The sequence below is a fragment of the Panthera tigris genome, chromosome B2 (assembly GCF_018350195.1).
Source record: "Panthera tigris isolate Pti1 chromosome B2, P.tigris_Pti1_mat1.1, whole genome shotgun sequence".
NCBI classification, from domain to species: Eukaryota; Metazoa; Chordata; class Mammalia; order Carnivora; family Felidae; genus Panthera; species Panthera tigris.
Window position 1 is genome coordinate 89,333,429 of NC_056664.1, and position 72,089 is coordinate 89,405,517.

The window sequence follows — 72,089 nt, forward strand, 5'->3', positions numbered from 1 at the left end:
TATAAATATATAAAGTATTTACAGTATTTAATTTTATAATATTTATTTGTAAATTGATAAAATGTTAGGAATAAGTGGAGAAACATGAGCAATGAAGGTAAATATGGTCTGTATTAGTTGGGGTTCCATCAGGACAATAGAAAGCCCTAGGTATTTCAAGCAGAGAGTAATCAATGCAGGGAGTTGGTTGATAACTTGTTGGAAGGCTGGAGGAGCAAATCAGAAAAAAGTATGTTACCCAGACATCAGGTGCCATCCCCTGCTACTGCCAGTGCAGCTGCTGCTATTGGAACCCTGCTGCTGCTGCTTCCAGAGGCACTTACTACATTAGGAGTTACAAAGAGGTGAGATGTTCTCATTGAGCAGCCAAAGATCCATAGGTGAGATGTGTGCAGAGAGGGAAGAAGAATACCCTGAAGATGGACTGGGGAATGATGGCTCTGTATTTCTTATAGATGAGAAGTAATGAATGTGGTAGACTCACTGATGACTGAGAATAAAGTTTTACAGAAAATTGTTGAATCGAGGACATTGAAGCCCACCTCAAGAATTTGGGGAATTAATTTATTTGATACTATAATCACGATGTTCCTTTTCTCCAGCACGGGGTGGTTATATTTCCTTTAGTCACAAAATGTAAGCCTTCTCACATGCCAAAAGTCTAAACTTTCCTTGGAGTTTCTCTTTATAATTCAAAGCATAACTTACTGGTTTATGAATTAGTCCTTGTTGTTTATCTGCTGCAGCTATTCAGGAAAGAAGGAACTCTGACACATCCTCTGACCAACACATCCTTGAAGTCCACAAACCTGACTGGGCAGTTCTGTCACCTGCACCCTTCTGCATCCAACACTCTTTTTCTATGGAAATCCTTCCGTCCTGGACTATCCTTTATCTGTTTTATCCTATAGATTGGTCCTGAATTATGGGCAGACACCACACATCCCTGCTCACACTATGGTAGAATTGAATCTAGTACATTGGCACCAAAAACAAATGCTATGAAACTGAATCCTTGTTTTCTAATTTTTGGGGGGGTGGCTGGGAGGTGTGTCTATGTAGAATGAAGGAATCAACCATTTAAACTGGTTTGCTTAATTAATTAAGCCAAATAGCTACTTGTCTATGTTCCCCTTTGCTAAATTGACCAGAAGTTTAACAGAACTGAGTGATTAATTAAATTAAAAATGACTATTTCAGCACTTCATCATTCTACCCTGTTTGTTATTTGAAATGTGTTTTTATTATTACCAGTGAATTACTGTGTACTGGTTTGGAAATAATTTGCTTTGTATGACAAGATCACCACCAGAGCTTAATATTTTTCCAAAGATTTATCCAAGGTAGAAGGACTAGCTTGCAGTACAGGTCACTTATATTTTCTTTATACCCATCACTTAATCAGTCACTTCTAATCAACTCTTCTTCTTTTTTAATGAGAATTTAATTTTAATTTTTAAAAAACAATTTACGTCCAAATTGTTAGCATATATTGCAACATATGATTTCATATAGTTAGCATATAGTGCAACAGTGATTTCAGGAGTAGATTCCTTAGTGCCCCTTACCCATTTAGTCCATCCCCCCCTCCCACAACCCCTCCAGTAACCCTCAGTTTGTTCTCCATATTTATGAGTCTCATTTGTTTTGTCCCCCTCCCTGTTTTTATATTATTTTTGTTTCCCTTCCCTTATGTTCATCTGTTTTGTCTCTTAAAGTCCTCATATGAGTGAAGTCATATGATTTTTGTCTTTCTCTGTCTGACTAATTTCACTTAGCATAACACCTTCCAGTCCCATCCACGTAGTTGCAAATGACAAGATTTCATTCTTTTGGATTGCCGAATAATACTCCATTGTATATGTATACCACATCTTCTTTATCCATTCATCCATCGGTGGACATGTGGGCTCTTTCCATACTTTGGCTATTGTTGATAGTGCTGCTATACACATGGGGGTGCATGTGTCCCTTCTAAACAGCACACCTGTATCCCATGGATAAATGCCTAGTAGTGCAATTGCTGGGTTGTAGGGTAGTTCTATTTTTAGTTTTTTGAGGAAACTCCATACTGTTTTGCAGAGTGGCTGCACCAGCTTGCATTCCCACCAACAATGCAAAAGAGATCCTCTTTCTCTGCATCCTTGCCAACATTTGTTGTTGCCTGAGTTGTTAATGTTAGCCATTCTGATAGGTGTAAGGTGGTATCTCATTGTGGTTTTGATTTGCATTTCCCTGATGATGAGTAAAGTTGAGTATTTTTTCATGTGTCGGCTGGCCATCTGGATGTCTTCTTTGGAGAAGTGTGTATTCATGTCTTTTGGCCATTTCTTCACTGGATTATTTGTTTTTTTGGGTGTTGAGTTTGATAAGTTCTTTATAGATTTTGGATACTAACCCTTTATCTGATATGTCATTTGCAAATATCTTCTCCCATTCTGTTGGTTGCCTTTTAGTTTTGCTGATTGTTTCCTTTGCTGTGCAGAAGCTTTTTATTTTGATGAGGTCCCAGTAATTCATTTTTGCTTTTGTTTCCCTTGCCTCTGGAGATGTGTTGAGTAAGAAGTTGCTGCGGCCAAGATCAAAGAGGTTTTTGCCTGCTTTCTCCTGTTCCAATACTCCTCAAGGATTTTGATAGCTTCCTGTCTTACATTGAGGTCTTTCGTCCATTTTGAGTTTATTTTTGTGTATGGTGTAAGAAAGTGGTCCAGCGTCATTCTTCTGCATGTCGCTGTCCAGTTTTCCCAGCACCACTTGCTGAAGAGACTGTCTTTATTCCATTGGATATTCTTTCCTGCATTATCAAAGATTAGTTGGCCATATGTTTGTGGGTCCATTTCTGGGTTCTCTATTCTGTTCCATTGATCTGAGTGTCTGTTCTTGTCCTAGTACCATACTGTCTTGATGATTACAGTCTTGTAGTATAGCTTGAAGTCTGGGTTTTTGATGCCTCCTGCTTTGGTTTTCTTTTCCAAGATTGCTTTGGCTATTTGTGGTCTTTTCTGGTTTCATACCAATTTTAGGATTATTTGCTCTAGCTCTGTGAAGAATGCTGGTGTTATTTTGATAGGCATTGCATTGAATATGTAGATTGCTTTGGGTAGTATGGACATTTTAACAACATTTGTTCTTCCTATCCAGGAGCATGGAATCTTTTTCCATTTTTTTGTGACTTCTTCAATTTCTTTCATAAGCTTTATATAGTTTTCAGTGTATAGATTTTTCACTTCTTTGGTTAGATTTCTTCCTAGGTATTTTCTGTTTTTTTGTGCAACTGTAAATGGGATCAATTCCTTGATTTCTCTTTCTGTCACTTCATTGTTAGTGTAGAGGAATGCAACCGACTTCTGTGCATTGATTTTAAATCCTGCAACTTTGCTGAATTCATGAATCAGTTCTAGCAGTTTTTTGGTGGAATCATTTGGGTTTTCCATATAGAGTATCATGTCACCTGTGAAGAGTGAAAGTTTGACCTCCTCCTGGCTGATTTGGATGCCTTTTATTTCTTTGTGTGGTCTGATTGCAGAGGCTAAGACTTCCAATACTATGTTGAATAACAGTGGTGAGAGTGGTCATCCCTGTCTTGTTCCTGACCTTAGGGGAGGAAAGCTCTCAGTTTTTCCCCATTGAGGATGATATTAGCGTTGGGTCGTTCATATATGGCTTTTATGATCCCGAGGTATGCTCCTTCTAACCCTACTTTCTTGAGGGTTTTTATCAAGAAAGGATGTTGTATTTTGTCAAATGCTTTCTCTGCATCTATTGAGAGGATCATATGGTTCTTGTCCTTTCTTTTATTGATATGCTGAATCACGTTAATTGTTTTGCGGATATTGAACAAGCCCTGCATCCCAGGTATAAATCCCACTGGGTCGTGATGAATAATTTTTTTAGTGTATTGTTGGATCTGGTTGGCTAATATCTTGTTGAGGATTTTTGCATCCATGTTCATCAGGGAAATTGGTCTGTAGTTCTCCTTTTTAGTGGGGTCTCTGTCTGGTTTTGGAATCAAGGTAATGCTGGCTGCATAGAAAGTTTGGAAGTTTTCCTTCCATTTCTATTTTTTGGAACAGTTTCAAGAGAATAGGTGTTAACTCTTCAATGTTTTGTAGAATTCCCCTGGAAAGCATTCTGGCCCTCGACTCCTGTTTTTTGGCAGATTTTTGATTACTAATTCTATTTCCTTACTGGTTATGGGACTGTTCAAATTTTCTATTTCTTCCTGTTTCAGTTTGGTAGTGTATATGTTTGTAGGAATTTGTCCATTTCTTCCAGATTGCCCATTTTATTGGCATATAATTGCTCGTAATATTCTCTTATTATTGTTTTTATTTTGGTTGTGTTGGTTGTGATCTCTCCTCTTTCATTCTTGATTTTATTTATTTGGGTCCTTTCCTTTTTCTTTTTGATCAAACTGGATAGCGGCTTATCAATTTTGTTAATTCTTTCAAAGAACCAGCTTCTGGTTTCATTGATCTGTTCTACTGGTTTTTTTTTTTTTTTTTTTTTTTGCTTCAATAGCATTAATTTCTGCTCTAATCTTTATTATTTCCTGTCTTCTGCTGTTTTTGGGTATTATTTGCTGTTCTTTTTCCAGCTCCTTAAGGTGTAAGGTTAGGTTGTATATCTGAGATCTTTCTTCCTTCTTTATGAAGGCCTGGATTGCTATATACTTTCCTCTTATGACCGCCTTTGCTACATCCCAGAGGTTTTGGGTTGTGGTGCTATCATTTTCATTGACTTCCATATACTTTTTAATTTCCTCTTTAACTGCTTGGTTAGCCCATTCATTCTTTAGTAGGATGTTCTTCAGTCTCCAAGTATTTGTTACCTTTCCAAATTTTTTCTTGTGGTTGATTTCAAGTTTCATAGCGTTGTGGTCTGAAAATATGCATGATATGGTCTCGATCTTTTTGTACTTACTTAGGGCTGACTTGTGTCCCAGTATATGGTCTATTCTGGAGAACATTCCATGTGCACTGGAGAAGAATGTATATTCTGCTGCTTTAGGATGAAATGTTCTGAATATATCTGTTAAGTCCATCTGGTCCAATGTGTCATTCAAAGCCATTGTTTCCTTGTTGATTTTTTGATTAGATGGTCATTCCATTGCTGTGAGTGGGGTGTTGAAGTCTCCTACTATTATAGTATTACTATCGATGAGTTTCTTTATGTTTGTGATTAATTGATTGATATATTTGGGTTCTCCCACATTTGGCACATAAATGTTTACAATTTTTAGGTCTTCTTTGTGGATAGACCCCTTGATTATGATATAATGCCCTTCTGCATCTCTTGATACAGTCTTTATTTTAAAGTCTAGATTGTCTGATATAAGTATGGCTATTCTGGCTTTCTTTTGTTGACCATTAGCATGATAGATGGTTCTCCATTACCTTACTTTCAATCTGAAGGTGTCTTTAGGTCTAAAGTGGGTCTCTTGTAAACAGCATGTTGATGGATCTTGTTTTCTTATCCATTCTATTACCCTATGTCTTTTGATTGGAGCATTGAGTCCATTAATGTTTAGAGTGAGTACTGAAAGATATGAATTTATTGCCATTATGATGCTTGTAAAGTTGGAGTTTCTGGTGGAGCTCTCTGGTCTTTTCTAATCTTTGTTGCTTTTGGAGTTTGTTTGTTTGTTTGTTTTTATTTATATTTTCATCTTTTCTCCCCTCAGAGAGTCCCCCTTAAAATTTCTTGCAGGGCTGGTTTAGTGGTCACAAACTCATTTAATTTTTGTTTGTCTGAGAAACTTTTTATCTCTCCTTCTATTTTGAATGGCAGCCTTGCTGGATAAAGAATTCTTGGCTGCATATTTTTCTGATTCAGCACATTGAATATGTCCTGCCACTCCTTTCTGCCCGCTAAGTTTCTGTGGATAGGTCTGCTGCAAAACTGATCTGTCTTCCCTTGTAGGTTAGGGACTTTTTTTCCCTTGCTGCTTTCATGATTCTCTCCTTGCCTGACTGTTTTGTGAATTTGACTATGATATGCCTTGTTGATGGTCGGTTTTTGTTGAATCTAATGGGCATCCTCTATGCTTCCTGAATTTTGATGTCTGTGTCTTTCCCCAGGTTAGGAAAGTTTTCTGCTATGATTTGCTCACATAACCCTTCTACCCCTATTTCTCTCTCTTCCTTTTCTGGGACCCCTATGATTCTGATGTTGTTCCTTTTTAATGAGTTACTGATTTCTCTAATTCTTAAATTGTGCTTTTTGCCTTAATCTCCCTCTTTTTTTCTGCTTCATTAATCTCCATAAGTTTGTCCTCTATATCGCAGATTCTCTGTTCTGCCTCATCCATCCTTGCCGCCATGGCATCCATCTGGGATTGCAGCTCAGTTATAGCATTTTTTATTTCATTCTGACTAGTTTTTACTTCTTTTAACTCCGCAGAAAGGGATTCTAGGCTATTTTTTACTCCATCTAGTATTCTTATTATCATGATTCTAAATTCTGGTTTGGACACCTGCTTGTATCTGTGTTGGTTAAATCCCTGGCTGTTGCTTCTTCATGCTCTTTCTTTTGGGGTGAATTCCTTTGTTTTGTCACTTTGAAGGAAGAAAAGGAATTAATGAGGTAGAAAAATTAAAATTAAAAAAGTCAAAATTAAAAAAACTATTAAAATTAAAAAATTAAAAACACACAGACACAAAAAATCGAATAAATGATGCTAGATCCTAGGTGTGTTTTGGTCTGGGTGTTGAAAGTGGTTTGATAGATTAGAGAAAAAAGCAGAAAAAAAGGGAATCATTTTATAATTTGAAAAAATGTATACACTGATGTAGACTAAAATGAAATTATGGAAGAAATAGAATTTGAAAATAATAAAAAAGTAAAAAAAAGTAAAGAATATAGTAGAAAAAAACTAAAAAATATTTTTAATAAAAATTAAAAATAAAAATGAATTTTTTCTCTTTCTGTATTCATGAAAAAGAAAGGAAACGAAAAAGAGAAAAAAGAAAAAAAAGGAAATAGTTTGAAAATTTGAAAAAGTGAATACACTGTAGTAGACTGAAATAAAATGTTGGAAGTAAAATAGAATTTGAAAAAAATTACATAAACGTGAAAAATATAGTAAGAAATTAAAGGAAAATATTTTTAATAAAAATTGAAAATAAAAATGAAGTTTTTCTGTATTCAAGAAAAAGAAAAGAACTGAAAAAGAGAAAAAAAAAAGAAAATTGAATAGATGGACTTGCTAACAGATTGAAATATGACTGAAATTACTTTGTTTTCCCCTAGAAGTCAGACTATGAAGCGCTTTATAGTCCATAAACTAAGCAGGCAGTGAGACTTGTGTTCTTGAAGAGTGAGGTTGGCCCAGTTGGGCGGGGCTTAGTGTTACGGCTCCGTTTTCCACTAGATGGTGCTACTAGCCTACTGAGGTGGATTGTTGTGGTGCTTGTAGGTGCGTATGCATACGCGCGGGAGCGGTGAAAATGGTGTCACCCAGCTACCCAGTGTCTAGTATCGGAACTCTGTTCTCCCCATTCTGCAATTGTGCATCTGTCCTCTGTCTTCTGCTTTCGTCCACTCCCTGCTTTTTCACTGTCCGTGACCAGGCCCCAGGCAGTACCTCTCTCCCAAGTTTTGTCTCAGATGTGACTGTTTTCCCCAGCCCCTTACTTCTGAAGGACTACGGCTTTGACCCGTTCCAACCCTCTGTGGGACAGTCTTACCGAGCAATGGCTGAATGCCAGCTGCACTCAGGAACGCTTGCGGGACCCTGCTGTTGCTGGTGCCCTGATGCTGCAGCCAGGTCCCAGCCCGCCCCAGAAAAAGTTTGCAAGATAATGTAGCAGCAGCATTTCAGGGATTATGGAAAATTACAACACACATCTGGCATCAGGCTTCACCCTTAACGACCTTGTTCCAGCACCAGTGAATGTGGCTGTTCTCTGGGGTCTGCTGGGCCCAGGTTGCCTCACAGCCTCTACCAAATGCCCTTCCAGCAGTGGAACCACTTCTCCCCATATGGCCTGAGAACCTCCTGGACTCCACTCTGCTCCTGGTGATTTGCCCTTCCCACCAGAGCACTGCCAGGTATAGACCTATGGAGTTGCAGACTCTGTGCTCCCCTTGTTTACAGTCTTAATGGAATTTAAACCCTCTCCTTTCTCCTTTCTCCCTTTTTAGTTTAGTCCCTGTGGCTGTTTCCAATATTCCACTTTCTCTCCATCTACTTTCGGGAAGGGGTGCTTTTCCCGTATTTACACCCCCCCACCTGGCCCCGTTTCCATCTGTCTCCGCCGGCAAAAGTGGCTCCCTCCCTGCTGGGCTTCTCGCTCCCCAAGTTCACCTCTGCACCACGTACCTGATGAATTCTGTGGTTCAGGTGTGCAGATTGTTGTGTTAGTCCTCAGATCAGTTTTCTAGGTGTGCAGGATGGTTTAGTGTTGGTCTGGCTGTATATCATGGATGCGAGACAGACAAAAAACTTCCATGCTGTTCCGCCATCTTGCTCAGTATCTCTAATCAACTCTTCTAAGTCCAATATTCTTCCAGTATTTGTCCTTCATAATGTTTCTGTCTTCCCCCTACTTTTGCTTGGCTTTACTTTTGCTTCAATTGGGTGTCTACAGTGCCTATCTATGAACACTTAGTTCTATTCTGCATCATTTTAGTGGTAGAGGAACAGGACTTAGGGTCTACCATTATAGAAAATAGGAACTATCATATTATCATGACTCCCAATTAAGAGCTTTTTGTGTGTGTGTGTGTGTGTGCCATTAGTGGGGTTGGTTGTAGCCTTGAAGATCTCTTGCAGTTGAGGGAAAAGTAGAAACATGCTGAGTGTGTTTAATTCTGTTCTCTAAGCATACCACCATACAGTCAAATGATCACGAAACTTTTTTCCCCCTTACTAAGTCTCTTGAAAATTGTCAGAGTGCCTGAATAATGTAATGAAAAATTCTAGCTGCATTTGGACCAGTACACAAGATGGAGTTTATTGTAGTTGATGAGTCTCACAGTCCATGAAATTTGTAATTTACCATGAGACTCCAAATTAAATGCATGGCCATTATGGATTGGGATTTATTGTTGAAAAGCAGTGTTATAAACAAAGAAGATAATCAAGAAGGGGGGCTTGCAGGGTTGGCAGAGATCTCTTTACTGGAGGTGGACAGGCAGAGGTAAGGTGGGAAGTGGGGTTGGCTAATGTCAGAGACTCAATCAGGCAAATCTGGGATGGTGATCTAGGAGCTTGGATTCCCAGCTGTGGTTTAGGCAAGCATTTGGCATCTTGTGTCTAAGCCAAAGAAGCAAGAGGAGCATGGCAATGGAGAATATCTATGCATGCCCTGGTTTTATCTGTGAGAATTTTACATGAACAATTCACACTGTAGATAGTCAATTTATAGATAATTGGGACTTGGCTGTTGAGAGAAGCAAGTTAAGAAGCATGCTGTATACATGGTATTTTATGCTTCCTGTGTCTGTGCTTTCACCTGATCTAAATTGTTGTCATCAGAAATAAATTATAATTGGGGCACTTGGGTGGCTTAGTCAGTTAAGCATCTGACTGTTGATTTCTGCTCAGGTCATGGTCTCATGGTTCGTGAGATCTAGCCCCATGTCTGGCTCTGTGCTGACAGTGTGGAGCCTGCTTGGGGTTCTCTTTCCACTTTCTCTGCCCCTAGCCTCCTTGCATGCACGTGCACTCTCTTTCTCTCTCTCAAAATAAATAAACATTAAAAAAATTACCATGGCTATTTCATTCTTAGTCACAACTCAGAAATCTTACTCTGCGTTCTTGAAAGATCTTTGGTTTGGCAAATAAAAATTGGCAGCTACTATCTGTAGAAACCCATTCCTTTAAGGTAAAGTTGACAGCACCATTTAATTAAGTCTAATTCTTCCACACAGGAGAGTTGTGAAGATGAAGCCATTAAAAAAAACTCTTTAATAGCATATGGTAGAAACAACTTTTAAGAAAAATATTATCATGTCTAGATTTTCACCAAAATAGATTTCACCACTCTATCATTTATTGATCTCTATTCTCTAATCTATAGAAGAATGTCTTTCAAATATATTTTATTTTGACCTAGAATAAGAAATATATTTTATATCACACACTAGTGCATGTATGTGGACATGCAACATACACATGAATACACAACTCAATTAAGGGGGGAAAGAGAAAAAACAGCTGGTTGAGAGCCACTAACCTGGTTTCATGGCTCTCTGGTTGTGACCTGCACCTTGAAAAGCACTGTTAGTAGTATTTTATATAAGTAGACAAGCATTAAAAAAGCTATATGCCAAAACCCATCATAAAAATAACTTAAAGCAGAGCACAAGACTCAAAAGAGTGTTTTAACTAGAGCAGAATTCTTTTCTTTAGAGATCTAGATGTGGTGATGGAAGTCCATAACATGTTACCTTTGAGTTCATCCTAATTGAGCACTGCCTTCCCCATAGGTTTCTGATTGAACTTTCTTTATTGCCCTGAGTGATGTAGAAATTAACAGGCTAATTCCAGTATCTAGTCTATGTGCTTTTTTTTGGTAAATAATAAAATTTTTTTTTTAGAAAATAAGTATTGGGGCGCCTGGGTGGCTCAGTCGGTTAAGCGGCTGACTTCAGCTCAGGTCATGATCTCGCGGTCCGTGAGTTCGAGCCCCGCTTCGGGCTCTGTGCTGACCGCTCAGAGCCTGGAGCCTGTTTTGGATTCTGTGTCTCCCTCTCTCTGACCCTCCCCCATTCATGCTCTGTCTCTCTCTGTCTCAAAAATAAATAAACATTAAAAAAAAATTAAAAAAAAAAGAAAATAAGTATTTAAAGATGCTGAAGTTATTTCATATGTGTTTTTGCATCCATATGCACATTTTTACTAAAAGATAATGGCACATTCAGTTCTACATGCTCCTTACATTGTTATAGGAATCTAGATGGCAGGATTTTTTTCTAAGTCACAGTCTGGTGTTGGGCAATCCCCAGAGACATTTGCCCATGTTGGCATTGGGAATTTCTCCAAGGTAAAATCTACAATATCTCTGCTCATTTGCTTAGCTTTGTTAAAATAACTGGCTAGTTTTGTGGAAATAGACCGACCTTATACTTTAATGTTTGCCTACACAGAAAACTAACTACCATATATGTTTCCCCAAGTTAGGAAGTCTAAACACCAATATAGCTTATACTTTACTATATTCTTTTTATAACTTAAATTCTGCCTTCATTTTTAAGGAACACTCTGTATTCAAAATCTCACACTTTTTCAGCAAGAAATCTGTACAGAGCAGTGACATATTGTTTTGATTATGTCTCAGCTTATCCATTTAAGAAGGCTGAGAAGTTGTTTCAGCAGATTTCCTGCAGATAACCTGTGTTCCTGTTTACCTGTGCTCCATTGTTTCAGGAAGATAAATGGAAAACTTAGATCTTCAGGAAATAAGGCCTGGAGGGAGAAATTCTGCAATAAACTGTCTAAAAAAAGCAAAGAGCTTCCCATTCCTAGAAATCGGTAATCATAAATTTGGTGACTGCTGTTGGAGATATTTTGGAGATATGATGAGGTAGGATTGTAAGGCTCATAGGTTTATATGGTCTTATCCAATTGGGAGATTTTTATGATTTTAAATTATGTGAAAAGATTGGCATGTTAGACCATAGGGTCCATTGAATTTTCAATGACATACACATGGGCTGGTTCCCATATAATGCTGGCACCCAGTGTTTTACATTATCATTAGTTAGGTTTGGGTTCAGCATGACGGCATCTTCAGAAAAGCTCGTGCTAAATTTATTCTTCAACTTAAAAACTTCAGTTGCTGTTCTTCAGTCTATTCTTCTTTTTGTGGGATGTCAAACTCTGGATTTGAAGAAAAGTTGCTTAAGTTTAAACGTTGGGGATAGTGTCAAATGTGAAAATTCTTTGAAGAACATCTTATGATTCTTATGAACCACTTTGGAATCACAGATCTGTTCAGACCCTACCCAGAAAAGTGCACACTGAATTTTATAGGCTCAGGTGATTCACCCCAGAGTAAGAATACTTGTAAGGAAATATGTATACTTTCCAAAGTCTCACATTTTCACTTCTTAGGGACTGCCTGAACACACCAATTACTCCTCAAGTCATTCTCACGAGGCTCTGAATCTCTGTCTGCAAATTAAATACCTTAACAGAAGTAATAAATACCCTCTCCCATCCAACAAGAACTATGTTTACACTGAAAATCATCTCAGAATTGAAAAGGAGTTCATAAAGCCGTAAAAACAATAGAAGAAATCACAAAGTAAGCCAGTGGATGACTATATAAAAATCAAAGACTGTTCATCAAAGAACACTATAAACAAGATTAAAAGGAAATGAGAAATTGGGGGAAAATAATTGCAATAAGCATCTAGTATACTTTTTAGCTTTTGGAAATTAAAACAAAGGTTAAAAACCAATGTAATGAATGGTAAGAGTGTGGGAAAATACCATTCTTTCTACAGCAGTTATTAAGTGATTACAGTATGGCAGACACGGAGGATTTTGGTACAGGAAAACACCCCTGTCCTCGAGGGGCTTAATTCCCAGTAAATGAAATACACATAACCAGTTAAGATTTGAAAAATGCCTAACTTCACCTCATAATCAAAGAAATATGCAAAATTATTGAGAAACAACTTTGGCCTGTCATTTATCAGAGACAAATAGTAATAATGCCGAGGGTTATTGAGGAGATGGGGAACAGATACTCTTATCCATTCCAGGTAGGAAGTTCTACGGTGGTAGCTTTTTGGAAAGTATTTTTGCAGCATATATTAAAAGTTTTAAAAACTGGGTACTCTTTGATCTATTTCTTTCTCTTCTATAAAAATGTTCTGAAAAAGTAGTTAAAAACTCAGACAAATACCTATATTCAAAGTCCACCACTGCAGTGTTAGTTATAACCTCAAAAAAACTGGGAGTAATCTACATTTAAAACATTTAAAAATGTATACCATGGCCCAATATATGTGAAAATAATGTATATGCTTAGGAAAACACAATATATAAAATACTGTGATTTTCATTTTATTTTTTATTTCTAAATTTTCTATATATATTATTTTTCTAATAAAATATTATTATGATAAAATATTAGCAATAATTATCTCAGGCTGCTGAATTTGGGATGATTTTTATTTTCTTCTAAAAAATTACATATTTGCTTCCCAAATTCTCTATACTAAGCATTTTTATATTCTTTATAAATTCAGAGAAGAAATAAGCATTATTTAAAAACATATCTTGAAAGCAAGAATATATTCAAATTCCCATAAAATTATAATAATTCTATGGAAGCAAGGATGAACTTATTCAGGTAGAAAAGACACTGGGTACAACCAGATGTCTTTAGAACCTGTAGTTATTTGCTTGATAACATTTATGGGATTTCGATTCATTTGAAAAGAAGATAGAATTGAGTATTATTCTTTGAACTTTCAAATATTCTTAAAATGTACTACAATTTTTTGAAGTTTAGAAATTAGTTTACAGAGGTCCAAGTTTTACATTAAGCACTTGCAACATTTATCAAATATTGTTCTCATAGATTCATAGTAAGACATTTGAAACCACATTAAATCTTTTTGTCTCATTTATTTATATTTTTTCACATTAAATCTTTATTTTTTTTTCAGGAATAGAATTTAGTAATTCACCACTTACATATAACACCCAGTGCTCATCCCAACACGTGCCCTCCTTAATGCCCATTGGCCATTTAGCCCATCCCTGCCACCCAACACCCCGTCAGCAACCCTCAGTTTATATATATATATATATATATATAATCTTCTTTATTCACATTAAATCTTAAGAAGTGCAAATCAGATGCCTTTTAGAAAACCCTAGCTAAAACCTAAGTAAAGGCAAAATGTCTGCAAGCATTTTAATACAGAAGTGATATGCCAGTGCTTTATTGCTACATTCAAAGTAAAAAAAAAATGAAAAGGAGAAGTTTAAAGAGATTTGTAAGGTATCTCAATCACAAGTCTTTTCGTGGTTTATATGAGAAATCTTCCTATATGTTAACATTTAGATATATATCTTTCCATGCCCATATATGACTGTGGGTATAAATATATGTGTATATATGTGTGTATGCATATATTTATACCCATAGTCATATATGGGCATGGCAACTTCAAAAATATATATATATATACACAACACATACACACAGACACCCCAACATCCCTTCAAAGTATTCTTTATCTTCTTTCCTTTCTGATTTATTTATTCACTCAGTTGTTACCTGGACACCTGTTATGTGATAGCTACTGAAGTTTCACCAGTACTAAGATGAGTTAGATTTGTTCTGGTTGGAGGAGCTTACAAGCGTAGTGGGTAAGACAAGTACATAAATGCTATTACTGGTTATGCTACATATAATAGAGGACACCACAGAGTAGTATGTAAGTACCAACAAAGAAATTATTAATTTGGCTTACTTTGGGAGTAGGAGTGTAAAGAAATGACATTTACATTGGGTCTGAAGAACAAGAGTTTCTCAGGTGGAGAGCAAAGGGTATTCTAGGTAGCAGGAATGGCACATAAAAAAGCCTGGATAAGTGAATGTATACCCTATGTATATGACCAAATGTTAAGGTAAGTAGAGGGGAATGACCATTAGGGTTCAATTGTGACGGGCTTTGTAGACCAGGCTATATTTAAGTCTCAATCACAGTCACCTGGGACATGACCATTATCAAGCCCTTCAGGGTTAAGGGTCATTTTGTCATCTGTCTGATCCAGTTATCCCAGAAGCTTCCATTTGGGAATGCAAATAAGGCCTCCTCTGTGCAGAAAGCAATCCTCCATTCCTGCTGAGGAAGTGCTTTACCCAAACTTACTTATCTTTTCAGGTATACATTCTTCAGAAACAAATAGTAAACAACACCCACAGTGCTTTCATGAGACCTTCTCATTTGCAATGACCCAGGAAACCCAGCTTTGTTAATAAGCAGTGAACACCTACTCAGGCTGGCAACTGGGTCAAAATGTTAATTACTCTCCAATAGCCACATTTTTTTTCTCTCTTCATTTGCTTTTTCACCTCCTCAGAGACTTTAATCAAGTTTGAATTTTCCTTACTGCTGAGACTAGTGTAGTGTTAAAAATAAGTTAGCCCTTTGCCTGTCTCCTGGGCACCTATAATCTCAGGCGTCATTAGATTCTCTCCCTTTCCAAGTTAATTATATTCAGTGTGAGCTTGAATTTTCAAATCCATCTGGTTTCTCCATCTCTGGAGATAGTTTATTTATATCTACTATTTTAAATAGAAAAGAGATGGAACAACAGTTTCCTCATAGTCTAAGCATTTTGAGTTTGATGCAACAGCCATTTCCTTTAGAATAAAATCAGTGGGGAAGAATTTATTTCACAGCATCTCTGTATCTAAGCACTGATAAAAAACTGTCCAGTAGGACTAAGGTTTGTCTCTGTTATTGTCTCCTCTAGGCACTCATCACAATTTATAATTATATATGTATTTCTGTGTTCACATTTGTGATGCTAACCAGACTATAAACTCTGTAAGGGCAGGAAAATGTTTTGTTCATCAATCCATAACTGAAACTTAATATACTATATGGAATATGCTAGATGCTCAATAAATCTTTATAGAATAAAGGAAGAAAGGAAGGAATCAAGGTTCATAATAATTGTAATACTTTAGAGGCTTACAACTTTTTTTAATCACCAAGGCCATTTCATTTATTTATTTATTTATTTATTTTTACATTTATTTATTTATTTTTGAGACAGAGAGAGATAGACACAAGTGGGGGATAGGCAGAGAGAGAAGGATACACAGAATCCGAAGCAGGCTCTAGGCTCTGAGCTGCCAGCACAGAGCCCGACGTGGGGCTCGAACTCACGAACCGCGAGATCATGACCTGAGCTGAAGTCAGACACTCAACCGACTGAGTCACCCAGGCGCCCCATCCAAGGCCATTTTATTAATTTTTACCTTCATGGATGCTATTTCAGTTACCTATTGCTGTGGAACAAATTGCCCCAAAGCTTATGACTTAAATAACAATTTATAATTTTTCCCAATTCCCAGTTGGTTGGGTGGTTCCTCTGTTGCTTTTACCTGGGTCACTCAAGTGACTGAATGCTGGACAGTCAGCTGGACTGTAAGGTCCAAGATGGTCTCAGCCACACCTGGGAGTTGGTGTTGGCTACCAGCTGGAGTGCCTCAGTTCTCTTCCACATAGTTTCTCATCCTCTGGTAGGCTAGACTGGCTTTATAACATGGTGTCTTACTGCAGGGTTCGAGAGGGCACAGGTAGATGCTGCAAGTGCTCGTGAGGGCCTACACTTTGGAACTTACACAATGTCACTTCTGCTAGTCTGTTGGTCAAAGGCAGTCACAAGATCAACCTAGCTTAAAGGGATGGAGAAATAGACTGTACTTCTCAACAGGAGAGGTTGTAAAATATTGTTCATGTGTTTTTCAATTTCTAGAGTATTTAAAAGTGATGATGATAATGAAGACGATGATGGTACTAAAAGTACTAAATATTTACACTAACTAGTGTTCTAAGTGCGCTGTTTACGGCTCACGCACAAAAAAGTGTGAATTAGGTGATATGATCATTCTCAGTTTATAGATGGGGAACTGAGGGTTAGAACAGTTAAAGAACTTGCTCAAAGTATTACAGCTGGTAGGCAGAAATTTAGGGATGCAAACACAGGTTGATTAACTTTATAGCCTATAGTTCCCCCCCCCCTTCCCTTTCTCTGAACTCTTAATGAAATAATTAGTCCCTGCTGTCTGTGTTATGTCTTTCCATGTCAACATCAATCCTGATTTAAGTAACCAGAGATGATTGTTTTCAGTGGGTTGCTAATAAACAATAGAGTTGAATAAATAAGTTGATGTGTTAGCTACTACTGTTAGCACTGTTAGCTACTACTGGTAGCCTGATTTTCATAATTGCTAAAAGAATGGGTTCAGCCTTTTTTATTTTTAAAATTGATTTAAGAACAGACAGGCAGAAACTCTATTTAATGAATACAGATTGCAGCTGGTCCTCCTCCTGGGTTATCATTTCAGCTGGTAAATTTCCCATAGGCTAGAAATCTCAAAACAATTCCTCTTTTTCAGTCTGCATAACCAACTTTATTTTTGGAAAGTTTCTCCTGTCTGTCTCCTCCTTTGCATTTCCATTGGACATAACTCCTTGCAGCTCAAAGTGGGGTCTGTGCACTAGCAATATTGGCTCAACTGGGAACTTATTAGATATGCAGAATCTCAGACTGCACCTAGAACTGCTAAATCAGAATCCACATTTTTTAAAAAAGAGAGAAGGCAAATAAAATTAGAAATGAAAGAGGAGAGGTGCCTAGGGGGCTCAGTTGGTTGAGTGTCCTCTTGATTTCGGCTCAGGTCATGATTCCAAGTAATGATCTCAGGTCGTGGGATCAAGCCCCACATTGGGCTCCATGCTGAGCCTGCTTGGGATTCTCTCTCTCTCTCTCTCTCTCTCTCTCTCTCCCTCCCTCTGCCCCTCTCTCCTGCTCAAGCTCTCTCTCTCTCTCTCTAAAATAAAAAATGAAAAAAAATTTAAAAATGCAAGGAGACATTACAAATGATATCACAAAAATACAAAGAATCATAGGAACAATGAACATGAACAATCATATGTGAACAAACTAGGTGACCTAAAAGAAATTGCTAGAAACATGCAACCTATCAAGACTGAATCAAGAGAAATATAAAGCCTAAACAGACCATTGATGAGTAAAGAGACCGTGTCGATAAACAAAACAAAAAACAAACAAACAAAAAATTCCTAACAAGGAAAAGCCCAGAACCAAATGGCTTTACTGGTGAATTCCACCAAACATTCAAAGAAGAATTAATATCAATCATCCTTAAAACAGCAGAGGAGAGAATATTTCCAAACTTATTTTATGAGGCCAGTATCCTCAGATACCAAAGATACAATAAGAAAAGTACAGGCCAATATTTCTAATAAAATTAGATACAAAAGTCCTCAATAAAATTATAACAAACTGAATTTAACAGCACATTAAAAGGATCATGTACCATGATCAAATGGGATTTATCCCTGGGATTCAAGGATGGCTCAACACATATAAATTGATTGATGTGATATACTAAATTAACAGAATGAAAGATAAAAACCACAGGATCATTTCAATAGATACAGAAAAAGCATCTGATAATATTCAACATCCATTCAAAATAAAAACTCTAAACAAAATAGGTTTATAAGGAACTTAGTGCAACACACTGAAGCCCATATATGAAAGGCTGTCAGCTAACATCATACTCAATGGTGAAAAACTAAAAGCTTTTCTTTTGAGATTTAGTAAGAGGCAAGGATGCCCACTCTTGTCACTTCTATTCAACATACTACTTAAAGTCCTAGCCAGAGTAATTAGACAAGAAAATGAAATAAAAAAACACCAAATTGGAAAGGAAGAAGGAAAATTAATCACTATTTGCAGATGACATGATTATATATATATATATATATATATATATATATATATGCAGAAAACCCTGACTAAGCAAAAAATTGTTACAACTAATAAATAAATTTAATAGAGTTGCAGGATATAAAATCAACATACAAAAATCAGTGGCATTTCTATACACTAAGAATAAGCCATCTGAAAAGGAAATTAATAAAATGATCTCATTTGCAATACCAACTAAAGGAATAAAATAGGAATACATTTAATCAAAGAGGTAAAGGGCTTATGCACTGAAAATATAAAATATGGATAAGTGATATTAAAGAAAACACAGATAAATAGAAATATATCCTTCATACATGGATTGGAAATAATATTGCTAAAATGTCCATACTACCCAAAGTGATCTATACATTCAGTGCAATCTCTATCAAAATCCCAATGGAATTCTTTTCAGAAATAGAAAAAAGAACTCTAAAATTCACCTGGAAATACAAATGACCCCAAATAGCCAAGGAAACATTGAGCAAGGAGAACAAAGCTGGAGGCATCATACATCCTGATTTCAAAATATATTTAAAAAGCTACAGTAATTAAAACAGTGCAGTACTTGCATAAGACAGACATGCAAACTAATGAAATGGGATATAGAAAGTCCAGAAATAAATCCATGCACTTTTGGCCAACTGATCTTTGACAAGGGTGCCACAAACGCACAATGAAGAAACAATAGTCTCTTTAATAGTGTTGGAAAAACTGAATATCCACATGCAGAAGGAAATTGGACTCATCCCACACCATGTAAAAAGTGAGATAATTGGTACAAAATCAACTTAGTATGGATTAAGGGCTTAATGTAAGATCTGACATGTAAAACTACAAGAGGAAAACATAAGGATAAATCTTCTTGACTTTGGTCTTGGAATTGATTTCATGGATATGACACCAAATACACAGGTAACCAAAACAAAAATAGACAAGTGGGATTGCATCAAAGTAAAAAGCTCCTGCACAGCAAGGGAAACAATAAATGGAGGGAATAAAGGTCTTATAGGATGGGAGGAAATATTTTCAAACCATAAATCTTATGAGGGGTTAACATCTAAAATATATAAGGAACTCAGCTCAATCGCATGAAAACAAATAACCTAATTAAAATTGGGGCAAAGGATCTGAATAGACATTTCTCTGAAGAAGATACACAAATGGACAACAGGTGGGGAAAAAGCTGCTCAACTTCACCAGTCATCAGGGAAATGCAAATTGAAACCACAATGAGATACCACTTCATATCTGTTAGAATACCTATTATCACAGAGACAAAAGATAAGCGTTGGCAAGGATGTGGAGAAAGAGAACCTTTGTGAGAATGTAAATCAGTGTAGCCATTATGGAAAATGGTATGGTGGTTCTTCAAAATATTAAAAATAGAGCTAGCATGTGATTTAGTGATCCCACGTCTTTTAAGAAAATTTTCTTTAATGTTTGTTTCTGAGAGAGAGAGAGAGACAGACAGACAGACAGAGAGAGCATGAGTGGAGGAGGGGTAGAGAGAGAAGGGACACAGAATCCCAGGCAGGCTCCGGGATCTGAGCTGTCAGTACAGAACCTGGCATGGGGCTTGAACTCATGAATGGTGAGATAATGACCTGAGCCAAAGTCGGACACTCAACCAACTGAGTCACCTAGGCGCCCCAGTGATCTCACTTCTGAGTATATGTCCAAAATAAATGAAATACTATCTTGAAGAGATATATTCACTTGCATGTTTATTGCAGCATTATTCCCAATAGTCAATACAGAAACAACCTAAATGTCCATCAACAGATGTATGGATAAAGAAAATGTGATACACACAGATCACACACACACACACACACACACACACACACGCACACACACACACACACTATTCAGCCTTTAAAAAGAAGAAAATCCTTTCATTTGCGATAGCATAGATGAACTTGGAGGACGTTGTGCCAACTGAAATAAGCCAGACGCAGAAGGATACATACTGCATGGTCTCATTTATGTAGAACTTAAAATAGTCAAATGCATAGAAGCAATGAATGACATGGTGATTGCCAGGGGCCAGGAGGAAGGGTGAATGGGGAAGATGTTGGTCAGAGTACAAAGTTTCAAGGTGAGTAAGTTCTGGAGATCTAATGTACAGTATGCTGATTATATTAACAATACTGTGTTGTATACCTGAAGCTTTCTAAGTGGGTAGATCTTAAGTGTTCTCACCAATAAATAAATAAATAAATAAATAAATAAATAAATAAAGTATGTTAATTAACTTGATTGTGGTAATCATTTCACAATGTATACATATATCAAAACATCAAGTTGTACACCTTAAAAAATACTATCCCTATTCGTCAGTTATACTTTAATATAGCTGAAAAAAGATCCTCTTTTATTCAGTTTAGAAAGCTCTTATCCTGTTCTTCCTTTCTGATTGTATACTCTAATAAACTGTTGCCTGCTGCTCATTTTATTTTGTGCCCACCTCTTCATTCTTTGAAGTGGGAATACAACAAATCCTAGGTATTAAGGTAAAAAAAATCCTGCAACAGTACAATTTATTTCAAAATTATTTGTATATTTTTTTCTCAATCCTGTGTGTGAAAAAAAGTAAAACATTTTGTGAGGTATTTAGTTAATTTTGATCCTTCTATATGATTCATTTATGTATTTGGATTTAGGCATTTATTAGTAGGGAGGAAGTCAGTTGGTAGAGACTTGTTTCATTGAATGATAGAGATGGGTACATTTAATTTTAGAAGAAAATGCAACGATGAGTTGTCAGTGTATTTTTTCCTCAATTCAGTGATGTGCACTTTACCCACATGTTAGTTTTTAAACTAATAACTAGGATGTGCCTTACTATTAATATGAATATTTAATGTTGTATTTTCGGTTCCCAAAGGAAGTTATTACATTAATTGTGCATTTTTTAAATGTTTAATTTTGAAAGAGAGAGACAGCATGACCAGAGGAGGGGGAGAGAGAAAGAGACACAGAATCCGAAGCAGGCTCCAGACTCTGAGCTGTCAGCACAGAGCCTGATGTGAGGCTTGAACCCACAAACTATGAGATCATGACCTGAGCTGAAGTCAGATGCTTAACCAACTGAGCCATCCAGATGCCTCTAAATTCATTGTGCATTTTACCATCAATTGTACTTTAGAATTGAGAAATCACTGGAGATTGTTTTCTGGTTCACCCAAGTAGGTAGAATTGATCTATAGGAAACACAGGAGACAATGGATTTTCAATTCTTGAGACTGGGTAATGTTTTAGGCATTAAATTTTATTTTTTCCCCCTAGTGGAGCCCAGAATAATGTCTTGGAGATATTGTTATGTAAATGTATGTTAAATAATGAATATACAAACATCAAAAATCGAGATACCAATTTAGCATAGGTTTTTGGATGGGCATTGCTGTATTTGAGCTAATTACTGAAAGGGCAAATGAAACAATACTATCTCTATGGGGGTGAAGTCATAAAGGATTCATAGCTATAGGATTGTTCCTAGCCTTAGGCAAAGGAGGAGGCTATCTGTACAATGAACTAAATTTTTGGTGTAGAGAGGTGTCAACAAAGAACTGGGGATAGTAAAAAAAAATACTGTTAATTTCTATATTTTGCTTTGGGCTTGTTCCATAGAACTCTGTGAATAAAGGGATGACTGGGTGCCTCAGTTGGTTAAGTTTCTGACTTTGGCTCAGATCATGATCTCAGGGTGCGAGAGCCCCACATCGGGCTCCCTGCTGTCAGCATAGAGCCCACTTTAGATCCTCTGTCTACCTCTCTCTCTGCTCCTCCCCCCTCACCTCCTCACTCTCTCTCCCGCTCTCTCTCTCAAAAATATTTTAAAAAAAGAACTCTGTTAAATAAATGGAAAATTAATCTCTGCCATCCTGACAAAGAAGTCAAAGCAAATTATGAAGAATCAGCTATTTTTTTTTTCTAACTACAACTTTTAAAACATATGATTTTGATTTATTCACTGAACTCTCAGGAATTTGGTATAGCCATTAAGTGTTAACTTTAATTTTCTTACTAGCAGTTTTTTACTGTCCCCACAAGGGAGGGAAGTTTGGTGGCAAGAACTCAGGGCTGGTTTCTAGCAGCCCATTGGGGTTGGGTCTCTGGACACACACTGGACTGTGTTAAAAATAATTTGGTCTTTCTGGGGATTATTTTTCTCATCTGTAACATCTGATAATCTCTAAAGCATCTCTCAAGTCCAGATTCCATGACCCCTGTGACATCATAACCCATGAAAAACAGTAATATCTAGACTTCAGGTGCCTAGATTTCTGAGAATCTGGTATGATGGGTGCCTTTTAATTATTAGTCACATTTAGGGTACATTTTACTAATTCTGAGCTCTTTATGCTTTGTTCATGAGAAACTATATTAAGGAAATATGAAATCCTTAGGAATATGTACCTATTGGGATGAGCACTGGGTGTTGTATGGAAACCAATTTGACAATAAATTTCATATAAAAAAATACAAGCTGTAGGCTAGAAGTAAATTAATATTCAAGCATTCACTGATTTATATTAATTGGTCAAAATTTAAATGAGGTACCTAAAATTGAATAAGCATAGAGGAGGGATGCAGTTATGATTGTAAGTAATAACAAATACCCCAGTATTAATTAGATTTGGGAAACTGATCATTATGTTGTATTGAAAATAAACATGTATACATATCATGGGCAAAAAATACATGACAGAGAATCTCTGTCAAACAACCTTAGCAAATTTGCATGTGTGTGTGTGTGTGTGTGTGTGTGTGTGTATACTTATACATAGAAAAAGTATATAAAGCACAAAAACGAATTTAATAGTCATCCTTTTTATTTTGTACTTTGATTAAATGCTAAAGTTCTTTACAACTCTTAATAAATGTAAATTAAAAGAAATCACTGACCAATTTACATATTTGAATTATTTGATATCTATTGGAAATGCTATTAGAAAAATGTATGTTGGTTTAAAATAATTTTAGTCTTTAAAATCATAATATATTTTGTAATAAAAAAGATGATGGAGATAAACTCTTCAACTATTTTTCAATTACCAAATGACAACATCTGTTGATGACCCATGGTTTTGGGTCTTCAGATGTCAGGGTTTTTCACTGAACCCTGACTGTTGCACCATAGGAAAGTGAGAACAAAGGCCCCTGGAATTGTAGCCACGATACAGCTTTTTCTGAAGTTGTAAAGGACCGTCTAGGCTCTGGGTGTAGCTCTGCAGAGCTCAGTTACAGAACTAAAATGCCTCAATGTGACCTATATGTATCACGTTGTTTATGTGAACTTTCATCGAGATATGCGTTTATATATTCCCTTGTTTCAAAATGGTCTCTAAAAGATCTAGAACCAAATACATTGGGTTAAAAGTCATATGTCTTGACAATTGATATATAAAAATGGAAATCAGATTGTTAAAAAAGTTGGTCTCTGTGACTCTTTCATGTAAAGGGTTGAGTAAAAGTGAGTTTAAGACATTCATGAAGCAAGTGATTCTATGAATTTAGATGAAGTGGGTGGGTTTATAGATTTCATCCACAAATAAAATAGCAGTGTTTACCTTTGTTGAGAATACAGGCTTTAAAATCATTTCTTTCTTTTCTTTCTGCACAAAATGCATGTTTTATACAAACCCAAAGAAGAAAAGGTAGCTATAATGAACATGTACACATTTAAGGGCTAATTACTTTTGTACTCTTGAGCAAACATACTGTAACCTAAAGAGAATGTATCTGAGTGTATGCCTCACATCCTGAAGAATACTATTATTAAAACGCATGTACTGCTTTCTGTAATTCATAAGCATGAGAACAAAGCTAAATGCAAAAGAATATTCTTAAACCATCAACCAATTTCTTAATCAGTTCTTTTCTTATGGCACTGTAGGAGAAAGCAAATCCTCCCCCCTCCCAAATAATTGACACTCTCCAGTATGATAGTACAGGTTGCCAAGGTGTGCTTTAAAAGTACAGAAACAGGCAGACCTGGATTTTAGCCCAGCTGTTATGAAGCTGCTCAACATCAAGCCTATCATTTAGCCTTTCTGAGCCTAAGTAAATTGGGTTGATACTTACCTCATGGGTTTGTTACATGTAACCTTACATATTGCATATGTTCAATACATGGTAACTGTTATGCTAACAGATGGAGCTGGTTATTGAAGGCATTAGATTGAATCATATGAAATTTTGTAGATAAAAAATGGCCAAATTTAAGACTTCCTGATAAGGTTTTTCCCTCTTAGGAATCTCAAGAGCACTATTGCTGTGAAGCCCAAGTATGGATGGCAAGGCCAGATTCCTTGGTGAATTTTCAGTCAATAGTCATGGCCCTTTTATCAGTGACTAGTTTATAATATGCTGAAGTAACACCCATAACCATGGAGCTCAGGGATCTTAGACTATCCCTTTCTATACTCCCAACGTGAACAAATATTTTACATCTTACTAAAGTTAGCATATTAAACTCATTGCATTTGAATGGTTACACTTCCATTCCATGCTACTGAGAGTCACAAATACACAGGAAGGATGCACATAAGCACACTGTTTCACCTGCTCTTTCTAATAATACCAATAACATAGACAAGCCTATCTAGACTTTTGGTGATACGTGTGCTCTCCTAAAAGCTGGATTTCAAGGTATTTTCTATATTGTTGATTTCCTTCTCAGTCACTCTCCTTTGCACTTGAGGCAGGCGTTTCCGGAAATTTCCACTCAGCACGATGTAGAGAAAAGGATTAATGCTGCTGCTGGCATAGCTGAAACAGATGGAGAGATAATAACCCACATGGAAAGCCAGCGTGGGCTGCTCCATCTGTAAGTTCACCAGTTGTATCACGTGATAGGGGGCAGCACTTAAGATGAAGACTGCCACCAGCACCAGCACCATCTTTGTCAGCTTCATCACTCGTTGCTTTGGAACACCGGGATTATGACTACAAAGGAAGCATCAGGATAGACAGAACATAAACAACCATAGAAATTATGGGGCAGTGATTTCCTAGAGCTTTCATTAACAGAGATGTCATGCAGTTACCATGAGCCCCCTGATGTGTTGTGATGAGAAGAACTGATCTTTCCCCAAAGCACATAACTACAGTCTAATTGTGATACAATATCAGGCAAGTCCAGATTGGGAACATTCTATGGGATACCTGACCAGTACTCCTTAATACCCTCGAGGTCATGAAAAACAAGGAAAGAGCAGGAAACTCTCATAGACTAGAGGAGACTGGGGAGACATGACAACTAAATGCAATGTGGTATTCTGCATTGAATCCTGGGCCAGAAAGAGGCTTTAATGAAAAAACTGGAGAAATCCAATTAAGGGTAGAGTTTAGTTAGTAGTAATGTACCAATGCCATTTTCTTTGCTTGGACAAATGCATCATGGCAGGGTAGTATATTCATGGAGGAACAAAGTGAGGACTGTATAGGAACTCTGTACTATTTATGGAACTTTTCTAGTAATTTAAAATTATTCCAGATAAAATTTGAAACTTCCCAAGTTTTATCATGTTATATTTAGATATTTAATAGAAATGTCCCAGGGATGTAGTTGAAGCAGATGAAAAAGCCCAGGGAATGAGTAAAAAAAAAGCATGGCAACTGAAAATCTTTGTAAGATAATGATTCTTCTGCAGCTTATCTGAGTAGGCACCATCATTCCTCTAATTATTTGCATTTTGAGGGGTAATTGGACAGTATGAGATTTGTTTCATAAGATGCTCTTTGCATTTCTGAGGAAAGTGCTGGGAACAAAGTGATCTGTTTTGGAGAATGGTCTTAAAAGGGCTCAAGCATCATCTCCAACTGTCAGTGTCTTAATACTCCATGTGATTCCATTTCAACTGTCTTCCCAGCTCAGCTGCCTGTGATACATTTAGAAGCTAAATTATTTTTCTATAACTGTGGCTGCTTCCCTTTTCCATTCTAAATGGGAATGCAACATTTCCAGAGAATTTCAGGAAGCTAAGTGGGAAAAAATGTCATGGGTCAATAAAACACCTAAACCTTTGGCACCAGAGTTTGCCACAGATTTTGACTCATGGTTAAATTGATCACCTATTTGACTTCCAGGGAAGATGGTGGGTTAGGAGAATCCTAAACTCACCTCATCTCACAGATACAACTAGATAACACCCATATCAGTTGTAAATAACCCAGAAAATGACCCAAAACCTGGCAGAACAGACTCTACAAAGTTAATCATAGAGAAGAGGCCACATCACAAATGGTAGGAAGGGCAAAGGTGTGGTCAGGAGCAAAACTGACATGTAAGGCTGTCCACAGGAGGGCAGGAAGCTGCAAGCATGAAGAAGGCAGAAGAGCAGAGCCTACACTAGACATCCTAGGCAGGGGGGATCTGAACTGGGAAGACGAATCTCCACATTTGGATTTAAAACCAGAGGGGCTTAACTTCCCAAGTTTTTACAATCAGTGAGGCCTAATACCTGGAACTTTAAAAATCAGCAGGCTCATCTCTGGGAGAGTTAAAGGGCGGAAGGAAACTGAGTTCCCACCCCTAAAGAGACAGCACAACCACAGTCCCTCATAGATACAGCACAGAAGCAGCAGTTCGAAAAATATCTGTGATTTATTTATTAATCTCAGAACATGTGCTGGAGGGGCAGAAATCATTAGGAGACTTATCCAAGAATAAAAGAGCATGGACACCTGGGGAACCAGCATGAACACTCTCTACCTAGCTTGCTAAAAGTGTACCCCACCCCCACGTTCTCCTGCAGACCTGCCTCCTCCAATATGCCTTTGGCTGGAGCCCATCCAAAGCACTGCCATAAGCTTGGCAGTGTGTAAGCAGCCCTGCCAGTGGCCAGCGTCACTCCAAAATGACTCCTGTCTGGGGTGCCCGAGTGGCTCAGTCAGTTAAGTGTCTGACTTCGGTTCAGGTCATGGTCTTGTGGTTCGTGAGTTCTAGCCCAGTATCAGGCTCTGTGCTGACAGCTTAAAGCCTGGAGCCAGCTTTGGATTCTGTGTCTCCTTCTTTCTCTGTCCCTTGACCCCTCACACTCTGTCTTTCTCTCTTCAAAAAAAAAAAAACATTAAAAAATAAAACAAAAACAAAAACAAAGTGACTCTGTCCTGGAGAGAGAAGAAGATAACCACACACAGAAGTTTCACTGTGGCTCCAGCAGTGGACTGGGGGCAGACATCTGGTCTGACTATAGTCCCTGACCACCAATGAAAGCTTCTCAGGAGACAACACGGGGAGAGTCCCCTGTAGTTTGATGTTATTGCATCTCTGGCAGATGCGTGGTCTGACCCAACTCAAGCCCACAATAGCCCCATACTGATCCATTAACAATACAGGACCCAAATTCTGCCCACCACCAACAGAGAGCCATTGCAAATGACTGGACTGAAGTCAAATGCAGTTCAGCCATAATAGTAGGGCACATGCAACACACATAGGAGACACCCGTGAAGCAGCAGATTCTGATGAACAGAGAACATTGCACTGCAGGGCACTATAGAACCCCTTCTTCATTAGGACATCACTTTCAAAAGCAGGAGATGTAGCTGATTTCCCCAACACATAGAAATAGACATAGAGTGCTAGACAAGATGAGAATCAGAGGAATAGATCTCAAATGAAAGAACAAGACAAAATCACAGCAAGAGAGCCAAATGAAATGGAGATAAGCAATATGCCTGATAGAGAATTTAAAGTAATGGTTATAAAGATACTCACTGGACTTGAGAAATTACTGAAATTAAAAAAAAACAGTAGAGGGAATTAATAGCAGAATAAAGATATTTGTACTACCAAAGTGAGTATAAAATAGTAGAATAGAGGAAACAGAATAATGGATCAGTGATCGGGAAGATGGAATAATAGAAAGAAATCAAGCTTAACAGGAGAGAGAGAGAAAAAGAATAATAAAAAATGAGAATAGATTAAGGGAACTCAACGATGCAGTCAAGCATACAAATAACGTTTGTATTAACAGGGATCCCAGAAAGAGAAGAGAGAGAAATGGGGGCAGAAAATTTATTTAAGAGACAATAGCTGAAAATTTCTATAATCTGAGGAAGGAAACAGACATCCAGATATAGGAGGCACAGAGAGCTCCCAACAAAATCAACCCAAGGAGATCCACACCAAGACACATAATGATTAAAATGGCAAAAACAGTGATAAAGAGAGAATTTTAAAAGCAGCAAGAGAAAAGAAAACATTTACATATAAGGGAAGTGCCATAAGGCTATCAGTTGATTTTTTAGCAGAAACCTTGCAGGCAAGAAAGGAGTGGCATGATATATCCAAAGTGCTGAAAGAAAAAGCCCCTGCAACCAAAAATGTTCTGTCCAGTGAGGCTATCATTCAGAGTAGAAGGAGAGATAAAGAATATCTCAAACAAAAGTTAAAGAAATTCATCACCTGTAAACCAACCTCCTAAGAAATATTAAAGGGGATTCTTTGAGTGTAAAGGAAAAACTGAAAGTAGGAATAAGAAAAGTAGAAAGCAGAAAGGCAGAAAAAATAAGTATATCTATAAAAATCAGCCCAGGGATTCACAAAATAAAAGAATGTAAATTATAACACCATATACCTAAAATACTGGGGAGGTGGGAATAAAAATTTAGTGCTTTTAGAATGGGTTCAAACTTAAGTGACCATCAACTTAATATAGACTGCTATATGCATAAGATGTTATATATAAACTGATGATAACCACAAATCAAAGACCCGTAATAGATATGCAAAATTTAAAAAAGAAAGGAATCCAAGTACATCATTAAAGAAAGCCATCAAACCATGAGAGAAGAGAGCAAGAGAAGAAAGGAACAAAGAAGTACAAAAACAACCATAAAATTAGAAAATGACAGTAAGTACATACCTATCAATAATTACTTTGGATGTAAGTGGACTAAATGCTCCAATCAAAGATAGGGTGACTGAATGGATAAATAAGTAACACCCATCTATATGTTGCATAGAAGAGACTCATTTCATTTCTACAGACACATGCAGATTGAAAGTGAAGGGATGGAAAAACATTTACCTTGCAAATGAAAGTACAAAGAAAGCTGGGGTAGCATTATTTATACCAGACAAAATAGACTTTAAAACAAAGACTGTAACTAGACACAAACAAGGACATTACATAATCATAAAGGGAACAATCCAATAAGATATAACGATTGTTAATATTTATGCACCCAACATCGAAGCACCCAAATACATAAAGCAACTATTAACAGACATAAAGGAAGTAATTGATTGGAATACACTGATAGGGCACTTTAACACCCTACTTACATCAATGGGTAGATCAGATAGAAAATCAACAAGGAAATAGTGGCTTTGAATGACATACTGGACCAGATGGATCTAAGATATATTCAGAACATTCCATTTTAAAAGAGTGGAAAACACATTCTTTTCAAGTGCACATGGAACATTCTCCAGAATAGGCCATAAAACAAGTTTCAACAAATTCAAAAAGATCAAAGTCATATCATACATCTTTTTCTAACCATATACTTATGAAACTAGAAATCAACCATAAGAAAAAACCTGGAAAGAGCTCAAATACATGGAGGTTAAATAACATGCTACTAAATAATGAGTGGGTCAATCAAGAAATCAAACAGGAAATAAAAAAATGTGGACACAAATAAAAATGATAACACAGTGGTCCCAAATCTTTGGGATACTAGGGCACTCAGCCAGTTAAGCATCTGTCTTTTGGTTTTGGCCCCAGGTCATGATCTCACAGTTTGTGATGATCACAGTTTGTGATCTCACAGTTTGTGAGCCCCATATCAGGCCCCAAGCTGACAGTGAAAGAGCCTGCTTGGGATTCTCTCCCTCTCTCTGTCTCTATCTCACTTCCTCTTTCTCTCTCTGTCTCTCAAACAAGTAAACGTTTTTGTTTTTTTTTTTAAAGGGGGAAAAAAACCCCAAGACTTTTAAATATAGAGAACAAACTGTTGGTTGCCAGAGAGGATGTGGGTGGGGGGATGGGTGAAATAGGTAAAGGGGACGAAGAGGGGGTGATGTGTGGGAGATCTAGTGATCTTGTCTTTCCAAAATACAGTAATCTATTCTAAAGACAAAATTTAATATTTGTCTTAAAATCCAACATGTTATGTGTTCACTGACTTACTTAACTTGATATAGACAGTTTCAAGTAGAAAATAATTTAGATTTATTCATACAGTTTTACTGACAACTATTTTTAAAGTTTCTTCCCAAGTCTATTGTCTTAAGGTAAATCTTTGGTTTTATTCAGTCCTAATTAATCTCGTCCTAAATATTCAAGTATTAATGAGATTCTTTTCCTCCAAATTAAAAGATTAAGCACAAAATTAGAAAGTTATACATGGCATCTAGGATATTTCCATATGTACACAACTCTTCAAAGTGTACAAACAAAACATTTAAGTAACGTTGATAACAAATATAAAAATATTCTTTTAATGGTATATTGAGTTCTGTTTAGATTTTTATGAAACTATAACATTAGTATCGCAAGATTTATCACTGGGAGGTCCTCAAATAGCAGCTTCAGAACATATCTTATTTCAGAAAATGCCTCATATAAACATTAATGCCCGTATGTCTAAATGTGGTATGTTTCAAGTGATTGTTGTTTAAATTTCTGTTGTGGATGTCTTAGGATCTCTGAATTGTTCTTTCAACAAATAAAACAAAATAGGGTAAATACTTACCATCTGGCATCCTTATTCTGTTGGTACATCTCCCAAGTATAGCATAAAATTAAAATATAGCATACCAAAATCAAAGGCAGAGGGAAAAAAAAAGTTGTTATTGTCAAATAAAGTGTATACCTGTAAAATGAGAGAGAGAGAAGACATGGCTGTTACATTCACATTGCCAGGAACTGGCTTTTACAGTTTATGAGGCATGATTTTCTAATTTCTCAGGGCTCAGGATAAAAGTCTTTGGGGGAAAAGTTAAGGATCTTTGCTGCTTTTATGTAGAGAAGTCTTGCTCTTCATTATTTGCCAACAATGGTGCTCATCTGTTCTCTAGCCAAGCCCAGCACTACTGAGTACAAACAGGTGAGAATACATATTATTACCATTATCTTTAGTGTTATCTACAACAATACGGAACGGCAAGTAGCATTTATTATATAGTATATGCTGATCTGAGTACTTGACATATTTTAATCCATTGAATCTGTTCAATGCCTGATTACAATTGCCATTAGTATTCTCCTGTTATAAAAGAGCAAACTAAGGCACAGAGGGGTTAAGTGGCTTGCCTGAGGGTATCCAGCTAGTAAGTAGGAGAGGTGGGATTTGAATCCACAAGAGAGTTGAGTTGCACAGCCCACCATTGTAATCAAGACCCTGATGGCCTCTCAAAGGGCCTGTTGTGAAATGAGCCAGTCTTTTCCTTGAGATCCCCTGGGGAAAATTCTCAGGTAAGCCAATTCCATTTTTGCATGGATTCCAGGTATCCTCCTGCCTGGAAGAAGCTTGGTGTTGGTGAAAGAGGGCAGCCCACACTGGGTAGGTGTGCACAGGGTGGCGCAGGGAGAGCACCTGGGAGCAGAGGGACACTGAAAGCCACACATTGGTTCCAGTCTCAGTTCACCATAAGAACTTAATTCTGGGGAGTAACAACAGAGGCGAGAACCTCAGGATTGCCCTTATGATAACCAACCAAAACCAGCAGATGCAGCTGCTGGTGCAAAATAATCATTATTTCTTTGACACAGGCTGAGTCCTCTAGACATCTCAGGTTGTGCTGCTCTGTTAGACAGGTTGGGGTTCATATGAATAATCTGTCAGCCACCAGTGATTAAATATCATTTCACCTTTAGATTGGCAGATGGTGTTTGTCTGTGAGTGCTGCCAGTGCTGGTGGGAGAAAATAATGAATTAACAATCACTCCTACTGATGTTGTGGTCCTCTGGAGATTTTTGTTACTGGATTTGTAGCCTTGCAAGGACCTCTGCCTCCATCCCTCTTGGGCTGTGACTACATGACGCAGAAATGACTCACCTATTTGACAAGTGGTAGATGGGAAAAAGGAATCTTCCAAATTGACTGGAGATAATGTATGTGAAAAGCACCTAGCACAATACGTAGCCTGTAGTAGGCGGTCAAAAAATTTTAGTCATAGACTCCAAGGATATATTCAAAATTTCGAACAAAAATTTTTGACTTAATTTTTCTTTTCAAATTAAAATGTGAGAAATAAGCCGTATTGGCTGCCTTGTTAGTTACCCAGAGCTGCTGTAACAAATGACTGGGTGGCTTAAAGCAACAGAAAGTTATTGTCTCAGTTGTGGAGGTAGAAGTTAAGGGGCACCTGGGTGGCTCAGTCAATTAAGTGTCCAACTCTTCATTTTAGCTCATGGCATGATCTCATGGTTGTGAGATCAAACCTCAAGTTGGGGTCTGCTGAGCGTAGAGCCTGCTTGGGATTCTCTTTTTTCCTCTCTCCCCAACTCTCTCTCTCTCTCTCAAAAAAAAAAAAGTATGAAATTAAGATGTTGGCAGGGTTGGGTTTTTTTTGGAGGCTCTGAGGAAGAATCTATGCCATGCCTCTCTGGTAGTTTCTGGCAATCCTTGGTGTTATTTCCCTTGTAGACACATCACTCCAGTCCCTGCCTCTGTCTTCACAGGCTCTCTCCTCTCTGTGTCTCTTCAAACCTCACTCTCCTTCTGAGGACACCAATCACTGGATTTAAGGCACACTCGAATCCAGTATGACCTCATTTAACTTGATGATATCTGCAAAGACCCTATTTCTAAATAAGGTCACATTCATAGGTACTAAGAATTAGGACTTGAATATATCTTTTGGGCGGGAGGGCAAACTTAAACCAAACTCCAGGGGCACACTGTTAAGGTTGGAATCTTGGTAACGCCTAGACCCTTTTGGAAATTTTGCCCCTCCCTTGATTTTTGCATTCCTGCTGTGTCTGGTTGCCATGGATCTTTAAAATCCATATTTAAATATACTTGTGTCCACTGAGGCTACATAATTAAACTCCAAATCTTTTTCTAAAGGTTACCCTCTCCTTAAAATCAGGCTACCAACTTGATTGTGGAAAGCAGAAAGCGAAGTGGGGAGACTGCCCCTTAGAGGATCCCCAAGGACACTGTGTGCAGCTGCCCACGTGTTGACAAGGAGGATGAAGCACTTCACAACTTAATTCAACTCTATTTTTCTTAAGTTTTAACAACCTACCGGAGTACATCGTCAGGGGATGTTAAATCAAAAGCACAACTCTCCACGCCGTCTTTAAATTTGATGACCTTCGAGTAGACCCAGACAGGCAATGCCAGAATAAAGGAAGCTGCCCAAAGGCCCAAATTGATGCGGATGGTCTTGTACCTCGTTCTCCAACTTGTAAGTCGAAATGGTTGGACGAGAGCCAAGTACCTGCAAAGCCAGTTAAGAAGGGTTTGGGAACAATCAATAAAACGCTGAGCTGCCAGGATGAAAGGTTCATGACAAGAGTAAATTATTAGTATTATTATCTTCCCTGAAGCACACCTCTATCAGGGTAAAAGAAAGTTCTATTTTTTAAGAGCTGGCTGGTACCTGTAGAGAAAACAACTCTTGACCCTGCAAGTCTGAATAAACCACTCACTGAAATAGCTGTCACTTCCCCGAACACACTGATAATGGTAAAATTTTGCCCTGTGAAAACTGTCTTTACAAAAGTGCTTCCTATGTAGGCTGGGTTCTGGAAAACTTTGCTTCTGAGCGGGGATTTCCTCCAGGGGAGAGGGGCCTTCTTCCCAGTAGGATTTACTGACATGGAGGCAGGAAGGAGGCAAGTGCACTGGCTGGTAGGAGAGTCCCCAGGCAGGATGAGGTTCTGGCCCATGGGGACAGGCATTCTGCCCAGATGACTTTCCAGTGGGGGCCTCAGGCTCTTGGAAAGCAGTCCATGGGAATCACAGTGAGGATAAACCAACATGACTAGTGCAGACAATGCAGATTTCCAGGAATTTAGGCTGCAGGCCAAAGAGGGGAAATGGGCTAATTTCATGGGGAAGGGGTTTTCTTTCTTTTCTTTTTTCCCCCCATTTTTAATTCAGAAAAAAAGCATAATCATTAATGAAGCTTGAAGTCCTGACATATTAAATATATTTGGTTCTCCAGCAAGTCCAAGAATGTTTCAGAGCCAACTGAAAGCTAAAAGGTGAGAAACAGCCTAGACCCAGAAGGAAGGCTATCTGTGAAAGCACAGTTTTGCTGGAGGTGGGGGTGTTGGAAGGCAGTATCCATACACATCAAATAAATGTAAAACATGTTCTGGTGGTTATTTAATTTTTGTAGAGCTACTTAAGATTTCTAAAAATAAAAAAAATTGCTTGTCCCCTGTTCTTTCAATTTTGCATGAGAGGCAGAACTTTTTAAGGGACACTTAGTTAAGGGACCCCTTGGCATTCAGGGAGACGTTTGTGGCCCAGGGTACCCAAGCTGCTCCTCTCCTGCACATTGCACCTTCATTACCTGTGGCTGAGGAGAGAAGGACCCCTCCCTCCCTCATGTACAATCACGAGGTAGTGATTGTACAGCAGCCCAACCATCATTTTGTCTGGGATGAAAGGATAATGGAGTCATGGCATCAATAGATTAGGGAATCTTCTCTGATTGTATCTTCACCCCAACACCCTCCTTCTCCCACCTGAAAACCCCTCACTGGTTTTCCATCTCCTTTCAGATAAAATTCAGAATTCTTACCATTATTTGCCAAGTCTTTCTTCACCTGGCCCTGTCTGTCACTGAGGCTGCAGCTTGTTCCAGTCTCACTATGGCCTTCCTTTAAGCTCTCTCCCCTTTCAAGGCCAGGTGCATGCTGTCTTACTTGCCTGGAAGAATCTCCCTCTGTTTCCTCTTGCTCTTCCTTTGAGTCTCCATTTAATAGTCTGTGTGTCTCGGAGCGCCTGGGTGGCTCAGTCGGTTGAGTGTCTGTCTTCGGCTCAGGTCGTGGTCTCATGGTCTGTGGGTCTGTGGGTTTGAGCCCACATCGGGCTCTGTGTTGACAGCTCAGAGCCTGGAGCCTGCTTCAGATTTTGTCTCCCTCTCTCTCTGCCTCTCCCCAGCTTGTGTTCTTTCTCTCTCTCAATAATAAAGAAATAAACTTAAAATATTATTTAAAAAAATAGTCTGTGTGTCTCAGAGAAGCCTCCCTTGACTACTTACTCTATACAAGGGCCCATGACTATAAATGCAGATGGTGGGGGAACTCTGCTTTTCTTTCCTAGTATGTATCACTGTGTGGAAACACACATTTGCTGTGTGACTCTTCACTTAATGTCTGTCTACATCTCGGGAATGGAAGCCCCAGGAAAGCAGGAACCTTGACTATTAGTTTAATGCTCTTGTATCATTTGTATCCAGCATAGTTCCTGACCTATGGTCATACTCAATAAATATTTGTTGAATGGGGGATTTGGCTCCTACTTACTGACTTTTGATGTTCTAGAGAATATATTTACAAAAGTAGCCATCTATGAGAGTTTAGGCAGCTTTCATCTGGAGGTATATACATTTAATATTTTGGATGTTTACAAAATTTTTTTGGTATTGATTTTTTAATGTACCTCTCTTTTTTTTTTTATGAAATTTACTGTCACATTGGTTTCCATGAAACACCCAGTGCTCATCCCAACAGGTGCCCTCCTCAATGCCCATCACCCACTTTTCCCTCCCTCCCAACTTCCATCAACTCTCAGTTTATTCTCAGTTTTTAAGAGTCTCTTATGGTTTGCCTCCCTCCCTCTCTGTAACTTTTTTTCCCCCTTTTCCTCCCCTATGGTCTTCTGTTAAGTTTCTCAGGATCCACATAAGAGTGAAAACATATGGTATCTTTCTTTCTCTGTATGACTTGTTTCACTTAGCATAACACTCTCCATTTCCATCCATGTTGCTACAAAAGGCCATATTTCATTCTTTCTCATTGCCAAGTAGTATTCCACTGTGTATATAAACCACAATTTCTTTATCCATTCATCAGTTGACAGACATTTTAGGCTCTTTCCATAATTTGGCTATTGTTGAAAGTGCTGCTATAAACATTGGGGTAGAGGTGCCCCTATGCATCAGCACTCCTGTAACCCTTGGGTAAATTCCTAGCAGGGCTTTGCTGGGTCATAGGGTAGATCTATTTTTAATTTTTTGAGGAACCTCCACACTGTTATCCAGAGCGGCTGCACCAGTTTGCATTCCCACCAACAGTGCAAGAGTGTTCCCGTTTCTCCACATCCTCTCCAGCATCGATAGTCTCCTGATTTGTTCATTTTAGCCACTCTGACTGGCATGAGGTGGTATCTCAGTGTAGTTTTCATTTGTATTTCCCCGATGAGGAGTGATGCTGAGCATCTTTTCATGTTCCTCTTGGCTATCTGGATGTCTTCTTTAGAGAAGTGTCTATTCATGTCTTCTGCCCATTTCTTCACTGGATTATTTGTTTTTCGAGTGTGGAGTTTGGTGAGTTCTTTATAGATTTTGGGTACTAGTCCTTTGTCCGATATGTCATTTGCAAATATCTTTTCCCATTCCACTGGTTGCCTTTTAATTTTGTTGATTGTTTCCTTTGCCGTGCAGAAGTTTTTTTTTTTATCTTCATGAGGTCCCAATAGTTCATTTTTGCTTTTAATTCCCTTGCCTTTGGGGATGTGTCGAGTGAGAAATTGCTGTGGCTGAGGTCAGAGAGGTTTTTTCCTGCTTTCTCCTCTTGGGTTTTGATGGTTTCCTGTCTCACATTCAGGTCCTTTATCCATTTTGAGTTTATTTTTGTGAATGGTGTAAGAAAGTGGTCTAGTTTCATCTGCATGTTGCTGTCCAGTTCTCCCAGCACCATTTGTTAAAGAGCCGGTCTTTTTTCCATTGGATATTCTTTCCTGCTTTGTCAAAGATTAGTTGGCCATATTTTTGTGGGTCCAATTCTGGAGTCTCTATTCTATTACATTGGTCTATGTGTCTGTTTTTGTGCCAGTACCATGCTGTCTTGATGATTACAACTTTGTAGTAGAGGCAACGTCTGGGATTGTGATGCCTCCCACTTTGGTCTTCCTTCTTCAATATTACTTTGGCTATTTGGGGTCTTTTGTGGTTCCATAAAAATTTTAGGATTGCTTGTTCTAGCTTTGAGAAGAATGTTGGTGCAATTTTGATTGGGATTGCATTGAATGTGTAGATAGCTTTGGGTAGTATTGACATTTTAACAATATCCCTGATGAATATGGATGCAAAAATTCTCAATAAGATACTAACAAATCGAATTCAACACCATATAAAAAGAATTATTCACCATGATCAAGTGGGATTCATTACTGGGCTGCAGGGCTGGTTCAATATTCACAAATCAATCAATGTGATACATCACAATGATAAAAGAAAAGATAAGAATCATATGATCCTGTCAATCGATGCAGAAAAAGCATTTGACAAAATTCAGCATTCTTTCTTAATAAAAACCCTCAAGAAAGTTGGGATAGAAGGAACATACTTAAACATCCTAAAAGGCATTTATGAAAAGCCCACAGCTAATATCATCCTCAATGGGGAAAAACAGAGCTTTTTCCCTGAGATCAGGAACACGACAGGGATGTCCACTCTCACCGCTGTTGTTTCACAGAGTGTTGGAAGTTCTAGCATCAGCAATCAGACAACAAAAGGAAATCAAAGTCATCAAAATTGGCAAAGATGAAGTCAAGCTTTCAGTTTTTGAAGATGACATGATATTATACATGGAAAACCGGATAGAGTCCACCAAAAGTCTGCTAGAATTGATACATGAATTCAGCACAGTCACAGGATACAAAATTAGTGTACAGAAATCAGTTGCATTCTTATACACTAATAATGAAGCAACAGAAAGACAAATAAAGAAACTGATCCCATTCACAATTGCACCAAGAATCATAAAATACCTAGGAATAAACCTAACCAAAGATGTAAAAGATCTGTATCCTGAAAACTATAGAAAGTTTATGAAGGAAATTGAAGAAGATATAAAGAAATGGAAAAAAATTCTGTGCTCATGGATTGGAAGAATAAATATGGGTATTGTTTGGAAGTAGGAACCTACTATTGAAATATTCCACACACCTGTAGTTATTATTAATCAGAGAAAGAAGGAGAGAAATTATCAAATGCATTTGAAATTTCTGATCTGTTAAATTGGCAATACTTGAATGGCTTAAATGTTCCCTGCTTGCATGTGCATATGTATGTGCTTTCTCTCTCTCAAAAAATAAATAAACATTTAAAATGACTTAAATGTGTAAGTGATAAGGCTTACTCTTGGCACTGACATGGCCAATGCCATGGTTATGGCCTTGCAAAGAAAACTCCATTTCTGTTTTACAAAATCTCAGATTTTGTTGAAGTTTTATGATTTAGTACAGTTGGAACCATAAGAAATGCCAAGAAGGAAAAGGTTCAGTTTTACAGACTCTTAATTTCTCTCTGGCCATGTAATCTCTAGAGTGAGGACAGAGAGAAGGATAAGTATTCAAGTGCCTTAATTCTAAAATAAAATTTTAGCATACTGTGTCCATTAGACTAAAAAAGTGACATTAAGGGGTGCCTGGGTGCCTCGGTCAGTTTAGTGTCAACTCTTGGTTTTGGCTTAGGTCATGATCTCATGGTCATGAAATTGAGCCCCATGTTGGGCTCTGTGCTGAGCGTGGAGCCAGCTTGGGATTGTCTTTCTCTCTCTCTCTCTGCCCCTCACCACTTGCTCTCTCTCTCTCTCACTCTCTAAGTAAACATTAAAAAAAGAATGAAAAAATTAAAAAGTGACATTCATATATATGACACACATGCACATGTACACATACACTCACAGAAAAGAACCGGTGAACATTAGGGAATGTATACAGTTGGTCTGTTCCAGTGCAGACCACGTCCATTCACTTTATTTGCAGTAAGAGGTTTACAGAAGAGGTACAATTTCCTTTCTTTAAAGAAAAAGCCAAAAACTCTCCTGCCTTCAGGGTACAGGGTCTGAATAAGCTTTTATTATCTCTGAGAATGGGATTATGATTGGTAATACCTGTGCTTTAGATTGCTTTCTTTCAGTGGGCCTGTCCTCTGCTGCGCCCTCACCCTGCGTTGGAACAGCGGCCAAGCTCACCAGGCTTTACCTAAGACATTGTCAGCAATGGCTGGCATCAGATGAACCAAACAGACCTACACTGATTTTTTTTTTAAATTTTTTTTTTAACGTTTATTTATTTTTGAGACAGAGAGAGACAGAGCATGAACAGGGGAGGGGCAGAGAGAGAGGGAGACACAGAATCTGAAGCAGGCTCCAGGCTCTGAGCTGTCAGCACAGAGCCCGACCGGGGCTCGAACTCACGGACCGTGAGATCGTGACCTGAGCTGAAGTCGGACGCCCAACCGACTGAGCCACCCAGGCGCCCCCCTACATTGATTTTTAAATGTGCTGTTAATTATAAATTGAGAAGCACAATCTATATTTTGAGAATTCTTTTGCAGAAATGCAGTAGGATATAAAAAATGCATTAAACATCACCATCATTATTCATGTCTGAATAATGATCCACTGAATGATTTCTATGAACCTCACTATTCCTTTGTTTTTTCATTTGAAAAACTGATCATCACATCCTCACCCCAAAGACACACATGGAGTGGAAAAAGAGGCAGAGCTCAGGAAGAGGTCCTGGAAGGACCCAGGGAAATTTAACATAGCACTCAAGACTGACAGTCATTCATTTGTCAGTATTTTTTGAGCACCTATATGCCAGGCACTCACATAGACACTTGGGATTTATTAGTGATCAAAGACCCTGACTTCATGGAATTTACATTTGAGGGGTAGGGGAAACTGAACAATAAACAGTACACACACACATCCAAACAAAAAGCAAATTATACTATATAATATATTGGAAACAAAGGAGAAAGAAAAAGTAGATCAGAGCAAGAGGGGGTCAAGTATGCTGGGTTGGGGTAGGTATGGGAAGAAGGTGGATGGAGATTTTAAATGAGTTGTTCTCTGAGACCATTCCTGTTTTGCATGTTACTGTATCTTTAGGGCTTGTTTCTATTTGGGGAATGTTGCTAAGACCTAGTCTGGAGGTCCTTGCATCTAGATATTGCAGGGACATCCTAGCTTGCCTGCTTCCTGAAGAGGTCAGATGATAAAGTTGTTATGAGCCATCTGCCATCTCTAGAGACAGCTTGGAACTGGGCTCCACCACTCCCTGGCTCCATAAGTATTCACCATCACTGTCATCTCCTCGAATAACATTAGCTTATATGGTTGGTGAATACGGCTATGGTACATTCCAGGTCACAGTCTAATGCATTTCTAATGATGTTAATTAAATATCAGCATTTGTGTTAACTCATATAATGATGGGTGTAAAAGATGTAAAATATGGTCTTCCTGGTACTGCAATGTCTCTTCATAGCTATCCAGGAGCCCAAATTTATTTCCCAGATTCCTTCAAACTGCCAGGTGATAACAAGAGTCTGTGAGACATTGAACATACCAAAAATAGCCCTGGACAGAGAGTAAGGAGACATACTTCAGTTCTCAGTTCTGCCATTGACTTCCTGTGTGCCTTCAGAAAATACCCTCACTTCTTGGGGCCTCAGTTTCCTTAATGCAAGAATGATGGGGGGCACTCATTCTTGTTTCTAACATTTCATGATTTCAAGATATTTTTTATCTTGCAGTGAATTAGAAATAATACTGAAGTAAAGAATGAATAGGAAAAAGATTTTAGTGTTTTAAAATTTCCATTAAAAATATAATTCTATGAAAGTTGGAAAAAATATTCTGAAGTCCTACAATGAAATAAGCAAAGTAAGAGGAACTTTGCTGTTACAAACCAGCAGATGTTGCTTAAACTGGGATAAACATGGGAAAGCACAAGCATTTCTGAATTATGTTAAGTCATTTCAGAGTTTCATCACTTACCTGTCCACACTCATTACAGTCATGATGGAAGCACAGGCAAACTGGTTGCAAGTATCCAGGGATGTGATAATGGTGCAGAGAGGCCCCCCAAACACCCACTCTCCTCCCCGTGCCCACTGATGAATAAGAAAAGGCATTCCAATGATGTGGACCAGATCAGCCACAGCCAGGTTGCAGATATAAATGTCAGGAATAGTTTTTTTCCTGGACCTGAAAGAAAAGCAGGGAAACTGAGGATTGATACTGAAATTATGCACCTTGTTCAATTTATGCCACCTGTTACAAATTTTTAATTGTCTAAATGAATTTTAAAAGAAATTAAAGGAAAACCTACACAAATTCATGTATGAATGTCTAGTCTTGTGTGTACTTAAACATTTTGAACTATATACCTGATAACTTTCTGTGGTGGCTTAAAGATATGTCCACAAATTCTTTGGTACTGCTTTCAAAAGATGGAGCCTAATTATCTCCTTTTGAGTGTGGTTAAACTTAGTAACCAACTGTTCACAAATGGAATATGGTGGAAATGACAATGTGTGACATAAGAGCATACAGGCATTATAGGCCTTGCTCTCTCTTGGATCACTTTCTCTGGGGTAGCCAGCTACCATCTTGGGAGGATACTCAAGCAACTCTGGAGAGATCCGCATGGAGAGAAACTGAGGCCCCCTGCCTACAACCAGCATCAGTCTTCCAGGTATGTGAGTAGGCTACTTTGGAAGTAGATGCTTCAGCTCCCACCAAGATGACTGTTGCCTTGGAGAACAGCTAACTGCAACTTTATGAGAAACCCTGAGCCAGAGCCACCCAGCTAAGCTGCTTCTGGATTCTTGACGCTTGAAACTGTGTGGGATGATAAATGTTGATTGTTTCAAACCACTAAGTTTTGGGGGGTAATTTCTACATAGAAACAAATTATACCAGTTCCAAGCTCCATCAGGCAAAAGGCTTACTCCTTACTTATCCCTGCCACCAAAAACAGCTGAACAGGGAAAATAAGTGGTTTGCATTATACAATGCATTTTTTTTCCCACTGAAGCTTAAGTCATATACTAACAGATCATTGTTAAAAAGTTTCAACCATTACTTAGAAATATTCCAATAATATCTAACCCAATAGCAAAGACTATGAATTAAGATCATGAAATCCAGACAGTGTGGAGAAGAAATCTGAAGAGTAAACTGTTAGAGGGCATGGAGAATAATCTCATGACCCCTGCTGGGGGGAGTGCATTCGATGCTGTCTAGATGTGGCTCTCTTCTCTGTAGGCAAAAGAATTTTCTAAGGGCAGAAATTTAAATTTAAAATTTAGTTGGTTCCATGGGACACCTGGGTGGCTCAGTCAGTTAAGGCTCTGACTCTTGATTTTGGCTCAGGTCATGATCTCACAGTTCATGAGATGGAGCCCCATATCGGACTCCAAGCTGATGGCACAAGAGCCTGCTTGGGATTCTCTCTCCCTCTCTCTGCCCCTCCCATATGTGTGTGCATTCTCTTGCTCTCAAAATAAATAAAATAAACATTGAAAAAATTCATTTGGTCCCTATCTTCAAGGTGTTAGGACATTCAGTAATAAAAAGGTAACATCTTTATTTGGGAGATGCTATTCATTACTTCAACAAAGATTTTATTGAGCACCAATTATGTATCAGGCATCATATTGTGCTCTGGGGCTGCAAAACTAAATAATCTATAAACTCTAACATCAAGGAGCTTGTAGTCTAGATGTGTATACATAAAGATCACTGCAGTGTGGTGAGAGAAAGCTAGAGCAAGCTCAAGGAGCACACAAAAGGGGCCCCTGCACCCTCCCCTGGAGACAGTCAAAGCAGATTTCTTGGCAGAAGTGGCATCTGAACTGAGGACAAATAAGACTGTACAGAGCACATAAAAATTAGCCCTAAGATTATGCCACAATTGCTAGTTCACTCTGAATACACGGCTTTGCTCTGTGGTTTGGAAGCTAATGTGTGTCTTTATTATCCATGAGCTGAAAATTCTACAGCCTGTGAACTTTATTTCTAAGCCATAAAATCCTTGTGTGCAACAAATCAGAGAGGATGCTTTCTCCAGATCCTGGCAAGCACACACTGTGTGGGAAGTTACTGCCATCGAATACTTACTCAGCAACCGCACTTGGGGCATGGTTGATGACACTATAAAGCATGTTGGTTCCCTGTCCCCAGCAGGTTGGTGACTCATATCAGAAAGATCCAGAATGAGAAGAGATTTGAGGAAAAGATGATGTCAACCAAAAGATCAGCCAAGTGACTGTCCTTGGTCTCTCATCCTCTGTCCTCACCAGGCCACAGGCAGTGGGAGATGGCGAGGGGACAGGGGAGGAGAATAGCTCCCAGAGGTCAAGTAGAAAGAGTTCCACATTAAAAAAACAAAAAACAAAAAACAAAGCAAAACACCATAAAATCCCCCATAAATTTTAGCCTATAAACAGATGTTATTTCCACTTGAATTAGGATATAAACTCTAAGTGGTTGCTTAGGGTCTAATTGCAGCAATTAGATTCACAGCCCTTGCTCTTCTCTAGACAGGTACCCATCATCAACTGATAATGAATTATGGTAGTACCATTGTGGAGGACAGTGCAAGCCATTAAGTGGCAATTAAAATGAATTAAATAAAGTGTTTCTAGGTGATATTCTGTATAGAAAAAGAGAATTCTGAAGCAAATGATGATCTGGGCAAAAGATGATAGATAGGGCAATAAAAATAACACATTATAGTTATCGTTGCTTTCTGTGGTAAGAGTGACAGCATAGAAATTTTAAAAAAATTAAGGAGAAATTGTAAAATTTCTACCTATACAACTTGTATTCTTTTTTTTTAGGTCTAACTCATCTCCAGATTTTCTGTTGCCAGACTTCATTAAATTTCTGTCGTGACTCAAACATTTAAAATAAAAAATGTAGACTAGTGATCCTTTTAGCTAACATGTTTTCCATATGGTTAACATGGCCGTATCTAATGCTCACTAATTTGGAGAATGATAAAATAAATTATGGTATTGCACAGTACCTTACAATAAATTATGTAGTTGTTACAAATCATAGTTTGCGAGAATATTTAATCAAAAGGGAAACATACTGATTAAGTAAAAAAGTCCCAATTATGTATAAAGCATACATTTATTTAACATTTAAATAATTTATTTCAACATTTGTTTAGAAATATGCTGGAATCATGCCAAGTGATTACAATGATTATCTACTGGATAATAGTAGTATAACTATTATTTGTGTTTAAACAGTAGTATGACTGTTAATAACATGTTTACATTTTATGGTCATAAATAACAACATATGCTATGGATTAAATAAAACACATAACACCACACATGCGGGAGGCTGCTTTGCTGATCAACTTGCTTTCAAATCCTTTTCCCACTCTTCTCCAGCTTTGTTCCTAGGTGTCCTTGCCAACTGGCTTTTGGTTGGTTTTGGCCAGTAGGAAGCACTGTTGGAGGGAAATTGGAGGGTGGGAGGAGAGGAGGGGTCAAGGCATTTTCTTATCCTTTTAAGCTATTGGCGTCTCTGGCAGTGGCTGCACATCTTCCATGGCCCCATCTTCCTCCTATAGCCTCAATTCCGTTATCCCAGATCCCTTTATGGCTACAGCTCCCACGAGGCAGTCTAGATTCCTGGGGTCTATAAAACTACCTATTTTCTTTTCTCCATCCAGCTCAGGGCTGGGAGAGGGGTGGTGGTGTTAGGGTGGGAGATGGTGGTAGGACATGGTAGAAGCTTCCTGATTTTTAAAAATTTTATTTATTTTATTTTTAAATGTTTATTTATTTTGAGAGAGATTAAGAGCTAGCAGGGGAAGGGCAGAGAGAAAGAGAGAGAGAGAGAGAGAAAGAGAGAGAGAGAGAGAGAGAGAGAGAGAGAGAGAGAGAGAGAGAGAGAGAATCCAAGCAGGTTCCATGCTGTCAGTGCAGAGCCTGACTCAGGGCTTGATTCCAGGACCCTGGGATCATGACCTAAGCCAAAATCAAGAGTTGGATGCTCAACTGACTGAGCCACCCAGGTATCCCCAAAGCTTCCTGCTTTTGTGTATCTTCGGGTTGATGTCTGACATTTAACTCTAGTTGAATTAAATCCCACTTATGGAAAAACCCCAATGTATTAGTAGTGATTTTGTGAAGCACTGGGATGAGAAGAATTCTGAATCTTTGCACGGTCACTACTTACAGGACAGATCTGTGCACAGATTAGAGATGACTGGTATGAATGGGAGAGTTTGGAATGGGAGAGTAGAATGACATACTTGCCAATGCTGCTCTAGATACATAGTGGGATACAGTTGAAAGAGAACCTAACTGGCAATTCCATTTTCATTTCTATGCCTTCCTTATGTCCTAGGAAAAGACATTCAACCCCTTTAGATTCCAGAGTTTTCTTGGCTCATTGGACCATTGCAATGAGGCTCTTCCAACAACTTTCCACGTCGGGTGAACAGATGTGGCTGAAAGGTTCTATAGCATCTGAAATATAGGATATGTGTGCAGCAAGAGTATGGTTAACTCCAACAAGAACTTACATATGGCTGACACTCTGAGAACGGCTGAGGGCTGGGTCAGAGGGAACCAGTAGTTATGATTTAAGCTGGGTAGAAAAAATGAAGGGGTCTTATTCTAACTTTTTAATCTTCCTGTCTGTTTTAGCAACTGGTATTCCACCATTAGATCATTTGTGTTCCTGGGGCACCTGGGTGGCTCAGTGGGTTGAGCATCAGACTTTGGCTCAGGTCATGATCTCTTGTGAGTTTGAACCCTACATTGGGCTCACTGCTGTCAGTGTAGAGCCTGCTTTGGATCCTCTGTCCCCCTTCTCTCTCTGCCCCTTCCCCACTCATGTACATGTGCTCTTGCTCTCTCTCAAAAATAAATAAAAATTAAAAAAAAGAGTATTAGATTCTTAATATTGCTTCAGGTTAATGTACTGACCCTCTTGTAATCTCTGTATAAAATGTAGATACCACTGGGAGGGCTAAAAGTAAGGTGTTTCAGAATTCATGATTTAGTATGAATTCATTGACTTGACAGTGTCAGGGAATGACAGAACAAGGACTTTTTATTTATCAGGAAACAGGGCATCCCTTAGAGAGTCTCTGCCAGTAGACTGTCAGTCGACAGGTGAAAGATGTGTTCAGGAGGTGGGGGTAGGGATCTGATGGAGAAGAACATCCTCCCCTTTATGGAAGTAGCTTCCCAGGGCCCACTATGACTGTGGAGCAGAGTTGTGTAATGGGATTGAGTTCACTAGTCTCCCACTGAAGAATAAAAGGGGGAAATGATTGTGTTATAATTGGCCCAGTTTCCCTCCTACATTTTCTAATCTGGCTTTCTTTTGACCTGCTGTGAATTTAAAGTGTGACCAACTGGTAATGATCTGGCTTCACTACTTTATAGTCACCTTCCTAATGCACAATTTGCTTCTTACTCTTTAAAATGGCCACATAGAACCTCTTATTCTGGAAACTCCATATTTCTTAAACTTATTTTTTTTCTTATATGTTTTTAGTCTTCCTTTGGCAAAGTCAGAAGTTAGTTCATTTCTTGTTTCCTAGTATCGCTAATGATCTTACTGACTTTCAGTTCTGTTCATCCTCTCCTGATACAAATATTCATCATAAATGGAAAAGTCACTAAATCTTCTTTAAATGTATCTACTTCTCCTTATTTTTAGTGTAATCTTAATATTTTAATTAAGCCACCCATCTGTTAAGAAGGTAACAAATAAAAGATCATGGCAAGGCATGATGAAAATATTAATACAAATTGCCTTAAAATTTTTGGAGAGCAATTTTCCAAAAACAAAGTGTTAGATAAATTCCAAGCCAAAAAAAAAATTAAAATTAATTTACTTTCAAATGATTTTTGAAAGACTAATACATTTTTGGACAGCAATTTACAAAGAAAAATATTAAAGTCCTAGTAATAAAAATTAAAATTAAGTTGCTCCCAAATTTTTTTTGAAAGATTAAAAGATTCATCTTAAAAGCTCCATTAACGTATCTTCTCACATATTATCTATAAAATGGTAATGATAAGAAGAAAGAACAGATTTTTCACAACCATTGCAAATAAATTGGTCAGTATGATGGCTCAGGTTTTCTTTTTTTTTCCAGTTAAATGATTACTTGCTTTATGTTGAGAATCTGTTTCCAGGAATTATAGCTCATACTGACTTTTAGAAGAGTTCACATTCCACATTTATTCTTTTTTCCAGCTTTGTCTCCAGCTAAGTAGATAAGATCAGGCCATTGTCTATTGGTGTAATTAGAGGGGAACCAAGAATTTTTTCCAGCCCCAAATATCTCTTCAACAGCTTGTCACAGGGCCTGAAATCTAACACTGAAGAGTCTCTGCATATAAAAATTGCCTGTAAAAAATGCAACCATTTCTGTAGGGCCAACACATGATAACTTGATTTCTCACCTGTGGGGCTCTATGGATGTGAGACATCCTATATGTATCTCCAGGAGAGGACAGTAAAGATCCTGAGGGGTATGAGGGAAGATAGAAGGAGAAGTGGGCAGGAGCAACAGGCAAACAGGGGAGAGCGAGAAACATTCCCGTTTCTGACTATAAACTCTCTACTTGGCACTATTGCTTCCTTGATGCTTCCGGAGAATATCTGATTACTTCTGTTTTCCTTCCTGGAACTTAATATTTGAAGCATCTTTTTTTTTTTCACTTGATTGTTTTTAATGTCTTGTATTATTTTTCAAATTATTTTATGTGTTTAAATCTTAGCTTTTCTGCTAGTCTTTGAACTTTTTAGAGTCAGATGCTACCGCATTTCTTTGGTATTTGTATAACACTTAGTGCTGGGTTTGCAATAGGTATTAGCAATATGTATTGAGTTGAACTACTTACAGCACTTAAAAAATTATTTTAAAATGCTTGATGTTCACAAATGGCTTTACAGGACACAATAAGAAATGCTTGAATTCATTAAGAGTAGAATTCTAATATACCAAATAAATCTTCAATTATGGATGGTGTAAATACCGTTGATGTGCTACACTTAACTGCAGAGATAATGACAATAAAAATTTGAGAGGTGCCTGGGTGGCTCCGTTGGTAAACATCTGACCCTTGATTTCGGCTCAGGTCATGATCTTGCAGTTCATGAGTTCAAGCCCTGTGTCAGGCTCCACACTGCTGACAGTGCCGAACCTGCTTGGGATTCTCTCTGTCTCCCTCTCTCTCTGTCCCTTCCCTACTTGCACTCTCTCTCTCGCTCTCTCTCTCAAAATAAGTAAATAAAGTTTAAAAAAAAGGCAATCATTAAAAAAAAAAATTGCAAGTGGGCTGGCTGATAAGAAGCCACCTGGGGAATGTGACCAGTTATGAACTTTCTCCGGAATAGTGAAAGTCATCTGCATCACCATCCTCTGGGTTGCTTTTGCTCTTAATTGATTCTGTGAAAATTCTTCTATGTACATAGTAAATCCAACCATCTTTCTAGTTTTGGTGACTTGTTTATATGTTTTCATTTATTTTTTAATATTTATTCATTTTTGAAAGAGAGAGCGCGAGCAGAGGAGGGGCAGAGAGAGAGGAAGATAGAATCCACAGCAGACTCCAGGCTTTGAGCTGTCAGCACAGAGCCCAGTGGGGCTCAAACTCACAAGCCTCGAGATCATGACCTGAGCTGAAGTTGGATGCTCAACTGACTGAGCCACCCAGCAGCCCCTTTTGGTTTTATTTTTATATATATATTTACAGCACCCGAGTTGGGTGAGGGGCAGAGGGAGAGAGAGAGAGAATCTTAAACAGGTCCACACTCAGCATGGAGCCCAACACGGCGCTCCATTCATGGCCCTGGGAACATGGCCTGAGCCAAAATCAAGAGTCAGATGCTCAACTAACTGAGCCACCCAGGCTCCTCTGCTTGTTTTTATTAATGTGGAGAAAATAACCTAGAATTTGGAATCTGAGTTCATGGGAATTCTGGATCTTGGGATCTGAGTTCAATGCCAGGACTGTCACTAACTGTGTGATGCTGGGCAAGTTATTTTCTCTCCTAAGTCTCTTTGCCTAAATGGGTATAGTAATTGTACTGCTATTTTGGATTAAGTGGGTTTACAACTGTGCTTTGTAAGTGTAATATGCTACACAAAAGATTGGTGTAATTATATGTTAATATGCTGAAAACACTATTATTAAGTGTTACTCTCAAAAGTGTTTTCTTATATAGGAACATGGACAATTTTTTTTATGGTGGTTATAAGCATGATTGGAGACCAGGATAATTAAATTTAACATCTTATATTGATTAAAAGAAGTAAAATTAAATGTGAAAATAATCAGGATAGCAAAAATATCAAGTAGTGATGGGGCACATGTACACGAACTCTGAATCCTTGTGTCAAAACCCATAGGAAATAAGTAACCTATTCCTATTTTCCAGGCTGAACCTTATGCCCTGGGTTTGAGAGGAACGAGGAAATTACCTGAAGGAGGTGGGAGATGAGAAGCAAAGGCAGGAGGTACTAGGGAGCAGATATCTCTCAGTTTGGCCTACATGGGGATAGTCTACACTGAAGGGAAGAGCCTACCATCTATGACTGCCTGAATCTTTGGGTGATCAGGTAGAGTATCTCTCTTGCTCAAATGAGTGAAAAAGAGTCTCTTTCATCAACCGACCAGGGCAACTTGTTAGGATAACTCTTATTGCCAGAAAATAGAATGGTTGCATTGAAGTTTTATTCCATGCTTGGGCTCCACCTCTAGAGATTCTGAATTAGTTAGTCTAGGATGAAACTATGTATTAAGTTTTTTTTTTTAAGGTTATTTATTTTGAAAGAGGGAGGGAATGAGGGAGAGAGAGAGAGAGAGAGAGAGAGAGAGAGAGAAAGAGAGAAAGAGAGGGAGAATGAGCAGGGGAGGGTCAGAGAGAGAGGATCCCAAGCAGGCTCCATGATGTCAGCATGGAGCCCGACATGGGGATTGAACCCATGAACCAGGAGATTATGATCTGAGCTGAAACCAAGAGTCAGATGCTTAACTGACTGAGGCACTCAGGCGCCCCTGTATTAAGATTTTTAAAAGCTCCTCAGGTGATCTGATATGGTGCTAAGATTGAGAAAATTCCCTAACCCAGCAGGAAGCATTGGCTTAGGTCTTTTCATTTTGAGTTTTACAACTCAGATGTTACTTAATACATGATGAAAATATCTGTAGAATCCTGTTTAATTATCTTAACCAAATATTTCCAAACCAATTTCATTAAGAAAAATCCTATAGAGGGAAAGAGATTCATTTAGGGAGTATAGAATGTGCCTAAATTACGGAAAAGAATAAGAAGATCTTACCTTATTATAGTGAATACAATGAGGATGTTGCCAACCAGCCCCAGTGAACAGATAACCCCAATCATAGAAGGGAGGATAATTGTATCCACAATGTTGAGGGTTTGATAAGCAATCTCTTTATTGCAGGATTTGTTCAAAAGTTCAGCAGAGGTGTTCCAACAGGATGAATAAAGTGAATTCATTGTTCATGAATTTCCAGTGGTTAAAGCTGTGAAGGAATAGGACGTGATTTATTTAATGAATTGTTGAGGCAGTTCCGTGAACACAGCTTTTCTTTAACTTAATTTAAAAAAATTTATTGGGGCCTTCTTTGCAACAAGAATTGATGCACCATAAGATTTCAGGTGAATATTACTACTCCCTGTCCATAATGGCCTCACAGATTACCAGAGGGGATATGTAAATAGGAAATTACAGAACAGTGTACTGTGATAGTATGCATATGTTATCATGCCTTATTGTGGTGCATTCTTTGAACATTGCTGATATTTACTCAGTATTCCCTGGTACTGGTTGTTTACAGCTGGTATCTGTTCTTATTGGTCTGTGTATCTACTTGTATTGGCTAGAACCCCTGCAATACTTAAGTTGTTAAATACATCGTCTCTGCAATAAAGTGCATGGGGAACACCAACTCTGATTATTTATGAATGGAATTCAATAAGACTTCCTGAGATGATTCTTGGACTATCTGAAAGGATGAATAAGAGTTAGCTCAGTAAGGGACAATGTAGGAAGGGAAAGTACCGTAGCTAGTAGGGGATGATGTCTGAGAGTTTCAAGTGTTGGTGAGGATTTGGAGCCCAGAAAAAACCCCTGCTGGTGGGAGTGTAAATTGATATACCACTGTGGAACACGGGGAGGCATTATTTATTACAGTTGAATAGAATACATATTATCCCATGACCCACAAACTTCCCCCAAGATGGGATATACCTAGAGATACACGCTTATATGTACCAGGATGAGTGCTCCTGAGTGTTCACAGAAATGTTTATTTTAAATGTCTTAAGCTGAAAATAGTCAAAATGCCCAGTAACAATGGGATGGATAAACCAATTGTGATATAGTCATACAATGAAATGCTTCACAATACTAGAGGGAACAGATCACAAGTACACAGAGTAACGTGGATGAATCTAATGACTTAAGGTTAGGCAAAAGCAACACTTCATACAGTATGACTACATTTACACGGAATTTAAAAACACAGGCAAAACTAATCTATATTATTAGGGATAGATTTAATCATGGTAAAAATAGAAAGAAAAGCAAAAAAGTGATAAGTGGAAAAGTCAGAAGATGGGAGGCTTTTATGTATGGTTCTGCCAGTTATATTAACAGTAAAAATTTTAAAAATGCAGTCCAATATCTAATCATATGGTTTGAAAACAATTATCCAAATCTCTGTTCTTTCTTCTTTAGTAATTCTTACCTTATGCTTAATTTTCCTACTTTGCTTCTGTTCTCTTTTATTTTTCATCCAGTTACTTCAAACATTAAAAATCAGCTAATATAAATGTTAAATTTGATTGTGATTCTGTTATGCTGAAATTTCGATGTCAAAATATATGCAAAAATCTTGCAAAAGAGCCATTTTCAGGCAAAACACTTATATATGACTGGCTGAACTCATTGAATAATCTCATACAGAGAAACATATTCACAGTCAGGCACCTCGTGTTGTTTTAAAAACAACAAATGTGGCTATTTGAAAAAGCCAAGATGACTAATTTATTTCAGTTTTCATTCTGTTATTTAGATCATGAAAAACCAATGCTTAATAAAGATTTTGGGGGATACACAAAAATAGTGTTTAATAGGTAAAAATGAACTTTTATGACAATTGCTTTTTAAGCATTTCCACAAGGTCAATAAGGAAAATATGGATTACATATTCAGAATAATAGGTTTGGGCACGTATATGCATTTTTGGAAATGATGATTTAAGTTTAAGACATAGGTAAACATTTTTCAATGAATTATGTATAGCAAAATCTGTTACCTCCCAAATCATTTATGTATTTAAATATCTCTTCTCCAAATATAATCTATAGGTATATGACTCCCTAAGTTTTAGTCAACAGTCATGCTAATAAGTATGTTTCTAAGGCTAATGACCTTGTGTCTAAGATTGGGAGTATAATTGATAAGGCTAAATATTATTTTTTTTTTTAACGTTTAACAAAAAAAATTTTTGCTAAGTCAGAAGGCTCGCCTGTGATCGACAATTCCTAGGCTATTAAAGTTTTAACCCAAATCTCTTCAGCTCCACCTTTCTATCTCCCTATACCTTTTCCTTTATTCAACTCCTGGCTCTTGAATTCTCTGAAGAAGATAGGAACTTCAGAGAGTGGGAAAAGGAGTTATCTGTAAAAGAATACGATGTGTGGAAAGAACCCTGAAAGTAAACTGTAAACTTGAATCTAAAACCTTTGTTCATGTCGTTACAAACTAGACAAGGTAAGAACCCTGTGACCTTGGCAGTTACTGTTTTTCTCCCGAGGTCGATTAAAACCTTTATTGAGCATCTCCTGTAAATGTTGCAATTTAAAGTAAAGGCAAATGGGTGTATTTGTAAAAATTCTATACAATTGAAATTTTATGAATCCTTTGGTAATATTTATAAGAAGTTTCTTGCTTTACTAATTCACCTAATTTCCAATTTGAGAAATTCATCCATTGAATAATAAATTCATATCAATGAAAATAACCTTCTTGTCCTTTACCTTGTCTTGTTAGCTGTGGCAGGTAGCTGCCTTCCTTCCCTCTAGGTATATGAACATGAAAAAAGCTAAACATGAAAAGCTACTGTTAATATTTTGTGCTTCATAAGGCTTAGAAAATACCATAATCTTATCTTTCTCATTCTTATTTCTTATTCTTATACCTTAGTAGACACTGCTTGTTAGTTACATATACAGAAACAAAATATTAATTCACTGATCATTGATAAATATTAGCTATTAGAAATTTTAAGCATTATTTATTTAAATTATGTTCATATTTTAAATATTGTTAGTATTTACATAGAAAGTTTTTTTACAATCTTTCATACAAAGAATCTCTCAATTCTTTTCTTTTCTTTTTTTAATGTTTATTTATTTATTTAAAATTTTCAACATTTATTCATTTTTGAAAGGCAGAGAGAGACAGAGCGCGAACAGGGGAGGGGCAGAGAGAGAGGGAGACACAGAATCTGAAGCAGGCTCCAGCCTCCAAGCTGTCAACACAGAGCCTGACATGGGGCTTGAACCCACAAACCATGAGACCATAACCTAAGCTGGAGTTAGACGCTTAACCGGTTGTGCCACCCAGGTGCCCCAAGAATCTCTCAATTCTTAGGTAACATTTCATTATATCTAAGCGCCATTTCATCCAGGACAACTCCCTCTAATGGTATAATGAAAATCAGTGCTTTCTCTGACTTATTTCACTTAGCATAAAACTTTCTAGGTCTATCCATGTTGCAAATGGCAGGATTTCATTCTTTTTCTAATATTCTATTCTACATGTATACCACATGTTCTTTATCCATTCATCAGTTGGTGGACATTTGGGCTCTTTCCATAATTTGGCTATTGTAGATAATGCTTTAATAACATTGGGGTGCATTTCACTCGTATATGGAATTTAATAAACAAAACAATCATAGGGGGAAAAAAGAGAGGCAAATCAAGAAGCTGACTCCTAACTATAGAGAATAAACTGATGGTTACCAGAGGGGAGGTGGGTGAGGGGATGGGTGAAATAGGAATGGGGATTCAGTAGGGCACTTGTCGTGATGAGCACCGGGTATTGTATATGTAAGTGTTGAATCACTAAATTATGCACATGAAACTAACATTGCACTCTATGTTAACTAACTGGAATTTAAATAAAAATTTAAAAAAAGAAAACCAGTGTTAAATAAGATTAACTTAATAAATACTCCTTTGCAGAAAACTATCTACATTATCTCTATCAACCCTCATGGTACCTCTGGAGTGAACCCATCCACCCAGGTATTACATGAAAGTACTTCCCCCTTGAAATTTCTAGGCATAAAACTATTTTTCATTTACTAAATTGCAAATTTTCACGCTTATTTGAAATATAACTCCAGAAAACAGGTCCTAAATAGTTGAAGACATCTTTTTGTAGGAAGATTTTCTTCTTAAGAAAAAAAAAAAAAAAAAAAGGAAATTTATGCTTGTGAGGTTGGTGTTGAGAGAAGACTGACAGTGTCAGTTTAATGTATTCTGATTCACATTGTTCATCTATATACACTGACATCTTAATACATACACAATTTATTCATGATGGGTAGGACAAGCAAATGGAGGAATGAATATAAAGGAAATTAGATGTTTTTTTTTAAAGAAAAAGAGTGTTAAGAAGTCTGAAAAGTGATAAGAAAACGTACATGGCAAAGAAGAGCATGATGTAGAGAATAAATCAAAAGAACAGATGATGAGTTCACTTACATTGCAGCCATATTTCACACAAGTTTGATTATTTAAAAAAAAATCCTAACATAATAATCCTCAACTATTTTTCAATGAACATAATCATGTTGATGGGATTAAGTGGCTCTAATGAGCCAGCTTTATGGCTACTTGTCTCATGACTACTTTCAAGTTAAATATCAAGAAAAAATTATATGGGGAAAAATCCTGCTGCTAATACCTAGCAAAATTAATAAGGATGTTTCAATAGCCATAAAGCACAAAAAGTAACACTTACATTTACCTGCTATACCCCTGCTCCATACCACCCACACTGATGAGTAAGAAATACACTATATATGTATTTTTAATGTTTATTTATTTTTGAGAGAGGGATAAACAGAGTGCTAGTGGGGGAGGGTCAGAGAGGGAGGGAGACACAGATCTGAAACAGGCTTCAGGCTCTGAGCTGTCAGCACAGAGCCTGATGCGGGGCTCGAACTCACAGACTGCGAGATCATGACCTGTGCCGAAGTCAAACCCTTAACTGATGGAGCCACCCAGGCGCCCCTCCACTTCTTAATCTTTAACCTACAGTGAGGACCTTTAGAAACTGTTAAAAGGTAAACTGAGGCACATTAAAATTTTTTTTCAAGAGTTTGAATGAACATCGATTGAAATCAAGTAACACCAAACTGAAAGTGGTTGGGAGTGCCCCATTGACAGGGACAAGGGGAAAAGTTTTTATAGAGAAGGTGCAGAAGCAACACAAGAAAATTATTTGATTGGCTTAGCTTACACTTGTCCTATTTGGGAAAGCCTAGTTGGCTGTTTGTGACTGGTTGTTCTTAAGTGTTATTTTTCTCAGATTCAAGGGCATAGACTTCAGCATAGGGTTTCATTTGCTTACATAGGGTACCAAAGCATTAGGGGCACTTCGGTCTAATGGCCTCCTTGTTTAATTACTTTAACAAAACATAGTACCAGTTTTAGCTCAAAACACTTCAGACCATAAAGAGAAGCAGAAGAAAGGGGATCACTCCCATGACTCTGTCTCTACCTATTGACTATCTAGACAGCAGCTACAATGACCTGATCTAACTATGGCAAACCAGGCTTCGTCACCATTTACAGCTAGAAAGAAAACCTTCTAGGGATTACTCTCACTTGTCAGCTTCCCATATATCTCTAAGTGACAAAGGAAGCTGGAGAGAAGGGACTAACAGAGTTTATCCTAATGAAGAATATACCATGAGTTGGTGATGATGATGAAAAAGTATGGTCAGATAGGCTGGGGGTGTGTTTTAAACATACCCGCCCCTATATTTCTGCCTCTCATCTACTTTGAATAAGTAGAGCTGAACACTGTAATCAACGTAGCCTAAACAACTGAACTTTATGTTCAAAGTTGAATGATACAAAGGCATTTCACTTTTTATCTCAAACATTCATACAATCTTTCATCTGAATTCTTTTTCTAACTAACCAGAGAGAAGCTTCTCTTCATTGGAATGATGAAGGAATTGGATCTCACATCTAGTGGTCTGACAGTCAGGAGCAGATGCAGATTTGTGGGTCCGTTAGCTTATACAGTGGGGAGGGGTGCTCTTTAAGAAAAAAACAAGTCACAAATACAAATTTCAGTGCAAATGTTTCTTTAGAATGAGAAAAGACACGACACATTACAAATGTTAAAAAGCTAAAAATACCCTAAACACAAAATCCAGGAAAATAACATAATATTTTATTAATTGCCTAACAAGTACTTTTCTCCTACATGTTTTGGTTGCATAATCTTTAATTATCTCTTCAAATGACAACACATATGAAATATCATCTGTGTCACAGTTCAGAATCTATAGCCTTAGGAAACTATGTGATTTTGCATAAGCCTCAACTTTTTATGTCTGAGTTTTTTTTTAAGTTTATTTATTTACTTAGAGAGAGACCTAGTGTGAGTGGGGGTGGGGGGGGGACAGAGAGAGAGAGAGAGAGAGAGAGAGGGAGAGAGAAGGAGAGAGAGAGAATCCCAAGCAGGCTCTGCACCGTCAGCACAGCGCCTGATGCAAGGCTCGAACCCACAAAACCACGAGATCGTGACCTGAAACGAAATTGAGAGTTGGATGCTAAACCAATTTAGCCACCCCAGCACCCCTGTCTGATGTTTTTTTTTTCAGCCTAAGGAAAAACCATTTATCATCTGGTGGGCACCAACTGTGCACGGATTTGGGGCATCTCTGGTTGGCCTCAGGGCTCTAGGAGATACAGCCACTAATGGTGGTGACTGGCGTGTGGGAGGCTGGCTTCTGGAGGTGCTGCTCATGTAGCCCAGCTGCTCCACAGCTCAGTCCTTCAAACCAGCACCTACTCATGCTTTTGTTCCAAAACACTACCCCAGGTGTGGCTGCTACAAGACAGCCAAGGCTTTCATCTTTCATGAAGCATCACCTGTAACTCTTTGACAGCACTCCCCACCTACCTCATGTTTACTGATGCCCCTACCTGACCTCCAGCTGCCTTCAAGCTCCTGGGTCCTACCTCAGCTCACTTTCTGGCAGCTTCTTTTGCACCGGCACCTTTCAGTCTCTGCATCTGGACTGCTCAAGCCTGGCCAAGGTAAGGAGTTCTGGCTGGGATCCAAGGCCTGCTGCTCAAATTTGTTTTACCTTTAACTTAAGGGATTTGCTTTCTTTGCTAGTGTTCTCGCCTCATACACTTGCTGGCCCCTTGGCACACACATTTCTTTGTCAGCTACTCACATATTCCATATCAAAAGCGATTTTAGGCTTATAGAGACCATGACGCTAATCATTAACTGACTTACTGATTTTAAGTTTAATTTCACTTTTATTATGGAGTTACATTTAGTGAACTTGGTTTGATGTAAGTAAATGCTTAACTTTTGATAAGTGATTAAGGTCTGGGATGCATTCTGACATGTTATCCCACTCATTCATGAATCACTCTCCAAATGTGTGAATAAAAATTAGCCTTCCTCTGCTCAAGCATTATCTAACATTTTAATTAGCACGTTCACAATCTCCTTTGACCTTGAACTGTATTAACTGGAAGGGAATGTTCTTTGCAGATTTCAAAACAGGTTAGAAAGTCCAGACTCTTAAACTCTTTAGATTATTTGGAAAACTCCAGTTTATCATTTTGCCAGAGAAGGTTTTCTTTTCTTTTCTTTTTTTTTAAACAATTGTTGGAAATACATTTTGAAGGAAATTTATTCTTTGCTTAGGAAGAACAGAGTATCTATGACATTGTTGGCAGGAGTTGTGGTGTGGGATCAGCCAGAGTAGGGCTCTGTCAATACTTTCATGGGACCTAGTTTTGCTTTCATGAGCCCCTTCCTCCATAAAAACTTAAAATTATACCTTATAATTGTATTGGTATAAATACAAATATAATCCAGTTTGGATTCTATTTATTTTTCCCTTTTGAATTTATAAGAAATAAAAACATTTTCATTGGCCTCTAAAAGTTTTGTGGGCCCTGGGCATTGTGGCTTCTGTGCCTAATGGATGAGTCATTTCTACTTATCTTTATATTTAAAAAAAATACAACGAAGTATTGACTTGGAAACTCAAAATGCCATGCTATTCCCTCAGCTTTGAATGAAGACGACTCACTTAAAAGCAAGGCTATAACCAGTCCATGGAGCCACCATGAAGCTTACTAGATGATGAGTGTAATTTATAATGCTAACATTCAGTCTTGGGCCATATCATAGGTTTATTTCTGGAAATAAATATAAACTGAATGTAAACACTTCTAATATGTGGTGAACTCAATAATTAGAGCCAAAAATTGAGTGGGCAGGGAAAAACACACTCTGAGAATCAACTTCAGCAGATTCCAATGTTATGTGACAAAGGTATGGAGATTTGTGAAGGAAGAAAGAGCAATGGGACAGCCTGTCTGATGAGCCACAACCAAAGGCAACGTTTCAGCAGCCTCAGGAAGATGACCCTCCACCTACTTGCTTGATGATGCTTGAAAGTAATTTAACTGAGAATGCAGACTTTCAAATCCATAGTTAAAATATTGCTTCTAATGTGAAAACTCCTGAGAAAATAAAGTATTGTACCTAACGTATGATGCAGAATTAAAGATCGCCACCTGAACTTTCTCTGAAAGCAGGTTGTGTTGAGGGGAAATGTTCTGGTTTTGCCTAGCTTTTAGAATCTAGAAGAGGCTATGGGAGCTCAAGATGGTTCATTAGAAGCATAGGTCATCCACTGGCCTTCCCTGAAGGAAGAAGATAGCATGGTGGGGGTGGGATGGGGAAGATACAAAGGGGGACAAGTACCCTTCTTCACAACTGATACTATAATCAGAGTAAGAGGGCAGTGGACTTTCTAAAGCAGTGTTAGAGAGTCCTGGTCTTTTGATGTTGGTTGGAGTGTAGACTGGGATAGGACTGTGGAGACGAGAAGGTGCCATGACTAAAATTAGGCCAAGAGAACCAGCAGGGCTCCTGGTACAATTGTGCAGGTTGTGCACAGCTTAAGGGTGCCACATCTAAGGGAGGGCGGTTTATTTATTTGTAGACATCATAAGTTTGTATATTTATTAAAACAGTTTTCTGGCTGATGGTAGTAGAGTACTTTGTTTTAATTAAATTGGCATATTTTGTCCATTTTCTGACAGATGGGAAGAAGAGAGTCTCTAAATTGCAGAAAGGCACATTTTGTTTAGTATCCTTGTACCCCTTCAGGAAGTTCCTTAGCTTGAAAAAATTCCTGCATTTTGTTCTCATTGAAGACAGGAGTCCTGTTTTGTTTTGTTCCCCGCCCCCATGATTTTTTTCCTATCACATAATATAGGAGCACAGTTTACCGACGAAATTGAACTTTCCCCAAGCTTTGTGCAGTGGCAGTATTGTAGCCAATGAGGTCTATCTGAGGCGCGATTATTGCTAATTGAAATTGAACTTTCCCAAGAACCATCATAGTCACCAGCCAAATGTGACTGTTGAGCATTTGAAATATGGCTTGTTTGGATGGAGATGCACTGTATGTGTAAAACACGCTGGATTTTTAAGACAAAGTGTGAAAAATATAAAATAGTTCCTCAATGACAAGTTTATATTGAAAATACATGGGAATGATAATTTTTAATATAATGGGTTAAATGAAATATATTAAAATTAATTTCACCTGTTTATTTTTAGTTTTTAAATGTGCCTACTAGAGGGGCACCTGGGTGGCTCAGTCAGTTGAGCATCAGACTCTTGATTTCCGCTTAGTTTTGAACCCAGTGCACTGGGATCAAGCCCCATGTTGGCTCTGTGCTAAGCGTGGAGACTGCTTGAGATTCTCTGTCTCGCTCTCTCGCACTCTTGCTCTCTCCCCCCCCCTTACTTCCTGTGTGTGTACTTGTGTGCTCTGTTTCTCTAAAAAATAAAAAGATTGTTAAATGTGGCTACAAGAAACTTAAGTTACATATGTGGCTTGCGTTGGTGGCTCATATTTCTGCTGTACAGAGCTCTGCCTTAGAAGGCTGACTAGAAAAAAAAATCCTTGGTAATAATTTATACAATAATCATTTACATTATCTCCAATTTAGTACCCTTTGGTTAATAGTATTCTGATCCACTTCATATTATTTTTAAGAGTTACATGAGGCATAATCTTAAATAGGGTTAAAGAAGAACATTTCTGAAAAATGTATGTTTCTTCGTGGCAAAGATGTTAAGTTGAAAAGAAAAAAAAAATCATTTTTTTATGGCTCGGCACTTTGCCCAGATAATTACAAGCTTTTATTTGGAGAAGAGTGTTGTTTGTTCCTGAAAATCTGCTAGCGTTATTTAAGTAGCCTCATATGAACATAGTGACTCATGTTTGGTATAAGATTTTTGTTTAATTTGATCACTTCAATTTATATACTGATTATGGTTTTACAGTTGTATTATTTTGTAATAGTTTGTTTTGTAGTTTATCTATAAGATGAGAAAGTAAGCATTGTAAAAGCATACTAGCCAGCTTTACTCAACTAACTAGGGATCTTTGTTCAATAGTAGCTTCTAGATATGTGACTTTTCCTCAGCACCACAGCTTTTCCTAAGGGCATGAGTGAGATGGACCAAAGGAAGGTCAATATACTTCATTGAATATGGACTGGTCTCATGCTAAGTAGAGATAACCTTGCCTGGGAGTATCTGGTTGCCAGGCCAGGCCAGGCCAGGTCAGGCTGAGATTGAAGCTGCTTTTGTGTGGAAGTTGTGTGTGTGTGTGTGTGTGTGTGTGTGTGTGTGTGTGTGAGAGAGAGAGAGAGAGAGAGAGAGAGGAACTGGATGAGGAAAACAGAAGAGAGGGAGAGGGAGAGAGGGAGAGAAAGAGAACTTTCTGATATAATCTTTCTAAGGACTATCTATTAGCACCAATAAAACATCATCTATATTGGGACTTTCAGGGTTGAATCAAACCCTGGCTTTTCCTAAAAATTGGGAGTGAGGTGTGTAGCAGAAATGACAATGTAGAAGAATTCTTTATTGTGTCAGTATTCAGTGTTCCACATATAGGTAATGCTCACATAACACTAATTTCCAAAACATCAAAGAAAAGATATGTTCATTCAGATGGTACAATCCCAGAAGGGATGCATGAAATATTTAGTATTCATTTCTGCTTTAGGTTTTAGGATAAAAAGTTATTACCTATTTGAGTAGATGTCAAGATGGGGTTGTGAATTTAACAAAAGAAACCCTTAGATAATTTACACTTCTTTCATTGTGGTTTATATACCACAATATTGTACATTGTGGAGTACTACGTGGAAATGAGAAAGAATGAAATACGGCCCTTTGTAGCAACTTGGATGGAACTGTAGAGTGTTATGCTAAGTGAAATAAGCCATACAGAGAAAGACAGATACCATAAGTTTTCACTCTTATGTGGATCCTGAGAAACTTAACAGGAACCCATGGGGGAGGGGAAGGGGAAAAAAAAAAAAGGTCAGAGTGGGAGAGAGCCAAAGCATAAGAGACTCTTAAAAACTGAGAACAAACTGAGGGTTGATGGGGGGTGGGAGGGAAGGGAGGGTAGGTGATGGGCATTGAAGAGGGCATCTTTTGGGATGAGCACTGGGTGTTGTATGGAAACCAATTTGACAATAAATTTCATATGTTAAAAAAAATTTACACTTCTTTCAAATAGGTCAAGTGCTCATAGAAGAAGAGACATTTTAGTCTGACAATCGGAAATCTACTACAGTAAAAACAAGGGTCTTCCTAACTGCTGATCCTTACTTGGTCGTCAAAGGTAATGCTTCATCTGCTTGTTTATTTTTATTATTGTTATTATTTTTAATTTCAAAAGTACAGACTTCCCTAAGCTGTGGTCCAAATAAAAAGGTAGCAGTTCATATATCTATCACTCATTATTCTATATTGAAGGCAGAAAACAAAGATATTTTATTTAACAATAAAATAATAACCATGAGCACCTAACCTCCCCATCTCAGGCACCTGAGCCCTCATCCTGGAAAGAAAAAAAAAGTTGCTTGTTGCTAAAAATCTGCTAGCATTATTTAAGTAGATTCGTATGAACATAGTGTTTGTTGTTGTTGTTGTTGTTGTTTAGCACACACTTGATTTTCATCCCCGCTTTTTAAGACTTGGACCCTTCTCTCTCTAGAGTGAGTTGAATGGTGCCCCCTGATAAGGGGTGTTTATGGGAAAGAATTCCTGATATGAACCCAGTCACAGCCTAGGAAACATTTTGGAAGCCTGAAGCCACTGACCTATTAAAATAATTTCACAAAGGATAAGAGGATTTAGAGTCTTGTGTCACTATTAAAAGTTCTGGAGCCTGAATGCCTGAGACTGAACCTGACTCTGACACTATCTGTGACCTTGGGCAGGTCATTTTACTTTTCTATGCCTTAGAATTTTCATCTGTAAGTTGGGGAATAATAATAGTACCTACCTCATAAGGGTTGTTTTGAGGATTGAGTGAAATAATGCATTTAAAGCCCCATGCCAGATGTAGAGTAAGTGCTCATGAATATTAGCTATAATTTAATTCTTCTCACTGCTCTATGCCCAAGTCTTTAAAGTATTTGTGCAGAAAATGAAATTGACAACTATTAGTTTCTTTAATATATTTCCGTAACACGTTCTTAATCTGCTGCATTTCCAGTGATGTGAAGATATCTGTTGTTATAGTGGCCTCCTCTTTTCTCCAAACTTTGGGGTTCTGCCTTCCTTTTGCTGTCACCATCACTGCCTCCTCTCTTACTCAGTCACACTTGCCCCTACACAAGTACACTGTGTTGCTTTAAGATTTCAGAGGGCAAAAAGGGACTAGTCAATTAAATAAGCATCTCCTGCCCCATCACCATCTTCTGTAATTCCTTCTTCTGTGTATCTAGGAAATTGCTGGGGAATGACATTTAGGAGGTTTGATAGTTGTTTTATTTACTAGAGTTGAGATGAAATTGATTGGTATTTTTCTGCTAAACACTCCCCTGCAGAGGTAAGAGTTTCAAGAACAAAGAAGAGGGTGGCCATAAAGAAAAGATGTTTTAATGCTGGGTGTTAGCCTGTGACTGGAGTGGTTTTCCGCAAAACTGTGGTCTGGCCTCTGGAAAAATCCTTGTCCTCGATGGGGACCTGGCCAGTGGCTGGGGGTATAAGACTGGGGATGCTGGGACTGAATCCAGGTTCTGCCCTGCCAGGAGTGAGAACATGGGCAAATTACTTAACTCCTTTTAATTTTAGATTCCTACCTGTTCAATGAGAATAATACAGCCCATCTTATCAGATTGTTTTGAGAAAATGACATGGTACAGATGAAGCACCTGGCAAACAGTAACCATGAAACAAGTGCTGGTTCTTGCTGTTGTTACTATTAATTCTCTACCTATGCCTTTGCTCATGTTCTCTCTGCATGAATGTACCTTTTCCTCCTGGATGATGTGGAGGACTCTTCTTTTTAGGAACGGCTCACCTTCTTGGAGAACTATCCTCTGATTTTTTTCCAGTGCTGGGAGTCTCACCTGCCTCCATGCTGTCAGGTTTTGTACGTGCTCATGATTTTTAGTGCTGTGTTCACATGTCCCTCCCCCCAAACTGTAAGTTACTGTAAACACATGGCATATGTTCAACATCCACTCTTTACTGAATTAACAGTTTCTCTCTCCAACCCTTATTCCTCCTGACCACTTCCCATATACCTTGCATCTATTTTCATATTCTGGACTCTTAATTTCATGGCCCCTGAGACCCCTAGCTCCCCGCCCATCTTTGTGTTCTATTCAGATGGGCCTTCTTTGGGTTCTCTTTCTCATAGCCCCACTGCTTCCTTCAGTTAGGGCAGCTTCCTCTGAGCCACCTCAGCAGAATCCCTCCTCCGTCTTTCATAGTCCATGTCAAGGCTGCCTCCTAAGTCTTAGTTTCTGACTCACCCCAACTCACCTTTCTTCAACTGTACTCAGGATGGCTGTCTAGAAATGTAACAGTACCAATGCATATTACAAATGTTACATCTCAAAAGGTGCTTTGTGGTGACAGTGGTCCTTCTCAAGGTGTATGTAGCATTATGTAGATGTTAGCAACCCTGCTTGGTAAAAGGATTTCTCTCGCTTCTGGGTGCTCATGCTTAGATGTTGTTCATAGAGGATGTCATGAGTAGAGAATTATGTCTCAAAGCACCATCTGAGCCAGCAGAATATGCATGGCACCCATCCTTCCTGTAATTAGGACCCTCTCCTCTTTTATTACACAGCTGTGTCTGCTACTCTGTACTTCTAGAAGCAAGCCTTCTCCTAGTTGTTCCAAAAAGAGAATTTGAGATCCTCATTCTAGCTTTTGCGTCATCACTCCAATGAAACCATGCTTGTCAGGCTGGCTAAATACAGTGAATTCTTATTTTAGTTGAGTTCCAGGCAATAGCTAGCATCATTGCATAGTTCCTCCTTAAAACAATTTTTGCTCTTGACTTTCTTAATATCACTTAGTTCTCTTTTTACTGGCTGAATGTCCTGCTCAGTCTCCTTTGCTGGTTTCTCTTTGCTTGCCAGTCCTTGAAGTGTTGACACTCCCTAATGTTGGGTCCTAAGCCACTGCCTCTTAGTCCTCCTCATCCCCTGCAAGGTCTTATCTCTTCCTGATGTCAGTGACTGTGTGTGTTTGTGTCTGTATTGCTGCCCAAATGATAATCATGGTGTTGATGAAGATGATATGTACTGAGTTCTTGTTATATGCACTTTAAGGATTTCATTTGCATGAAGTCATTTAATCATCACAGTAAGACTAGGAGGTAGAATGATTATTAATCCTGTTTTACAGGTAAGTGCAGAGTTAGGAGCTGACCAAACCGTCTGGCCTTGGATCATGCACTGCCTCTTTCAGTTTTACACTTCTGTCCTTATTCCAGAATATCACTCTTGGATTTCACCCAGGCACCTCAAATAAGTAATATATATTAAGAACTAAACTTACCATCGTGCATGTACTGCTCCTGCTCCTGTGTCCCCTATGTCAAGGATGGCACCAATTCTCCCCATTTGGCCGAGCTGCACAGCTGGCCTTCTCTTTGCCTTCATTCTCACCTGCTCTTTAATCAGACAGCGGATTCTCTCCATTCTCTTCCTTTCCCCAGATCCAACCATGTTTTTCTAGCTTCATTGCTACTACCTCGATTGATGCTACTTTCGTCTATGTCACTGTAATAGCTTCATAACTGATCTCCCTGCTTCTTGTCTCGCTCCCTCTGCAGCCAGTACTAAACAGATGATAGGCTTTGCTTAAATACCCTTCAGTGCCTCCACGCTGACCGCAGGGCAGAGACTTACCGCCTCAGTGTGGCTACATGACACACATGTGCTTCTCTTTTCTGCCTCGGCGTGTGCACCTGTTCCTCACACAGTGTTTGTGCAGTTCCCGGAGCCTTCCACAAACGGCTTCATCTTTGTCTCTTCACACTCTCCCTTCCCTTTGCCTTTAAGTATCTGGCCTCTCCTCTTTACTCCGTTTTGGTCCACATATTATACTCTTAGTTTTTAGCTTTGTACGTTTTAGTGTTTTTATACTTTGGATTCTTGTTTTGTCCACTTGAGTATATTACCCTTTGACTCACATGTATCACACGTGAAACCTCCCATTTTCTCTCCCCCTTCCTCTCCCAATTTTTGATAGGTGTGCAATTAAAAATTTTCAGGCCATACGGTGTGTCATTCTAATCCTTATACTCAACTTTAGGATTGGTTCTACAGTTTAACACGTTCTGGTCCTCCTGCCATTCCTTTGCTGTAGGTGAGGAATTTGCCAAGAGCCCTACAAAAAGTAGATGGCAGGGCTAGTATTTAAACCAAAGTTTGACACAAATTTTTGTGGTTTTTTTTTCCTACTACATCCCGCTTCTTTGAAAAAGAGAAACACATATATATTTAAAAGATAAACAGGGGTGCTTGGGTGGCTCAATTGGTTAAGCGTCCAACTTCAGCTCAGGTCATGATCTTGTGGTTCCTGAGTTCGATCCCCGCATCGGGCTCTGTGCTGGCAACTAGGAGCCTGGAGCCTTCTTCAGATTCTGTTTCTCCCTCTTTCTCTGCTCCTCCCGTGCTCACACTCTGTCTCTCTCAAAAATAAGCACACAATAAAAAAATAAAGGATAAACTATACTGAAAGCAAAAGAGATCAACATAGTACATGGGAAAAGTAAGCAAAAATATAAAAATATAAAAAAGAAACATGATAAAATAGAAATAGATATATGAAAGATTAAAATTCACTTCACTGGCATAAAACATGTAAAAATAAAAATTATTAAAAAATTATATGTGGGTACACATGATTATATATATATATATTTTTGATAAGATATTCACAAGCCAATAATAAAGTAAAATCAAATCAAACAAGAGATTAATAAGCCTAGAGAGGGTTAATATTTTTAAAGGCATTAAAATAGGTTAAAAATCATTAGAGGTAATCTACATTCCTTGAACAAAGGCAGCTACAGACTCTAGCCAAGTATTTAAACTTTTTTATCTCATTTGACATCAGGTCCTAGGTCCTTTCCATCTTTCTCCCCTGCAGCCCCCTCATCAGGTGAGTTTTTCTCCAAGGCTGGTCCCTTCAGGGATACAAGAAGGAGGCAGCATCTCCAAACACCATATCCTCACATAACCATAAAGACCAGAAAAGAAACCATGTCTTTTTTGTGGACATGTTGGTGAATGTGCAGTCCTTTCCAAGCAACCTCTCCTGCAGACTTCCCCACAAGTATCAATGGCTGGAAATGTGCCATTTGCTCATTGATAAACTCATACATAGTAAGAGGAGTCCAATTACAGTGATTGGTCTAAAATAATCTAGATTTCCTCCTGTCCACCCTGGGTCTAGGGATGGACATAAACTCACCAGAAGCACACAGCCATGCAAACCCAATGCAAGAAGAGCATAATCAACCAACAGCATTTGTCATAGGTAGAAACACTAGAAAGACTTTCCCTTTTCCCTTTGACCTGTCTGCCTCTCATTTTTGACTCTCAAGTACCAGTGAGGATCAGGATGGGCTGGGTGAAGACATACAACTTCATGTTTTTTTGGGTTTTTTTTTTGCTTGCAACAGCTGATTGGGGCACAAGTTCCTATTATTAGGTCTATAATTGTATAATTTTTTAATATAATGAATGACATACTGATTTGTCTCCAAGAATGGCCATAATAAATATTTACCCATGACTAATGTGAAATTCTTTTTGTTAATGTTTATTTATCTTGGGAGGGAGGGAGGGAGACAGAGAGAGAGAAAGAGAGAGAGAGCATGTGGGGGAGGGGAAGAGAGAGAGGGAGACAGAGAATCCCAAGCAGGCTCTGTGCTGTCAGCACAAAAGCTGACATGGGGCTCAAACTGATGAATGGTGAGATCACGACCTGAGCCGAAATCAAGAGTTGGATACTCAACCAACTGGGCCACCTAGGCACCCCTAATGTGAAATTATCAAGGTATTTATGAGTCACTGAAGAGACCAAGCTTAGTGTCTGCATGATCTAAATGGATATTTACAAATACACACATGTGTAGTCATATTTACAAACACACCTGTGACTCCAGTGAGAAAAAATAAATATAAGGTACATGTTAAAAACAAGCATTTCCAATGGCTGAAGAGGGTCCAATATCGTATGTACAGAAATACACCCCAAATTTAAAATTACTGCCTAGATTTTCATGAAAACGAACACAGAGAAGTAAAGTGCCAATTATAATAATAAGCAAATGTATAGAATATGTATAATGTGCCATATATTGTACTTAGCTCCTTACTATATTATCTCACTTAATTCTTATAGTCACATTCATGGCAGATACTACTATTACCTTCATTTTGCAAATGGGACTACTGACACTAAGAGGACAAGGACATTACTCAGTTCACCCTGATAATGAGTGGTAGGGCCAAAAATTAATCCTATTTCTGTCGGCTTCCAAAGCTGGGTGGCTGGTCTTTGACCTCTACTGAAAAGATGGTGAACAATAGACACACTTCCCCTGAAATGTTCCCTTCTTGTTAGGAGCCCAAACTGCTCCCAAGAGCCTCTGGGACATTGGGTTAATAGCTTATCATGATCATTGCTGCTTGAAAAGAATCAAGAAACACTTTGAGAAAATTACACATATCTCATATAGAAGCTCTATATAGGGGCGCCTGGGTGGCGCAGTCGGTTAAGCGTCCGACTTCAGCCAGGTCACGATCTCGCGGTCCGTGAGTTCGAGCCCCGCGTCAGGCTCTGGGCTGATGGCTCGGAGCCTGGAGCCTGTTTCCAATTCTGTGTCTCCCTCTCTCTCTGCCCCTCCCCCGTTCATGCTATGTCTCTCTCTGTCCCAAAAATAAATTAAAAAACGTTGAAAAAAAAAATTTAGAAGCTCTATATAAAGAACAAACTATAAATTCCCTTCTAGATTTTGAAAATATAAAATATTTTAGGTAAAATTTATACAATTAAATACTTTAGTAGTAAATAATTTTATGCCATTTTCTATTTGAAAAGATGTTTTCATATGTGTTCTATGAAATAATCTCCACCAAAGAGTGCAGCCTTTCTTTTAAATTTATGAATAATTTTGTTGGAGGAAAATATTCACCTGGACTTTAAAAAGAGCTTCAGTACATGAATTTATTTAAAAAAATTTTAAGATTAAAAGGCATTTTTATGCCAGTTTATTTGCAAGTTCATAGGCTTAAAAAACCCCAAACTACCATCTTAATGAACTTGAGTGATCAGAGGATTGTAAAATGAGTAGCTCAACTTTTTTAGAAGGCTTGGGACATCAGGTACATTTAGGACAAAGTGGGAACTAGTTGATGAGACTTCCTGTATTTGATGGCTTTGCAACCCAATAGTACTCACATTACATGCTTTAAAATTGTGGTAATGAGCTGCTAAATGTATGTGACTAGAGTTCAGTGTGGCAAAAGCTTTGCCAGTGTTTTACGTGCTTTATATAAATCCCTAAGGATAAAACTTCTTAGGAAGCATGATTTCCATCTAGGTCTCTCAGAATGTTAGAGTCACAAAATAAACACACTATCGTATGTGTAAATTTATTGTAATGGATGATCATGCCAAATATTTGCATTCGTGAGCAATTCTCTTAGACTTGAATATATAGATCACCAGCATTTTTCACAGAACTAGAACAAATAATCCTAAAATTTGTCTAGAACCACAAAAAACCCTGAATAGCCAAAGCAAACTTGAAATAGAAAAGCAAAGTTGGAAACATCACAATACCAGACTTCAAGTTATATTACAAAGCTGTAACAATCAAAACAGTATGGTACTGGCACAAAGATGGACACAGATCAAAGGAACCAAATAGAAAGCCCAGAAATGAACCCACAACTACATGGTCAATTAACCTTTGACAAAACAGGAAGGAATATCCAGTGGGAAAAGACAGTCTCTTCAACATATGGTGTTGGGAAAACTGGACAGCAACATGCAAAATAATGAAACCGGGCCACTTGATTACACCATACACAAAAATAAATTCAAAATAGATTAAAGACCTAAGTGTGATACATGAAGCCATAAAAATCCTAGAAGAGCACACAGGCAGTAACTTCTTTGACATTGGCCATAGAAACTTCTTTCTAGATATGTCTTCTGAGGCAAGAGAAACAAAAGCAAAAATAAACTATTGGGACTTCATCAAAATAAAAAATAAAGAATCAATAATACTAAAAAGCAACCTATGAATGGGAGATGATATTTGCAAATGACATATCTGATAAAGGGTTAGTATCCAAAATATATAAAGAACTTATAAAACTCAACACTCAAAAAATGAATAATCCAATTAAAAAGTGGGCAGAAGAGGTGAATAGATGTTTTTCCAAGTAAGATATACAGATGGCTGGCAGACACATAAAAAATGCTCAACATCACTCATCACCAGGGAAATGCAAATGAAAGCTACAATGAGATATGACCTTATACCTGTCAGAATGCCTAAAATCAAAAACGCAATAGACAACAGATATTGGTGAACTCTCCCTCTGTTACTAGGAATGCAGACTGGCATAGCCACTCTGGACAACAGTATGGAGTTTCCTCAAAAGTTAAAAATAGAACTACCCTACCATCCAGCAGTCACACTTCTAGCTATTTACCCAAGGAATACAAAAATACTAATTCAAAGGGATAAAAGTAGCTTGATGTTTATAGAAGCATTATCTACAATAGCTAAATTATGCAAACAGTCCAACTGCCCATCAATAGATGAATGAATAAGGAAGAAGTGGTGTATATGTATACAATAGAATATTGCTCAGCCATAACAAAGAATGAAATCTTGCCATTTGCCATGATATGGATGGAACTACAGCATATTATGCTAAGTGAAATAAGTCAGTCAGAGAAAGACAAATACCATATGGTTTTGCTCATGTGGAATTTAAGAAACAAAACAAATGAGCAAAGGGTGGGGGGGAAAGAGAGGGTGAACCAAGGAACAGACTCTGAACTCCGGAAAACAAACTGATGCTTCCCAGAGGGGAGGTTGGTGGGGGATGGGGGAGATACATGATGGGGATGAAGAGCACACTTGTCTTGATGAGCACTGAGTAATATACACAATTGTTGAATCACTGTACTCTACACCCTTCACTAATATTACACTGTGTGTTAACTAACTGGAATTTAAATGAAAACATAAAAAATACTTGAGTATAGAGAGAGTTAAGAATTTTATTATTTTAATTAAATAAAATGTACCAAAGTTACTTTGATGTGTACTTAACGCAATACACAATTGTTACTGTGCTGCATGGTAATTAGCTGTAAGTCATAAGAAATTTTAAATTTTTTTTTTTTTCATTTATTTTTGGGACAGAGAGAGACAGAGCATGAACGGGGGAGGGGCAGAGAGAGAGGGAGACACAGAATTGGAAACAGGCTCCAGGCTCCGAGCCATCAGCCCAGAGCCTGACGCGGGGCTCGAACTCACGGACCGCGAGATCGTGACCTGGCTGAAGTCGGACGCTTAACCGACTGCGCCACCCAGGCGCCCCCTTTTTTTTTTTTTTTTTAATTTTTTTTTTTAATGTTTATTTATTTTGAGACAGAGAGAGACAGAGCATGAACGGGGGAGGGGCAGAGAGAGAGGGAGACACAGAACCAGAAGCAGGTTCCAGGCTCTGAGCCATCAGCCCAGAGCCCAACGCGGGGCTGGAACTCATGGAACGTGAGATCGTGACCTGAGCTGAAGTTGGACGCTTAACGGACTGAGCCACCCAGGCGCCCCAGGAAATTTTAAAATGACTGTCATTTTGCCAGCGTGAATTTTTTGTCAGCACTAACTAATTTTACACAGTCAAATCTAGTTTCTAAAAGCTTCTCTACAATCATACAATTTTCCCTGGA

The 72,089-nt window shown here is 38.2% G+C and overlaps 1 protein-coding gene and 1 non-coding gene across 2 annotated transcripts; one reads left to right on the forward strand and one right to left on the reverse strand.

Moving 5' to 3' along the window:
* Nucleotides 1–24,883: 24,883 nt before the first annotated feature.
* MCHR2 (melanin concentrating hormone receptor 2) lies at nt 24,884–50,959 on the reverse strand. Its single transcript, XM_007097369.2, has 5 exons — nt 50,778–50,959; nt 41,435–41,644; nt 33,706–33,900; nt 31,205–31,324; nt 24,884–25,441 (listed from the first exon to the last, which is right to left on the reverse strand). Exons 1-5 carry the CDS (start codon nt 50,957–50,959, stop codon nt 25,126–25,128), a joined length of 1,023 nt encoding a protein of 340 aa, XP_007097431.1. The 3' UTR covers nt 24,884–25,125.
* Nucleotides 50,960–60,071: 9,112 nt separating this feature from the next.
* On the forward strand, nt 60,072–60,211 carry LOC122238985. Its single transcript, XR_006218110.1, has one exon. It is a non-coding gene; the product is annotated as a U4 spliceosomal RNA (small nuclear RNA).
* The last annotated feature ends 11,878 nt before the right edge of the window (nt 60,212–72,089 follow it).

Coding starts and splice junctions, on each gene's coding strand:
- MCHR2 (XM_007097369.2), bottom strand. CDS start 50,959: ATGAATTCACTTTATTCATCCTGTTGGAACACCTCTGCTGAACTTTTG. Junction 31,325..33,705: donor TCCCCTGACGATGTACTCCG/GTAGGTTGTTAA, acceptor CTCATTTTACAG/GTATACACTTTATTTGACAA. Junction 25,442..31,204: donor CAGAATAAGGATGCCAGATG/GTAAGTATTTAC, acceptor CTTCCTTTGTAG/TCATAATCCCGGTGTTCCAA.